The sequence below is a fragment of the Caretta caretta genome, chromosome 6 (assembly GCF_965140235.1).
Source record: "Caretta caretta isolate rCarCar2 chromosome 6, rCarCar1.hap1, whole genome shotgun sequence".
Taxonomy (NCBI): domain Eukaryota; kingdom Metazoa; phylum Chordata; order Testudines; family Cheloniidae; genus Caretta; species Caretta caretta.
In genome coordinates, this window is record NC_134211.1 from 71,936,341 (window position 1) to 72,008,195 (window position 71,855).

Sequence of the window (71,855 nt, forward strand, 5' to 3'; positions counted from 1 at the left end):
TGCAGATCTCTGATACAGGAATATTTCTTCAGCATGCTGCAGAAGCTGACTGGGCTCTCATTGAGGAATAGTTGGGAGCACATTGCAATGCATTGAGTGATCTATTTGAAGAACTGCTAGGAAGGGATGGCTTATCCTTTCACAGCCTTCCCTAATATGGCGAACAGGATGATTTCCTGAATGGCCTTGTCTTGCCTAAGTAATAAAGGAAGGCTCTGGAGGCATCTAAAGGAGCTTGGGTTTTTCCAGGTTTGTGTGTGATTTGGGAAAGAAAATAGGGAGTTTGGTTTGAGTGGAAAAAAAACAAATACTATCTTGGTGAGGAATGTGGTCTCAGCATCATCTTATTCCTGTGGAAGACAGTTTGAAGGGGGGGGTGGGGGGGAGGGAAATTGATGTTTGCCATTAGTACTTGAATTTCACAAACTCTCCTGGCTGAGGCGATAACCATCACGAAGGCAGTTTTGCTTGCAATATGCAGAAGTGCACTTAGAGAAGAGATCAAAGAGGGACTCCATAAAGGCCCAGGAAGAACTACAGTAAGGTTTCAGGATGGGGGAGGTTCCTGAACAGGGAAAGGCATCAACCAATTCTTTTAGAAATTTAAAAAAAAAAGTCAGGTGAGAACACACTGTATACATTTGAATAAGAGGGTGGCAAGATGAAATGGCATCTAAATTGAGGTTGATAGAACTGATGGTGAAGCCTGATAGCTAGAGCTGGAGGACGTAATCCAGAATCTCGGGGATAGAAGCTTGCAATGAGTCAAGACCTTGTGAAGCCCAGGCGGAAAAATCTCTTCCACTTTGATCTGTATCAGGATCTCTCTGGAACAACCCCCCTGTTGTGCTCAGCCAGCCAAATTCTAGGTCATCAGATATAAAGTTTGGGTGAAGAATTTGTCTTTAATTCTGATAGAGTAAATCTTGCAGATTGGGTAGAGAAGTTGGCAGCTGTGTAAAGAAAAGCCAGAATGCACCCAGGAATTACTTTGTGAGAGAACAAACAGCCTAAATGCTCCTCTAACATCAATTCCTTAGTCAGAGATTAGGGCTTCTGCTTCCCTTTGGGCTCTGGCTGATTCCTGCATGCAATATGGTGCAAGTTTATAGTGGACATGTACCTAGGCTGCTCCCTAGGGCTGTCTCCCAACCCAATAGTTCAGGTTCTATGCCTGCTGCATTCCTGCAGTACCAACACATGTCCTTTCCCTGACCCTGTGAAGTCTCCTCAGTAGCATTCCCAACCTCTAAAGGAGAAGAGCTGGCAGCAGGAAGTAAGGGTGGGATTTCCTGCTTACCAACCAGCACAGTGGAAGGGGAAACCTAGCTTCTATCTGTCCAATCTCTAACTAATCAGGGCTCTGCGGGTAGGGCCGGCATTAACAGCACTGCTACAGACATGTGGAGTAAGGATTCAGCATGAGAAATCCACTTGTCATTGCTCTTTCCACCATTGCAAATAATTCCATAGCACTAACCTGTTATGTCAAACACTTATTATATTGCTGAAAGACTTCGGGAAGTATAACAAGAAAGCTATGTGTAAATATATAACTTTATCATTGGCTAGCAAGGTAAACAGAAAAATGCATTAGTTAACTAGAATTTAATATACTACTATTCCAAATGCAATGTTTTGTAGGCTGCTCAAAATTTCTTCATATTGAAGAGTTCCAACTCACCTTCTGGTACTTAGCACAAATTCACTTGGACTATATTCAACCTAGTAAATTCAATAAAGAAAATTTGTTTTTTAGTATTCCACCAATTGGCACAAGTGCCCACACAAGAGCACAACTGTCTGAGGCCAGCTGTATATTTGTGGTATATAAAATCAACTTAATGAACAAGTGAAAATATTAAGATATTTATTGTAAAAGTAAGCTAAGAAGCAGACAATTGCTACGGCTAGACTCTCAGGCAGACAACAACTTACTTTTCTGCAAACAACTCAAAGGAATTTTGCCAATTTTAAGGAATATTTTTGGAGGACCTTTAAAGAGTCAAAAATGTTACTTATTTTCCAATAAACTCAAACATTAGCATTGCTTCCATCAGCCTGTACTTCCTGTGCAAGACCACAGACCACACAGAAGTGTTCAGATTCTGAAATTTTACCACAAATTTACCAGATCCAATGGATGACTTCTGCTTATGCAACCTTTCATCCAAGGGCCTCAAATCAGTTAAGCCTTACATCACATATATGCGCCTTGAGTGTGGCGGGGGAAGAGGAAGAGGAAGAGAGGTATTGTGAAATGAGTGACAGTGTCAATGACTTAGTTAAGATCATACAACGAGTCAGTCAGTGGTAGAAATGGAAATAGACCCAGAATCACTTTGAACACTATTTCACTTTCATGTGCAGCATACAATTCGTAGATGGAGAACCCAACACATTAAAACTCTCCCACGGAGTAGTAGACTAATTTACTTAACTAGGTTAGCATTAAGATGATTCCAACTCAGCTTGGTACTATTTTTTTTATTAGATTTTGAGGTCTTCACCTCACAGAGAAGGGTGGGACAGAACGAGGAATGAAGGGGAATGGTTGTGTCAGATTTACATTGTATGTTATTTTCCTGGGGTTAGGAGTCAACTTTGCAACTCTAGTTGGAGGCCAATGGCATTAGTCACCAGTTTGCACATACTATTGAAGTATTTAGGTGGAAAAAGTTTATTCTTGCTGAGTGTGGCCAGACTGATCCACCTCCAATTCAGAGTCCTGAATCCTTGATTTGGACATTAGCCATTTTCTGCTATCTGATCCACTCAAGATCAAAACACAACTGAGACCTTGGCCTCAGCGCCAGTCAAATGGGTCCTAAGTACTTCCAATCCCCAGGAGTTTGAGGCAGTCACCATAGTACTTTTAACTATTGGTGGTGAAAGACAGAACATGCCGGGATAGGTGCGTCACCAAGACACCACAGATCAACAATAGGGCTGGCTCAAAGCAAGAGAGCACCAGTTTTGCCAGTGATACCTTGGAGGCTGAGCAGGCCTCATACCTGCAAGGGGAGGGGTGGGGGGTGGAGGAGCAGACCCAATGGAGCCAAGTGCCAAAGCAATAGCTGCAATGTCCAGGGAAGAGCAAAACATTTTAAAAGGAAACCTAACCATGAACTATATTAACTTTTAGATCATGGTAGGCCTCATTTTGCTGGGCATTCTACAAACATGATGAGAAGGAAGTGAGGCTGCTTTATAATAATTCATGAATTCTGTATTTTAACTTGGTTAGTGGGATGTTTACTATATGTGAGGCATTTCTTCTATTTCAATGATCCATGAGTGTTTCCGACTGGGATATCAGCTCAAGTTAAAAAATCCCTGGATGGTTGTAAAAGCCACCCAAAGGATAGCTATATGCATCTAGTAAAACCATGAACAATCCCCCAATTAGTCAGAAATGTCACTCAGACTCAGTCCTATGACTCCAGAAACCAAGTCAAATACGTTCCGAAGGCCACTTGGCAGTAAAATTTCACGAGATAGAGTTGCTTACAAAAACATAGGTTTATTACTTAAGCAGTGATTAACAGCATGTGTAGAGAACAGAACAAAAAAACAGGACAAAAGTGGAGGAACTCATGAATGTGCTTTAGGTATTAAAACATACATTTAGCAGTCATACATGAGGCTGGCTGGCATAGAACAGTTTGGTAAAGAAAATGGATAAAACATCTTCTATACATATCTAGTTAATGCACCAGGTTTAAGAGACATCTAGATATTATATAGAACTTGTTAAATGTTTATTATGAGTTAAAGTATTGAAGAAACAGTTGCAACCAATTTCCACGTTTAGCACTGAAGATATATTGCATACCCAGTATTAACAGCAAATTCCCCCGAGATGGGTAAAAAGGGGCGGCTGGTTGCCTTTCTACATGGGATCAGAGGAAGTTCTTCAAGTTGAAAGTTTCTTCCAATTTCGCTAAGGCGCCACAAAACCATTCTTGCACAGAGCTGTTAAACATGCCACTCATTTCCTCTCTTAGTTCCCTCAGCATAGGCACTGTGGACTTACCATCTGCATTCAGAATCCTCCTAAAGAATTTATTCCACAAATCACTGTCAACAGTCCTAAAAACATACAAAACAGTTTTCAATGAGAACAGCATCCACCCAAATGACAGCTCCATCACGATTCCTGCTTCAATTTGGCTCTGCAAGCCCTGTGGAGGCTTGGCAGTCTAAAATAATATTCAGCTCCACTCTCCAATGAGCTTGTGTAAGGAAAAAGTGAGGGGTGCTGTGAAGCTTGTACATGCAGGCTCTTTACCCTTCACAAATGGACTTATGTGCAGGAACTAGACAGAGCCAACCTTAGCATTTCTGTGCATGTTAATGAAACACTTTCACCACCACCTACCCCAACATATCTAACACCTATTTACCATTTTACATAGGGCTAGCCTGAGGATTTTGGAAAAGGTTAGCAAGTAATTCCTTGACGCATCACCAAACTTGGCAGATCCCTTTCATGGAGACAGGCTGGATGTGGATATTGAAGACCCTTAAAATATTCCCCAGCTCTCAGTAACAGGAGCAGCAGAGCCCAGCTAGGTCTCTGTATGATTACCAGCATTTAAAAGAGAGCTTTGCAAGGGACAACTGTCCAAATAAGCTAATGGCTTGGTTGCTGCTAGAAGCCTCCATTCTGCCCATCTACCAGAACAATGTGTGTGCATTCTACGCAGCCAATTGTCTGTGAAACACTAGCTGTCAACTCCCCTATGGGGTAATTTCCCCATATGTAAAATAGATATTAAAAACAAAAACAAAAGGCTGAGTGACTTTACTAAGGCCAAGAAGGATCAGTGTCAGAGCTATAATTCAAATAAAGGAATCCTTTGCTTCTCAGTCTTGTGAGGAAGTATATGTTTTTTATCCCCATGAGTCCCCCACAACATGGTATAAAAATTCAAGGGCCCAGCGGAGGGGGTCAGGGGGGGAGGAGGAGGGAGAGAGAGCAGAGGAATGAACCCCCTGAAAAACTTAGAGCCCCAGTTAAGAACTGCTCTAGAGAATGCTGCCTCATGTGAAGCATTTCTTCCTTCAAGCTAGAAATTACATTGGCTGTTCAAAGGAGACGGCTCAGCTGCAAGCAGCTGGCTAGAAGAGAGTTTACAGCAGCCATATCAGCAGCAGCAGTCTGAACAGCACTATGTCATGCAACTGTGAATTGATATGGGGTCTTCCAAAACAAAAAAATCCATAGGCAGACTGAGCCCAGTAGGTAGGGCTGAGGAGATTAGAAAAAGATCAGTGGCAAACATTCTACCCTAATGATCCATTTAACAGGTTTACATGACAACCAATATCAGCCTAGACATTTCCAGTTTCCCAGAATCCCATAGTGGGAGGACATGGTACACACAATTCTGTGAGATTCATGGGCCCCAGGGATAAGTTCCAGAACTAGAAATGCAATTGAAATATGCTTTTAATAAAAACAGCACCAACTGTGCTTACCATAACGGCAGGAGATTTTAGTATGTTAATAGTCAGTTCAAGGGATTCTTAAAGATGACAGGAGAAGAAATGGTTTCAAGTCTATAACTCCTTATCTAGACAAACACTCTAGCAAAATAATAGATTCCAGCTTTTCCCATACCTTTGTTACCAAATCAAGTCAGCAAGTTAGGAATTCAAGTTGTCTAAGTTTTCAGAGATTTCTACTTTATGTTTCAATCTCATCTTTCCTCCAAATCTAAATTCTGCGTGTGGTCCTGGAATTCCAAACATCTCTGTACTTTGAGAAAGTAGCTCCATCAACTCAACATTTTTATCACCAGTCACTCACCCATTTATTCAGCCCAAAATTTTCTTCATCAAAATAGCTCTCACAGTGAATTTTTAAAAGAGAACTAAACTCTGAGATCTTGCAGGGCCAAGGTATCCAGCATTCACCACAAGCTTTTGTGTAGGTCATTTTCCCCTTTTACTTCCTACTCCCCTACATGCCCAGAGCACTTTTCCAGGAAAGCAATCCTCTAATTATTCCTCTCAAGTAGGTTCTAAAACCACTTATGGCACCTTTGGTAGGCAGGACAGAATAATGCCTTCTTCCTCAAAAAGCCACATGCAACTGGTAAAAAAGCACTAGCATAAGCTCTCTCCTCACAGGAATTACAAGTATCACTACCACAATGCTCCTGACCCATGCTTGAATGGGCACATGGGACCATACTGAACACTAACCAATATCCCTCTGCTGAAACTTACTAAATGGAAGTTTTTCCATCTGTGCAATATCTTCTGAGGGCAAAGGGTCCCTGCAGTGGGAAACTTGTGTTGTCAACAGCAGTCTGCAACCATAGAATGTGTTGAATGGCCCAAATAACCAGAGAAAGACTTACACAGTCTGTATGCAAGAGCAGGACACACTAAAAGCTGAGTCTGCCTTCTTTGGCAGATCCTAATATCCAGACTCACTGCAGATTCCTCACTCCCACACTATGAGCTACACTCCTGAAGGTATGCTGCTGCTACTGATTTAATATTTCATGTTAAAAATATATAGTTATACTAGTATGGTTTACAAAAATATTCCTGTAATTCTTGTTCTTGGAAGATACATAAATGCAACAGAGCACTTGTCCACAAGTCTCTCATGGCAGGTCAGATTTAATTAGCTCAAAGATCTGAACTGCCAGAATGTCTGACAGCAGAGAGCAAAAGTCAACCTGCATCAATGATTCAGTCAGTAACTCCCTTTTGGTTCCTTTTGAAACTAAAACACTCAAAGAAGTGAATTCCTCTCCACCTGAAGGAGCAGTGGGTGGGTAAGTGGCACCCATAGGTCCACAGTATGTCTCTCTCTTCAGAGAACAAGAATTCCAAGTAATAGTCTCATATGAAAACTGGTGCAATAAATTGCCACTCAAGATTAAATAACTTCAGGGGTACAATGTGAAAACACTAAACACAATATATAGGAAAACAGAAGAACTGTTTGAAATGTATCAATCTATTGACAAATCACTACTGTACAACTCAAAGGACAGATTTTTCAATGTACACTAAGAGGCATCACAAACAGAATCTAGGTGGCTAGAGGCAACTCCCAACCTGTGAACAGGTACTGCAGTTCCTGTAGACTAGATATCAATTGGCATGACAATACTGCATCTAAGTAATGGTTGTATAAACATATGCAGAAGCCCAAAACATAACTGATGCAATGAGCAAAGATGTACTTTCAGAACAGAGAAAGTGGGCAGATGAAGGAATAGCAGTCTGCCCACAGAAGTAACTTCTCCAAACTAGTCATTAAAATAATGTCCGGGAGAATGAGATATTAGGAGGGGGAAACTCAGTTCACCAAAATTTGTGGCATACTGGTATGAATGGCTACCTCTAGTCATCTTTGGAGTGCCCTTTGAAGATGCCCAGAAAAGGACACAATCAAGGTATAGCAGAAAAAATCCTTTCTGGATCCATTTTAGTGGAAAAAGTCAAGAATTCCAAGTGGATAGCTGCTTATCAGCAGGATCTGTAGAGGAGATGATAGAATCTAAGGAAAAAGTTAGACTTAGACATCAGGCAATAATTTAAGTGTACACTTCAGTTACAGAAAACATTGTTCTGTTGCTGATTAGTTACAAGCAGTGGCAGTAGGGACATTAAGTCTTCTGCCCACCTGTGCCCAATTCTCATTAACAATTTCTAAAGCAGCAGGGAGATAAGAAAAAAGGGAACAACCATTACTGGTGGCGCTACAGAAACAGAAAAAAAGAAACTTTGGGTCAAGTTGAAATTCAAACCCCAGACAGGAGGAGGTTCAAATAAAGAAGACTCACTGTGAGCTGTGCACTGTGCATGAGGATCTATAGCTCCTCAATGCTGATTAGTTCATCTAATTCTTTGAAGGGTCAGATGGATTAGAATTCCACCAAAGGTCGGAGACCAAACAGTGACAAACTAGATGTTTACAGTATGGGAAACAAACTGTGTGTCTAATAGTAACCAGGCCCAATGTAGGAGGAGCAGGACAAGTCACTGAAGAACACAGACTAAAGAAAAACCATTGTGGACTTTAGTTCAAAATGTTGAGAAATCTCTACTCAGAGACAGTACCTAGGCAGGAAACCATAGCTGCTGCAGAAGATTGGAAGTGACAGCCTGGGACCAGCTCCAATGCCCATAAGACTGAATGGCTGGCTCAGCAAGTTGGAAACTCCCCTGAAGGATTGAAGGCCTTAGCATAAGCTGCCCCTTTCCCAAGACACTTGACTACAGGAGGTGAGGAGGAAAGCAAGTTCTTGCTGCCTGGAAGTTAACAGGTTAGTGTGCAAAGGGGAGCTGCCCATGCAACCTTAATTCTGCCCCTTTTGTGTATGCATGATGCAATCTTTAAATTTAATTATACTATTTCCCGCCCTGACAGGACCCCTGAATCAGTCTCTTTCATCCTGCCCACACTACAGCATAGCACACAGCACAGTGTGAAAAGCTGAAAAATGAAATGATTACAACACAGAATCATGCCCACTTATTAATGTGTAATCCCCTCCTGCCCCCCCCAGCTCCAAATTTGCCTGCTGACTCAGAGGGAGTCTAAGACGGTGTAACTCATATTAAGAGGACAGAAAAGGGGTATAAAATTATGTAACAAATTAGGCCACACTCTAATTTACACATTCTTTCAGCTCTTTGGTGAATAAGTTACTAATGTGTGAGGGAGTCTAAAGTGTAAGGGGGTGTAAATAGATGTAAGGGAGTCAAGAAAGCATCAATGAGTCCATCTAGTTCTATTACAATAAACAAGTCCACTAGATTCGAAACTGAATTCTCAATATAATGTAGCACTGCTGTTACCAACTAATAGCATTGAATTTATGCTCCAGCTTTGACAAAGGCTGCAACACAGAGGTGAGGGAGAAAGCTACAGCTGCCTTTACCTACCCAGAGATTCCTGATGAAACACTTACTTGGAGAAATTCTGACTGATTTTCCAGAGGGAATCTTCTTGATAAACCTGGAGGTGCTCCCCAAACAGCATCAAATGCACTATTTCTGCAATACCAACCAAGTCTACCTGAAACCACAACAATCAGTGTTAGAAAACTGCTTCTGCTGATCTCTGCAGCCATTTCGCCATTCCTCCACATCCATTCAGTACAGCACTAAAGCATTTTTAATAGCAATAGTGCCACTGGAGATGTCCTACAACACCTTCTGTACCCATTAACCCTGTATTGTGGTGTTTGTGAGGATTTTCCAGCAAGCTAAATTAAGCTAATCAAAGGAAAGCAAAGCGAACTACTATAGGAAGCAAAATCCTTGTTTAGCATTTCAGATTGAGACACAGTCTAGCCATTTATAATGAACTCTAACTGTCAGATGAATGTAGGTACACAACTGCCCCAAATTAACAATGCCAGTTTCTTCAGCTAATGTAGAATACACAGGGTCCAGCTGAAGGGTTTTTGTTGAAGAGTTATGGCAGTTGTGAAAGATGTTGCTTAATTAGATAAGATCTATAAACACAGGACACATATCCAACAACATTCAGCTTAAAATATTAACTCTCTCAGTCTCCATCTCGTTTCTTCAGATAAGGAAGACACTTGCCAAGGGGCATTCATAGCAATCACCCTGGGTTAATATGTACTTACCTGATAAGGAAGAGAGCACTTGGCTAGGATCTGTTGTCCATGCTGGGTCTGAGCTATTGGGAAGCTGCTGAGTAAACTCACTCTAGGCTGCAACCTCACATCCAGGCTGTAAGAGAAGTCCACTATCTTCAAAGCAGTGGTAATCTCATTATTAGCAAATGGATCACAGATCCTAAGGAAAGAATTCCAAGGAAACATAAAAGACAAAGAAGCAGTACAATTTCCTTTTATTATCTTGTGCAGCAGGTAAGAATCTTAGCCATGCCAATGGCTCCCTCTAATGGTTAGTTTAGGAATGGCTACTAAAAAAGGCTCACCCTGATAATATTGGCCTCTCCAAGCTTTGCTACAGGGGAAAATTGCTTTACAGAGATAATCCTATCTTGATATATGTGCATCGCAGCTAGAGGGTCTGAAATAAGAGGTGCTGTGACAAGAGGAAAATTTAATATAATGCTTTGAACTTCTTTATCTCATTCTCTCCAAGGATCTCAAAACAATTCAAACATGAATGGGGTATTGTGAAGTTTAATCCATTAGATATATTCTCTGTTTTACAGTTAGAGAGAGACAGACACCGAGAGGTGACAGATTAAGTGATTTATCCAAGCTAACAATATGTAGCAATGCCAGGAATAGAATCCAGATCAAGATCCCTAGTCATTCTATTTCAATACTTTTACATTGTGGGCCTACTTCATAATTATGAGTCCCTTTTCTTTTTAACTTTTAATATTAATGCTGTTGTTTTAGCATTAAAAGGGGATCAGTATTTTCCCTCTAAAATCATGGATTATTCTGTGTTTTATATGCCGACAATATTGTTCTACTATCACAAACATCAGTGGATTGAGGTGTTTATTAAATGTGTTTGGTTTATACTGTCAACAGGAGGGCCTTTCGATAAATTACTCCAAAACTTTAGTCAAAGACTGAGGTTGCACAAATGCAGGATTTATGGGCAATATATTGAACAAGTTAGTTCTTTCCTCTACCTGAGTATCCGGTTCTCATAAAACAAGGGCTGTGAGATAAACATATTCAGGTAGCAAAAGAGAAGTCTTCAAATCAGTGTTACATTTCACCTGGCTCATGAAAACAACTTAATTGCACCAGCCCTTAGAGTGTTTGAGCCTAAGGTATGCGCTCAAATTCTATATGGTGTGGAAATATGGAAATGGAATGATACCACAGGAATAGAAGTGATTCCAAAGAGATTTCTTGGTTCTCTCAAACAACATTCCAGCTGCTCTCATAGAATATCAGGGTTGGAAGGGACCTCAGGAGGTCATCTAGTCCAACCCCCTGCTCAAAGCAGGGCCAATCCCCAGTTTTTACCCCAGATCCCTAAATGGCCCCTCAAGGATTGAACTCACAACCCTGGGTTTAGCAGGCCAATGCTCAAACCATTGAGCTATCCCTCCCTTAGAACAGAGACCTGCATAAATTCTATTCTGTCCAAAGTGCAATACTGTAGTATCAATTTTTGACTTAGTATTTATAGTATGCCAATGTTTGACAAGGCTATGCCTAGAAAAATAGCTCAGAAGGGCTTTTTCAGTAAGTTTCATTGGTTAAAATTCCATCTATTCTCTCTAGGCTTCTCAGAATTGGAAACAATTAGATTTAAATCCCTAATCAAGTTGAGATTAGAGGACATTAATAAGTAGCTAGACACAGCAGTTGTTTCCACTATAGATATGTCAATTTGGTTTCCCCTTGTTAAAAAGACTCACCAGGTACATCAGGTATTTAGAAAGATTTTCCAATAACAAGTTAAGGAAGGCTTTTACGCGCTCTGATTTCCATCTATTGTGACAGGGTCGGGCCAGATGGCTACAGGAGAGTTTTTTTTGTTTATTTGTTTTGTTTTTATGCCAGTAAGATTTTATTTTTCCTATTAATAAAGAAAGATAAAAAGACGACATGCTCGTCAACAAAGACTGGAAATGGTATTGATCATTATCTTAATCAAATGTTCCAAACAGTTATCCTTAATGAAAACAGAGAATAAAAATATAAGTTTAAATAATTGATTTTAAATCCTGTACTTAACTGCCGCTTGCTAGTCAATCTTCTGTAGCTAAGTAAATACAGTAAGAATATAACCTTAAATTATTATACAAAAGACTGTTTCTTTGAGAAACAAGTTCTAATCTACAAAGGCATTGAGAGAAAGCAGATATATTAGCTCCAGGTTAAGTAGGTCCCTTTCCCTTGGGTAAGGTAACAGGGAAGGTTCCAGAACAATTAGGAACTTTCTGGAAACAGATAAGACAGACAGGCTGATTAGAACACCTGCAGCCAATCACGAAGCTGCTAGAATCAATTAAGGCAGGCTAATCAGGGCACTTGGGTTTAAAAAGGAGCTCACTTCAGTTTGTGGTGCGTGTGTGCGGAGCTGGGAGCAAGAGGTACAAGAAGTGAGAGAGAGAGAGAGAGAGAGAAGGCGTACTACTGGAAGACTCAGAAGTACTAGCATTATCAAACAGGAGGAAGGTCCTGTGGTGAGAATAAAGAAGGTGTTGGGAGGAGGCCATGGGGAAGTAGCCCAGGGAGTTGTAGCTGTCACAGGAGTCACTGCAGAAAGCTGCAATCCACAGAGCCTTGGGCTGGAACCCGGATTAGAGGGCGGGCCTGGGTTCCCCCCATCCCTCCAACTCCCTACTTGATACTGGAGGAGTTGAACTGGACTGTGGGTTCCACCAGAGGGGAAGGTCTCTGGCCTGTTCCCCGATCCACTAGGTGGATCAGTGGAGGCTGTGGAGATCGTTCTTCTTCCTTTCCCCATGCTGGCCAGTGATGAGGATAACTGAGTGAATGGCAGATTTGAGCCACGAAAGTGGCCAAACTGAGGGCTGCCGTGAACCTCTGAGGTGAGAAATAAGTGTAGGACCCACCAAAGCAGAGGAGGAACTTTGTCACACTATGCAGACAGCTTACTTAGAAGACACATTACTGGCATTGAGAAATGTAACCCCCTCTTTCCCTGTGGCTCTGGGAAAGTGGAAGACCTACCCCACTGTTATATTGTAATTGCAATTGCCACTTGAAGGTCAAAAAGGCTTTCTGTGTTTTTGTCCTGGATATCTTTTTCCGACGACCGCTCAGAAAATAGAATATTTAAATATTTATTAGGAACTGACAGCATATTTGTGACCTAAGCGATTGCCCTGTTTGCATGGCCAGCCACTAAAATAAGGAAAAGGAAAGAGACAGTGATTATATGGTTTAATTGGTTTGGTTTTTTTTAATTTGCATTTGTGTATTTTAATAAAACTAAATCCAGAATTTTGAAGTTTTATTGTAATATATTGTGGTTTTGCCACATTGGCCTATGGCAATGTTAGTATTAATAAACATGACTAGTAATTATGAGCTCACACACTTATCTTAGTGACTTATCATTTGGAAGTGACAGTGGAGGAGAAAAACCTGGGTGTATTGATTGATCACAGGATGACTGAACCACCAGTGCGATGCATCAGGCGAGGTATTTCCAGTAGAAACAGGGAAGTGTTCGTACCATTATAGAAGGCACTGGTGGGACCTCATCTGGAATACTGTGTGCAGTTCTGGTCTCCCATGTTTAAGAAAGATGAATTTAAACTGAAACAGATGAAGAGAAGGGCTACTAGGATGAGCAGGGGAATGGAAAAACTACCTTATCAGAGGAGACTCAAAGAGCTTGGCTTGTTTAGCCTAACCAAAAGAAGGCTGAGGGGAGATATGATTGCTCTCTATAAATATATCAGAGGGATAAATACCAGGGAGAGAGAGGGGTTATTTAAGTTAAGGGGCAATGTGGACACAAGAACAAATGGATATAAATTGGCCATCAATAAGTTTAGGCTTGAAATTAGGTAAAGGTTTCTAACCATCTGAGGAGTGAAGTTCTGGAACATCCTTGCAAAGGGAGCAGAGAGGGCAAAAACTTAAGTGGCTTCAAGACTCAGCTTGATAAGTTTATGTAGGGGATGGTATGATGAGTCTGCCTACAATGGCATGTAGCTGATCTGCAACTGCTAGCAGCAAATATTTCCAATGGCTGGTGATAAGACACTAGATGGGGAGGTTGTGACACTCTGTACCCCATAGCAACACCCTGGCACCCCCAAATTCATCACTGTTATATAAATTAGGTCATTGAGGTGTCAATGGAAAAGCTATGGTTTGCTAAATATGATTATCCTATTTGTATGCATGTATCATTTTTGTATCTGAAGTTATGAATATTGACTATGTACCTGTATTTCAAATGTGTTCGCTGCTGTGGTAACTCCCACAAGGTAGTTTATATCAGGTCTAGCCAGCATATTGTGAATGGACTAATCAAGTTGACGGCCTATCAGTGAACACAATTGGCCATGGAAGAAGCTTATCCCCACCTGATGGACTTTCCTGTGGATGTTCTAGCCAGAATATGGATAATGGCTAAGGCTACGTTTCAGTCATAGGTATTTTTAGCAAAAGTCATGGACAGGTCACGGGCAGTAAACAAAAATTCATGACCCGTGACCTGTCCATGACTTGTACTATATACCCTTGATTAAAACTTGAGTGCTCTGGGGCAGAGGGTGGCCCAGGGGCACCGTGGGTGCTCTGGGGCAGGGGGCAGCCTGGGGGCGCTGCAGGGGCATGTGGCCCAGGACCTGTGCTGCTGCTGGATGCGGGGGGAGGGGAGCCAGTAGGCTCCCCATCTGGCTCTGCATGGCTCCTGGAATCGGCCAGCATGTCCCTGTGGCCCCTACCTAGGTGGACATGGAGGCGTGGTCAGGGGGCTCTGCATGCTGCCCCCATCCCCGAGCACCCACTCTGCAGCTCCCATTGGCCAGGAACCACGGCCAGTGGGAGCTGTGGGGGCCGTGCCTGCAGGCAGATGCAGCGCGCAGAACTGCCTGGCCATGCCTCTGCCTAGGAGCTGAGGAAAGGATACGTTGATGCTTCTGGGGAGCCCCCCCGAGGAAAGCGCTCCCGAGAGCCCTCGCCCCCTCCTACACCCCAACCCTCTGCTTCAGCTCTTAGCCCTCTCCTGCACCCAAACTCCTGCTGCTGCTGCATCAGGGTGAGAAACTGCTTGATTCAAATCCTGTCTAGTTTATAGAACTCAGATTGCAATTTTGTTTCATTTTAGGTAATTACATATAATCACTTAATCTATTTTTCTGTAATTAAAATAGTTCGTTTTTTACCTAAAACAACATGGTTCAAAAGGGAAATCTGCTCAGAAACAGGGGCTGGTGCATTGTCCTCTCCATATCGAGAGGGATGGACTGGATAATAAACTTACACTGGTCAAGCTTCTGACCAGGGCAAGATGGTACACCTCTGGGGTCCTAGGCTGGGGAGCTGTGGGGAATTGGCTGGAGCCTATTGTTGGTATATGAATGCTCTCACCAGCCACTCATGAAACTCAGCTTGGGGTGTCCCTGCCTGTGAATGTTTGCGTGAGTGCAGGACCTAGAGGGGTTTTCAACTTGTCACAATCACAGTGTGAGAGGGAGCCCAGATTGGTAAAACAGAAGCCTCAGTGGTATCCTAGTTCCAGGTTGCACCCCAGGGAACCCATCATAGAGGATTCTGAGTTACTACAGAGAATTCTTTCCCAGGTGTCTGGCTGGTGGGTGTTGCCCATGTGCTCAAGGTCTAACTGATTGCCATACTTGGGGTCGGGAAGGAATTTTCCCCCAAATCCAATTGGCAGAGACCCTGGGGTTTTTTTACCTTCCTCTGTAGCACAGGGCACTTGCATGTTTAAACTAGTGTAAATAGTGGACTCTTTGTAACTTGAAGTCTTTAAATCATGATTTGAGGATTTCAGTAACTCAGCCAGAGGTTAGGGGTCTATTACAGGAGTGGGTGGGTGATGTTCCTTGGCCAGCAACGTGCAGGAGCTCAGATTAGGTGATCACATGGTCTCTTCTGACATGAAAGTCCATGAGACTTGACAATGGTGGGGTGTTTTGGGGTTTTTTCTGGACCTAAATTTGTTTTGCCACTAAGGAGGTTTTTTAAAAAAAAAAAAAGTTAGTTGCATTTATGGGGTTATTAGTCATTGGGCAAATCTGATCTCCATTATATCAGTGTACATCCAGAATAACTCCACTGAAGTTGATGGAGTTACTTTCTTATTAGTAAAAAGAAAAGGAGTACTTGTGGCACCTTAGAGACTAAACAATTTATTTGAGCATAAGCTTTCGTGAGCTACAGCTCACTTAATCGGATGCAGCTGTAGCTCATGAAAGCTTATGCTCAAATAAATTGGTTAGTCTCTAAGGTGCCACAAGTACTCCTTTTCTTTTTGCGAATACAGACTAATACGGCTGCTTCTCTGAAAACTTTATTAGTGTAGCTCCAGAGTTACTTCAGTGTGTTGGTGAGCCTATTCAGGATTTATGCTAATGCAGACATCATTATCGGCAACCAAAAAAAAAAAAAAGTTCCACCAGTTCACAGGTGAACTTGTGTTTAGGCAAGGACACAATCCTAAAGAAGCTGGGGAGGAGAGAAAGGGACAAGGACTGAAGTAGCTTGTATGAGTCATTATAAAAGTACAGATGTTGCTCCTTAGCTCCCTGCTTCTGAGTTTCATGTGGGATCTAGACAGCAAGGCCATTGAGGGGGATGAGCTGAGCAATGTGCAAGAAAGTAACCTCAGCAACAATGTGAAGGAGCTATACATTTGGAAAGAGAGGCTTCCTTCATCAAGAGCCTAAGGAGGAAAACTGATGTCCTCTGAATCAATGTCTGCATACTACAGTGGCACAGTTTACAACTCTGCTGCTGTAGCATTGTGATGTAGATACTTCCTACATCATTGGAAGGGGTTTTTCCACTGACTTAGGTAAATCCACCTCTCCGAGAGGCAGGTAATCAGGTCAACTGAAGAATTCTTCCACTGACCTAGCTGCATCTATGTGGTGGTTAGGTCAACCTAACTACATTGCACTATGCGCAAAATTTTTCACACCGCTAAGCGATATAGCTAGGTTATTCTACTTTTAGGTGTAGGCCAGGCTTTAGAAGCTGGCTGCAAAGAGAACTGACTAATCTATTTCCAGACTAGAATATTCATGTTTTTAAACCTCAGCCTTCTACATTTCTTTTCAGATATTTAATCTCAATGGCAAGTTACTTTACTTCCACATATTTGATTTGTTGTAGCGTTCTAATACATTTGTATGTGAACTTGCTAATTTTAAAATAGTAACTATATAATGGAGTATTTTCTTCAGGAATACCCCCTTCCTTCATATATAGAAGGAAAAGGCTTCATATACAGCCTTTTATAGATTTCCACATCAACTTTCCGAGCCTGCTGCCCTCCTATTCCTGAAATAGTGAGCCATGTCACTATTCACTTGCATAGGAAAAAAGGAGTTACAACAGCACAAGGTTCAGGACAGAGCTTGAATATAATGCATTTTTCCAGGTCTCTGAAAAGAGGCTACCAACCTGTCTCCCAGGAAGAGAGCCTCTGGACACAAGTTTCCATGGACAATCTCCGCTTTGTGTAGCTTCTGCACCACATCCAGGATATTGTAAACAACCAGCATAATCACTTCCTCAGGGATGTCTTTACAGCACTGGATCATATCCTGAAGACAGAGAGAACAAATATAAACCACTGAGGAACCATTCTTCTGCCAAGAGACAGAGCAGCAGACAGGAACAATCCTATGATACAAGCTTTCACTTTTTCTAGACAGCTCTAAGGAGAAGCCAGGAAGCTTCTCCAGTTCAGCCCTCCTTGGTCAGACACATACATGATCAGTTTTCCAACCAGACAACAAACCCAGCAGACTTTAAGTGAGTGCAAAAGTTCTCAGCAGATTCTACTGATAAATAGCTGAAGAATCTGTATGGAAAAAAGTTTCATTGAAGGCTGAAGTTGGCCTTTATTTTTTAAGCCCAGTATATGCTAAAGCTCAAACTGTGTAAGTCAAAACTGAATTTAAACATGCGTCCTTCCAGCAAGATGCTAACACTACTCCCCCCAGGCATAGCAGACTGGAAATCTAGATGAGAGTTCTCAGGGCTGCAGTTAAAAGACGTGGATGACACTAGTTCTGGGGGGTGGGGTGGTGTGATTCATGCCTCAAGTCACTACTGATGCCTCTAGCAACCAAAAAGTTTTAGGCCACATCTACACAGGGACATTCAGGAAAGTTAAGGAAAGGTCAACTAAAGGCATGAAATTAATGTGCATAAATTAAAGTGTGATAAACCTTTGTGTAGATGCTCTGATTCAGGAGCAAAGTGGCCTTTGCAGGGTTAAGCTACAGCAAAACCCCTGGCCACTTTACTTTTGAATGAGAGCATCCACCCAAGAGTTTAATACACACTTTAATTTATGCATATTAGCGTCACACCTTTAGCTGACCTGGCCTTTACTTTCCTGAGTGTCCCTATGTAGGCAAGCCCTTTGAAGTTGTGGAACTCCTTGTCTCATACTGAAAAGCACAAAACCCAGGAGTGAGAATGCTGCTTAGATACCAACTTTATAAACTAAGAATTTTTATAGCAAACATACTTCTTGCTAACATACATCAAAATTGCATTTAGATAGGGCCCTATGTTTAATCTAACATTCCAGGCCCCTTGAATCTGCTTCACATCCAGCAAGAACCAACATCTCTAACTGCTAGTATCTATGCTACAGTTCATCTTCCTATATCATACATAGATTGTTTGCACTGACCCAGAGAGTAAAGTGATTTATCTCCCTATGCAGAATAGCACAGCCATCCAGGTATAAGAAACAGCTGCAGTTCTCACTGAAGCTTTGGTCAAAGTCAGTACTCAGACGCTCCTGCAACTGGAGTGCGATATAGAAATCCCAAGGCACAGGCTGAGAATACACCTATAAAAAGGTACATTTAAAAAAAAAAAGTTATTGTTGGAGTAAACCTAAATGCTTATCCTCACATACAGCTCAGGAAGCTCTTCCCATTTTACTGAGAAATCAGACTACACAGGGCCAGAACTGCTATTCTATTGCAAGAGCAAGGTGCAAGATCTTAAATAATTCTATACTCCAAATTCATTCAACTGCCATGACCAGATTTTACCCTGATGAGCTGATAGTTTTAACTCTTTAAGGTTCAGATGTGCATATGGTGACAAGTCTTACCTTTATTGCAAACCCCTTTGCATCCAGTTCAGCAAAGCTGGATAGAATACCAAAGAACATCTTGTAGTCTTCATTGGTCCAGTATTCCCGTTTGATGCAGTAAATCTCATTCCCTATTGTGAATGTTTACGTTTAGAAGAGATCACAGGAAGTACATATATGGAGAATGTGACAAATTTCTGTATCATCTTTATGAAAAACATGCATATTGGTTTCCCCACCCACTTTTGAGTTTTGACCTAATGGGACTGAAGAGATTGGCCAGACTGGTGTTGGCCATGTAGGCATATCTGGGTTGGTGTGAAAAAACTGAACATAGGAATGGGAGTTACAATGGAAGACCAGTGACAGGACATTAACCAAGGAAGGAAGAAAAAAAACATCTGAAGACACTCTTCCAAGCTCTAATTTTGATGATTTGGGTCGTCTAAACTGTATTTATAATTCTGCTGCCCAGTGAAGTGGAAGAGATTTGAATCCTGGATGCTTGGGCAAGAAAGGCAGTTCGGACTGCCAGCAGAGACATGCACATATGTTTTGCTTTTTCATTTGAATTTAAGGACCCTAAAATACTGTATTGCAGTTGACTAATAAATATTGGCTTATTTTGAAAAGTGCCTTGCATTGCTGAAAATATCCGCTGGTTGCATAGCTCCAACAGGGATAAGCCTCTGATAGTAGTCTAAACTCATTTAGACCTGCTGGAGGAGCAATGGTGACAAAGAGGTGCTGAAGGCAGAGGGCCCAGTCTAGAGCTGTGGGTCTCTCTCTCGCAAAAAAGTGGGGGTGTAGAGGCTAGTGATAATGGGGCACTCTTCCAGAGAGACTGCACAAAGGACAGAAGCAAGCTTGCTCTTTGGATCCGTGGCATGTCCAAATTAAGATCTCTGGAGGCAACATGCTATCACATTAACTGCAATATCTAACTGCCAGGTTATTTTTCAAAATTTACAGTTTGGAGTCCATTCTGAAGGAAAAAACTTAAGCCAGTTTGAATAGAATGCCAGCACGCTAGGGTCTCTTACTGCTTACCCAGCTCTATTTCTTTCTCCAGCTCCATCACAGGCAAGGGCCCATTCTCTGAACAAAAACCTGGAGAATTACTCAATGAATCTGGCAGAGGGTCCAACAGCCTTCTGCGCTGCTCTGCACTCCATAACATTTGAGGTGGGTCATCTAGAAACAAAAAAGTAAGAGTTACAGATAGGCAGGATTCAGATGTGGATTCCGTCTGTGAAGCCAGCATGTGTGATTAGATTAGCATGTGGATTTCATGAGACCTTGCTTGTATTCCCATTCTGCTACTGATTTTCTGCAGTATCACTTTGGGCAAGTCCATTAACCTCTTACTTATGGTTTCTTCTTTTGCTAAGTTTTTACAGAGTAACATTTACTCACCTTTGAAGATTCATCCCAGAATCTGAAAGTAAGGTACTGAATAAGTACAGACCATTTAAATTAAGGCTTAGTCAAGTTTTGTACTTCTTAAAAACCAAGATTTAAACTATAGGTATTTGGATTTAGGTGTATTTATCTGAACACTACAAAATCCAGTCAGGACATGTTCCAGTTTTGACCCATTTCTAGATTTCAAATTTGTGAATTTTTTACTCAAAGACTTACTGGGAATGTAACCCCTCCTCCAGACCATGACAAAAATTAAAAGGTTACAGATGAACTCATCCAGCCACATTTACCCATAACAGCTATAATCAGCTTATAGTAAAGTTGGGGCCACTAAACCACTTTGAATGGTCATAAATAAGGCTACGTTTTAGTCATGGGTATTTTTAGTAAAAGTCAGGGGTAGTAAACAAAAATTCACAGCCCGTGACCCGTCCATGACTTTTACTAAAAATACCAGTGAATAAAACTTGGGGTGGGGGGCTCCTGGGTACTGGGGGAGGGCAGCCCAGGTGCTGGGGGCGGGGGAGAAGCTTCCTACCTGGCTCCATGCCTTCCCCCTCACCCCAGCAGCAGCAGAGCTTGGATGCAGGAGGGGGCAGGGGCACGCAACAGGGTGAGGTGGGCAATGGGAGCTACACATACAATATGATGGGGGCTAATTTAGCTACAACTAATCAGGAAAGATCTTGGAGTCATAGTGGATAGTTCTCTGAAGATGGCCACGCAGTTTGCAGCGGCAGTCAAAAAAGCAGACAGGATGTTAGGAATCATTAAAAAAGGGACAGAGAATATTTTATTGCCCTTATATAAATCCATGTACACCCACATTTTGAATACTGCGTACAGATGTGGTCTCCTCATCTCTAAAAAGATATACTGGCATTAGAAAAGGTTCACAGAAGGGCAACTAAAATGATTAGGGGTTTGGAACAGGTCCCATATGAGGGGAGATTAAAGAGACGAGGACTTTTCATCTTGGAAAAGAGGAGACTAAGGGGGGGGGGAATATGATAGAGTTATATAAGATCATGAGTGGTGTGGAGAAAGTGAATAAGGAAAAGTTATTTACTTGTTCCCATAAGATAAGAACTAGGCCACCAAATGAAATTAATGGGCAGCAGGTTTAAAACAAATAAAAGGAAGTTCTTCTTCACGCAGCTCACAGTCAACCTGTGGAACTCCTTGCCTGAGGAGGTTGTGAAGGCTAGGGCTAAAACAGGGTTTAAAAGAGAACTAGATAAATTCATGGAGGTTAAATCCATTAATGGCTATTAGCCAAGATGGGTAAGGAATGGTGTCCCTAGCCTTCGTTTGTCAGAGGGTGGAGATGGATGGCAGGAGAGAGACCACTTGATCATTACCTGTTAGGTTCACTCCCTCTGGGGCACCTGGCATTGGCCACCGTCGGTAAACAGGATACTGGGCTGGATGGACCTTTGGTCTGACCCAGTATGGCCATTCTTATGTTCTTATGAGCCTCCGCCTTGCCTAGAAGCTGAGCGAGGGGGATGTCGCTGCTTCTGGGGAGCCCCCCACGTAAGTGACGCCCAGAGCCCCAATCCCCTGCCAAACCCAAACTCTGTTGCTGGGGGGAAAGGGGAGGGCCACAGTGGCTTTAGACTACCCCAGCAGCTGCCGGTGCACCTGGAACAGTGGCTGCCTGAGTCTTAGTCATGAATCTTGACATTTTCCATTCTACAGTGCAAGTATACAGGAGAAGTGCAAAGATATGGGCTGAGATTCCTCTACCCACTGCTATTTACTGGAATATAAAGAGTAAATTCTGAAGGAAAAAAAAAAGTCTATTCAATAGTTCTATTTAGCTGAAAGAGAAATAGTTTTGAAACCATTTGAGAGAACGATGGAGAGAAAAATTGACCATCTGCAATTAGGAATAGTTCTATACAACAGAAGAACTAGACAGAACTAGACCGTTTTGAATACAGTTGTCTTTCCTGATAATCATGCATTGCCATACAGATCCAAACGGCCTCTGAAATATTACACTTCAGAAGGGCATTTAATATTTTGCAGTGCTCTACTGAGCTCACTGGCACCAATTCTAATTTATGCTTCCAAAAACAAACAAACAATCTTTGATCACTCTGAAATTAGAGTGTCATGAAGAAAACTATTGAGGCCCAATTTTATAGAAGTATTAAACTTCTATGGAAATGATTGGGTTTTTACTCACTAACTATTCAGCAATTAGTATAATTCAGGAGCTACCACACCTCAGTCATCTGGAGTAAAATTCACTTTTTGTACCTTCATTATAAGGCAGTTTTTCCAGGGGAAGATATAAAGATTTAGGCTCTGATCCTGCATACTGATTATGCATGGATGAGCCCCTGTGCCAATTCAGAACCCCCGACTTCACCAGGGATTCCACACAAGTGGAAAGAACTGCTTGTGTGAATCTAATTTGTGAGTCTAATTTGCAGGACTGTGGCTTAAAACAGTATCTAGCTTTAAATTCCCAAGCAAGCCTTGCAACCTTTGCATTCCTGTTAATGTAAGTACAAAGGATTTCCTTACAAAAAGATTGGTATTTCATGGATCCATTTGAAACATTTCAAAAATATCTTATCTTGACAGGATTCTTTTCCCATCCACACTTTCATCTCACATCCTGGGGATACCTTTTAAACAGTGATGCCTAATTCTAGAAACGGACAGTTATCACAAAAGGCTTACTGGGAACAGATTTTAGGTATGCCTACGCTACAGTTAAAACCTGCAACTGGCCTGTGCCAACTGACTTAGGCTAAGGAGCTGTTTAATTGAGGCATAGATGTTCGGGCTTGGGCTGGAACACTGGCTCAGAGACCCCACCAAACATACCCTAAATGACCTATGCTAATGAAGGATCATTCCCAGTTTACAACTTAGCATGCTAGTAAATTTACTATCCACTAACTGAAGGGTAACAGTCAACGTACATGCTTCTTCCTGAAATTAAATGGGAGATATGGATGCTCAACACTTTTGAAAATATAGCCACTTAATATGGATTTAGGTACATAGCTCTACATACCCACAATATTGCAAATTTTGGCTTATTACAACATATGAGATTACTCTGACTCTAGAAGAAAAGTATAGTTGTAGACATGTTAGTCCCAGGATATACGAGAGACAAGGTGGATGAGGTAATATCTTTTAGTGGCCCAACTTCTATTGGTGTGGGCAGGGGAAGAGAGAGAAGATTTCGACCCACACAGAGCTCTTCTTCAGGTCTGGGAAAGGTACCTAAAGAAGAGCTCTGTGTGGCTCGAAAGCTTGTCTCTCTCACCAAATAGAAGTTGGGCCACTGAAAGATATTACCTTATTCACCTTGTCTGTAGAAGAAAAATTTCTTTCAATTACAGCAGCCATTTCGACTAGACGAGGAAAGCAATCGAAGTGACTCTATACAATCAGTCCTCATAGTTTGTGTTTTCCACACCAACAAGGGAGGAAAGACATTCAGAAAACAGGAAGTTGTGATTGTAAAAGCAAAAAGAAGTTGAAGCAGAACTTAAAGGGCAAGTTTAAGGCATTTCCAAAATCTGTTTAGATTTCAAGTTGGATGATGGCCTTTTCAATATCCCAAACTATGACACTTTGACTACTTTCCTGAGAAGACTGTTCTGCACCCAAAAAGATCTTCCTGTAAGGAAGCTTTCCCTGCCATTCAAGCTAATGGTTGTCTACAGAGAGTTATTCCAGACTAAAAATGTCCACACAAGGAGTTAATCAGGAATAGTTAATGCGCTTTAAATTTAGACCCTACCTTATTCTGAATTAGTTTTGTGTGTGTAGAAGAGCCCTAATTTTTCCAATTTCTTAATTTCATCCAATTACTCTTAATTATATTCCATTATATTACCTTAAATGAACCCTCTATCCATTTAATATTAACATCCTTCAAATTTGTTTTATTTATATCCCTCACACTGTTGCTTAGCCTAGTTATAAGACAGGATATCACAGCTCACTGCATAGACTTAAGCATATAAAACCATAAAGCCAATAAGACGTTTACACAAAGTACAGAAGAATACAGGACATACATACTGAAGAGTCTGCAACTGAGCTCAAATCTAAGACATGTTGTCTCAAGTGAAATTCAGACTTGGTACTTACTAGTAGTGTCTTCACTGCCTCCAGTGTCACTAGCCATTTCAACAGGCAGGCTCTGAGCCAATTCCAGTTTCTCAGGAATATGCAGGTATTTAATAGTGGAGATGTGTGTAAGAGAGGAAGCTGAGGAAACAGATGAACCAGAGGAACGGGTGTCTTCCTGACTTGCTTCCATAATTGGGCTGTAAATGAGAAGACTATCAGCTACTCAACTTTCCAGCTGCTGTGGTGCCTGGATGCCAATCCCTTCACTACAAAAATATGCCAGACATCCCCAGTAAACACTGAATGAATTCACAATCCCCTTTTCATCCTGAAATGGAGACTGGACAAGTCCTCATGAGCCAAACCATTAATATATTAACAAGAGAGTAGGAAACCCTGAAATATAACAGGAATTGGTTATCCTCTCTAATCTTTTTGGCTAAAATTTTTACTCAGCTTTAATTTAGATACAGAGAGCATGAAGTTAAACATTTCAGCAATGCTGTGACTGATGGCTGAACACTGACTTCTATTTTATTGGTGTAACATCTCAAAGAATGGCAAAATGCAACCCAAATCCTGGACTGAGCTGGAAAAATGGTGTGCTAAGTACACCTGGCTCTACTAAGAATATTGTTACATCTAATCTTTGGAGAGAGACTCCCAGCAACCAAAGACTCAAACAGGAAAAAAGGGCATACGGTATTTGATGGAGATGTGATCCACAGAGAATTACCTCAGCTTCTTAATGCAAAGAGTTTCATTGTAGATACCCTCACAAATAGGGATTTGCTGGCTCAGAGATGTGCTCTTAGGCTCTGAACACTCTTCCTTCAGGGTACTCTCTGGGTTGGTAGGAGGTTGGATTCTCTGTGCCACTACACCATGGAAGGGAGTGGATGCCAAGTGGGCAGCCCTAACAAAGTCACAGGTATCTTCTGGGCTGGGGCAAAGGGTTTTGTTCTTGTAGGAGCCAGTCAAAATTGCATCTTCAGCTAAGGGTTCAATTCCATGGAGCTCATCCTGAAACAAGTAGAAAGCAGAACAAATTAGGTGACAGCTACCACCCAGCCTCTGGATTTTGTTTTATTTTTGGTCTTGAACAGTTTCTATTAAAAAGCCTGTCACATATAAAAAACCTCTGAAGATATCTACCTCCCCCTACTCTCCAACACAAAAAGCACAAGAAGTAACATAACTTGTTACTCATTCTTAGCTTCCTTCCTGAAAACTTCCACATGGCAGACTACTGGATGTCCTTGGTATTTATGCTGATTAATAATGCAAATTGTATATCATTCTGCTTTCTGACAGTTTACAGTAGAACCTCAGAGTTACGAACTGACCAGGCAATCACACACCTCGTTTGGAACAAGTAGTACGAAAAAATCAGACAGCAGCAGAGACAAAAAAAAAGCAAATACAGTACAGTACTGTGTTAAACTACTAAAAAAAATAAAAGGGAAAGCAGCATTTTTCTTCTGCACAGTAAAGTTTCAAAGTTTTGAAAGAACCACCGTAATGTTTTGTTCAGTTATGAATATTTCAGAGTTACGAACAACTTCCATTCCTGAGGTGTTCGTAATGGAGGTTATACTGTATACGCAAATTAAGATTAAAATTGGTCTTCACTTTTTAATTTTTAAACCCATGTTACTTCCTCCAATGCTCTGTCCCCTTTCTCACTCCATTTCCAGTTTATACTGTTCCCATAGCCAGTCGAATCATCTGATCATCCCCTTCTTCCCCCTGCACAATCATCAAAATTTGTACTTCTCTTCCCTTCTGGCTCTTCTGATCTTGGATAAAAGGTATCTCTCTGGCACAGGCTTCAGACGCTCCTCCTATATCATACTTTTAGTTTCAGTTGGGTAACTGAGTTCTGCCTACCTAGAATTATGTCATTTTCTTTCTGTCCTGAGCTATTGTTTAACATTGTGTTGCTGAGAACTGTTTAAAGCTTACTACCATTCACCTGGGAAGCGGGTGAATTTCAGTGACTAGTAAGGTGATCATGGAATAAAATTTATTTCCATCTAAAGCTGTGTATGCTCTGTAGGCACATTATAAAAAGTTAAAAATCAAAAGTATGTCAAACATTAAAATCCTTCCCAACTCAAGACAGACAGCCCTCAAAGCCACTAATGACTTCCGCATTCCAAATCCCAAAGATCTCTTCTTAATAATCATTCACCTGCAACTCCCTGAACCTTTGACACAACCACTCTCCCCGTTTCTCCTTGAGACCCTCAGTTTCTTTGGACTTCAGGACTGTCCATTCTCTGCTCTCCTACCTTGCTAACCAAGCCTTTGTAATTAGAATTGCCTCAGGAGAAAGATTTCCTCAGTCTTCCCTTTTGGGCATGCCCTAAGGCAGTGGTTCCTAAACTTTTTAATAAAGGTGACCCAAATGCATTTTTGTCTTTTGAGGGCCCCCATTGCTCCTACTTCCTCATATCCCCTCCTCCTCCACCTTCCTTCACAGCCGTCCAGCCCCTGCTCCCCCTCACAGCCCCTTACTCTCCTCAACCCTACCCCTTCCTGCAGCCCCTAGCTGGATCCCCTCTCTCCCATGGCCAGGCCACTGCTGCCACCAGGGTGTTGTCTGCTTGCTAGCTCCAGCTGCTTCCTCTGTACTGTTGCTGCTTCCCAGATCCTGCTCCCCACTCTGCTGCCCCTTGGAAGTGAGAACAGGATCCAGGCAGCAGCCACACGAAGGAAGTGGCCTCCAGGCAATGTGCAGGGCAGAGAAAGGCTGCTGACTGACTGCTCACTGGCTCTGGCTGCTGCCTCCATCTGGATCCTGCTGCCCTTGTCACTGCCTGCTGCTCAGGGTAAGCGGGAGCAGAAGAGGACACACATGACCCATGATGCAGGAAACACTGCCCTAAAGGCCAGTCTTTTCTCCTTTCCATTAGCCTTCTGGTTGCCTACATGTACAACCATTGTTATTTTTACCCTTCCACCTTTTCTGTACAGGCTCCCATACCTCCTCAGAGATGTCTCATCAGTTACACATGGCAAAAACTAAACTTCTCATCTTTCTTTTGAAGCTGCCCTGCCTACTTTCTCCATCACTGGGGACAAATCCAGTCTTATTCCTATCGCTCAAAGTTGCAACTTTGAAGATCTCTTTTACTCTTCCCTCGACATCTTGGCGCTCACCAAATCTAAATGCTTCTTTCTCTATCACACTGCCAAAAACACAAAAATGCCCCTACCTCATCCTCTCTTCAGCCAAGCCATGGTTCACATCATGATTATGTATCACATGAACTCCTGTAGTCATCTACTCCATTCACTGATATTCACCTTTCTCCTCTTCAATCTATCCAGCATTCACCCTTAATCACATCTCTGGCCATCCTAATTTATCTTCCTTTCTCAAATCCCTTCACTTGCTCATTACCTACTTCTGGATAAAGTTCAAACTCACCTTGACTGCTAAGATCCTGCTCAACTCCGCCCTCTGACTTGTTATCCCTCATTCCCCAATTTGTACCTTGTCTCTTCTTGCTTTTTTTTTTTTTATTACTGTTTCCCATCTTGCCCTCTCACCTTAATGCCTTTTCCATTCTGTTTCTAACCACGCATCAGTTATCTTCACTATGCCCACTTTTATAGCCTTATTTTCTGTCACCAACTTCCATTTCTGTGCAGTGTCCTCCCCCCCACTTCTGTGCAGTGTCCTCCCCCCCACTTCTCACTCCCTACTTTAAAAATCATCAGAACTTTTACGATTTGCTTGCTATACAAGTGGTTTTTGTTCACGTCAATCCTCCTTTCCTTTTGTCTGCATTCCATGTTTGTCCAATTAGACTGTAAATGCTGAAGCAAGGACTAGGTCTGTTAGAGTTGTATAAGAAATGGTCATTAACATGCCATAACTGCATGATGCTTTAGTGTTTTTTAAAGCATCCCTTCACCTCAAAAAAGCTGCACTCATCTCCTGATCAGCTACAACTTGAGAAAGCTAAAAAAACCCAAGTCTTGCAGTGTGACCTGAAAGTCACAGATGAAAATGGCTCACAAACGAAAGAGAAAAGCTAGGGATCCCTTTCAGAAAAAAGTATGGTACTGCTTGTTTCCATCAAGGACTCATTAGTCCTTCTATCATACCATCACCAAGTTTGGCAATATTGCATTCTACAACTCCTTCTCGAGCTGACAGAGGAAATTTCTCCTTACGCAGACTTCTGGCGGTATGTTTTCCTTGGCGGTGATACTATCTGAAGGTTTACGAACAGCAAGGGGACGTCGGGCACTTTTCTGTGGGTGGCCTGCAGGATGACTAAACAAAAGTGACATTGCATTAAATATTGATAAAAATAATTTTTCTCCTCAAGAGACTTAATTCACTTAACACTTCAAGACCACTTTGCTTCCTTTTTAGGTTAGAACTACAAACCAACACAATAAACTACTTACCAAGAATGGAGACAATCTTGTTAAGGTAGTAGGGGTGGGGGTATGGACAGAAGATGCACCGTGAGAAGAGAAGAGAATAATTGTGTGAAATCAATAAAAGAAAGATTTAGGATGAATATTGGGGAATTGTTTTCCTGACCATGAGGCTGTGGAGTCTCCCAAGAGCAGTGAGACAAAACTAGACAATACATAAAAAGGAATACTGTCATGAATAATTGTGCTATAGAGGAAGTGGTATGGGGGTAGTCTAGGCAATTTACTATGTATATGTTTCAGTGATTCTATAACCTGACATTCTGGTTTTCTGAAGCAGACGATTCATCAAATATGGAGAAAAATGTAGTAGGATCCAGTGAAGGAGGGAGATCTGCATCTGGAATTAAAAACAAAGACTGGGTAATAGACAAATACTCCTGCACAGCACATACAGTGGTGCTTCAGACCCATATAAGACAGCTCAAAGTGCCTGTCCTAGCAGGAAGTATTTGGACTCATGCTTAAAAGTATCCCATTTAAAACACAATAGTGGCTTATAGCGTTACGATCGTTTGGTTTTGCCATGTTAAAGAAACTCAGAGAGTAAAAGCATGGTTCTTCACGAGCCAGTGTGCTCTGTCTGGAATTTTCTTTATAGCTTGTACCTTTTTTCTTAAGTGTGATCTCAACTTTCTGCTCATCCTGGTCATCGAAAAACACATTGTCTCTCTAGATTTCTGAGCGCCCAGCTAGAGGCTGGGTCATTTCTGTCAATAAGGAATAGTAATCTCATACCTGACCATCAAGAAGATAATTTAGTCAGCCTACGCCCTTTCAGGAACAAGTAGAGTACACAAGGTCTGAGAAAAAGCATTCTCACCTACAGCAGTCCAACTATAGAATACTACCAGCTCCTCCAGAAGGCACTCTAAACTGATATCAGTCTCAAAGAGAGTATGAAACTCTAGAACTGTACTCAGGAAAAGAAGAAAGGATCCTCAGCTATTAAAATTATTAGATTTGAAAGTCTCTTTAAATAATCAACAGCACAATGAGCGTGTGAGATTCCTGAACAAGACCAACGCCAGTTAAGCATGTTGTTTTCGCTATTCTAATCCACACAATTCAGCTATTCATTTGAATGACTACTTCCTATCAGCATAGCCGTCTCTCAAAATGGTATCAATGCAAACAGAACTTACCCTTAGAGCACAGCTGTTCGTGCTGCTGAGCATTTTCTGCCAACTGGGACTCACTGTGAACAAAATATAGGCAAGTTTTTAATACATGCATGCAGCCCCCCCAACTATACTTAGTAGATGAGCAAGCTGAACTCAGCTATAACGCTAAACATTACTCTTCTCAGAAAAATTATTAAAATCCTCTGAAGACAGATACCTGATTCTGTTCAGAGGCCAATACCGAGATCAGGGTATATTTTGAGGTATGATGTTTTTGGAAAAAACATGAGGAAAAACTAAAAACAGGCTTCCCAGAAAGTGACACATACTAAAAAAAGCGAAGAAAACCACACTGAGGCAGAGACTCTCCACCTCCTGCTCCCAAAGCAAATCCCGCACTACCTTTGCAATCCAGTCAGTTTTTTCACAAGAGATTCTGCAGTGAGTGCTACTGCGCTGGGGAAAGCAACTTCTCCTTCTGCTTCAAGAGGCTCTGAAGCTCCCACCAAAACAGATTTCATTCTTGCAGGCTCCCTCTCTTCTGTTGGCTTTGACCATGAAAGTGGGAGTGGCAGAGGGGAGAGAGACAGCACTCAGTGAGTAACTCGCAAGCCATACTACCGACTTCCAAAACTGTATGGGATAGCACTCTGTGTGTAGTTAAAGTGAGGGTAGATTGATCACCGATTTAAATCACCGATTTTAATGATGATTTAAATCAGAAAGCAGATAACTTATTTGAAACAAATTTCAGTCATGCTTCCTGTATGCACTTTATTTTTCTAAAGAAAGGTTCATTCTCATTGGTTGGTACAATAATGATGTGCTGATTATTTACAATTACATCTAGTTTTTACACTAAATTTGGTACTTGGTTAGCCAGGAGGATACAGCCTAACTACACACATTTATTTGAGCAATTACACAGCTTAGTATAGAAATTAAGAGTGTGAATAAATGTAATAAAGTGCATGGTTAGAAAGTGTATTTACTAGATAATTAACTGTTTATTCATAATTTGTGTCTCGCTGTATTTAGATGGACATTAGAATTCTGTTTTGGCATTTTTAAACAGCATTTTTATTTCTAGTTAAAAACTACCTTAATGCATTGGATACATAAGAAAAGTATTTCAGCTAAACTTTCCAGCAAATTACTAATATTTGGAAAAAAGTTAACACCCCAACATTCACTTCACTTTTAGGACTGAAAATTATATAGAAATTTAGCGCAGCATATGACAGACTGTGCCACATTTACAAGGGTTGACATCAGAAGTGAAAAATGTTTTCTTCCAGTTCTATATGTAAAAAGAAGCCTTTAAGTAAATAAGTTTGAGGTGGGCTCTTGCATTTAGTATATTTTTATTTACACAAATTTTAATAGAAGCTCGGGCCTTAACGTAGGTTGTCAAATTTAGTTTTAAAAGGGGAAAAAATAAAAAAATCAGATTTAAATAAGAGTCAGATTTTTTAAAGCCATTAATTTTTATCCATCGTAGTTAAAATAAACTGAAAAAAATATAGAAAACAATATTTCTCTCATCTTTCAGTTATTAGGGTGGTGGCCTTATGAGTTATTTATACCAAACATTTAAATATCCCTTCAGAGTAAGAGGGAGGAAACTGTACTAGCAAGATAAAAAACAGAGGGGTCACTATTCCATTAGAGCTTTCATCTACCTTCATACAGGTAGGCCATCAGCACAAATGAACAAGGAAGAAGATACCTGCTCAGATGTTCTCTTCTGCTGGTCATCATCTTTCTCCTTTAGCTTCTTCTCCAGCTCTTCAATCCGCCTCTGCATCTCTGCGGTCTGCTGTGCTATGGCATGAAACTCGTCTAAAGAAGGAAAGCTTAATTAAAGTATTATGTATTCCTTATGAGTAACCCTGTAGCCAAGCCCAAACTCTGCACGCCCCCAGTAACAGACACCAGATCCTCTTGTAAAGAAAAAGTTTCCCCATCCTACTTCCTGGGGAGTGGTATTTATTTAGGCTACTAACTAGGGCTGTCAAGCGATTAAAAAAATTAACCATGACTAATTGCACTGTTAAACAATAATAAAATACCATTTATTTAAATATTTTGGGTGTTTTCTACACTTTCAAATATATTGATTTTAATTACAACACAGAATACAAAGTGTACAGTGCTCACTTTATTTCTTGTTTTTTTACAGTGCAAATACTTGTAATCAAAAATACAGTATTTTTCAATTTACCTAATACAAGTACTGTAGTGCAATCTCTATCGTGAAAGCTGAACTTACAAATGTAGAGTTATGTACAGAAAAACTGCATTCAAAAATAAAATATAAAATTTTAGAGCCTACAACTGCACTCAGTCCTACTTCTTATTCAGCCAATTGCTCAGACAAATAAGTTTGTTTACATTTGCAGGAGATAATGAAGCCTGCTTCTTGTTTACCATGTCATCTGAAAGTGAGAACAGGCAGGCACTCTCATGGCACTGTTGTAGCAAGCGTTGCAACATATTTACACGCCAGATGCGCTAAAGATTCTCATGTCTGTTCATGCTTCAACCACCATTCCAGAGGACATGCGACCATGCTGATGATGGGTTCTGCGCGATAACAATATAAAGTAGTGCAAACCGACGCATGTTCATTTTCATTATCTGAGTCAGATGCCACCAGCAGATTTTCTTTTCTGAGGGTTCAGGTTCTGTAGTTTCCGCATTGGAGTGTTGCTCTTTTAAGATTTCTGAAAGCATGCTCCACACCTTGTCCCGCTCAGATTTTGGAAGGCGCTTCAGATTCTTAAACCTTGGGTTGAGTGCTGTAGCTATTTTTAGAAATCTCACATTGGTACCTTCTTTGCGTTTTGTCAAATCTGCAGTGAAAGTGTTTTTAAAATGAACATGTGCTGGGTCATCAGCTGAGACTGCTATAACATGAAATATATGGCAGAATGCAGGTAAAACAGAGCAGGGGACATACAATTCTCCCCCCAGGAGTTCAGTCACAAATATAATTAACAGTTTTTCTTTTTCCCTCTTAAAACGAGAGAGTCATCAGCATGAAAGCATGTCCTCTGGAATGATGGCCAAAGCATGAAGGGGCATACGAATGTTTAGCATATCTGGCATGTAAATACTTTGCAATGCCAGCTACAGAAGTGCCATGCAAATGTCTGTTCTCACTTGCTGGTGCCACAGTAAATAAGAAGAGGGCAGCATTATCTCCTGTAAATGTAAACAAACTTGTTTGTCTTAGCGATTGGCTGAACAAGAAGCTGGAGGGAGTGGACTTCTAGGCTCTAAAGTTTTACATTGTTTTGGTTTTGAGTGCAGTTATGTTACCAAATAAATAAATAAATCAAAAATCTACATTTGTAAGTTGCACTTTCAGGACGAAGAGGTTGCACTACACTACTTGTATAAGGTGACTTGAAAAATACTATTTCTTTTAACATTTTTACAGTGCTAATATTTGTAATCAAAAATATACATTTTGGATTCAATTACAACATAAAATATATATGAAAATGTAGAAAAACATCCAAAATATTTCAATTGGTATGCTATTATTTAACAGTGCAATTAAAACAGCAATTAATTTTTTTAATCACGATTAATTTTTTTGAGTTAATCGCAATTAATCGACAGCCCTACTATTAACAGAACCAAAGAGGATCAGGTAGGGTAAAAAGGCCCATTCAAACAGACCCAGTTTAATCCCTGCTGTTCCTGGATAAACCCCTATAGTCGAGGCAGACAGCACACATTCCTTTCTAGGAACAGCTTAAGGAGGAGTGCTCTCATCCACAATGGTTCACCTGTTAACACTGATGAGCCAGTGAACCTCTTTCCCCTCCCCACTGCCCTTCCCATTATAGACCTCCACATAAGTCTTCTCAGTCCCTGGTTGCTGGTTTTCTACTCTTAGTATCAACAGGTGTGAAGCAACAGTCCTAACCTGATGCTTTGCCTTCTTCACCAGTGGCAATAAGGAAGGCTGCCACACCTAATGGGAACTGCAAGTGTAGTTTTCTGAATCAATCTGAAGAAACTTCAGGTCATCCCTTTTGATGCATACCTTCCCTTCTCTTTTTTGCTTTCTTTCTATATATTTCAGCTCGGATCTCTTCCAAGGAGAACTCCTCTACTCCAGCGTAAACTCTCTCTTTACAATACATTGCAACCTCTTTCTTCTCCTGAGCGTCCTGTTGATGGTTTTGCACCCGTTGTAGTGGATCCACTTCCTTCCCAGGCTTCCGAGCACTTAAAACATGATTTATGCTGGACTCAATTTTGCAGGGAGTACTAAGAGAACAAAAGATAATTAACATTCAGCACATAGTCCCCAGAGATGGGAGCATGGGTGGAAGTATGGATAATCTCAAAGGATCCATTTAAGTTCAGGACAGCCTATGGGCAACATAAATCAGCTCCTGAAACAGGAAAGGCAACAGAAAGGAATGGAATGTCAGAAAATTTATAAGTAGACACCTATGGATAAGTGGTAATGAACACAAGCCCCAGTCAAATAGTATACACCTGCTATGTAACACATGTTCTAGAGTGCGAGTTTTTGCCTTTAGCCCCCAAGACCCTTATGGATGCATTTGCCACCTGCATCTTCTTGTCACCAATCACCTCCCACCACTCTCATTTTATTATCTAAGCAAGAAAAGCCAGCCTTAGGACAACAGTTCCAACCGTCACCACACAGTCAATGAAGACTTGTGAACAACTGAATTTGTGAAACCTGTTTAACTCTGTGTAAAATGATGCTATTGAAATTCAAGTGAAGAGTTCTGTGGAAAAGATCCTAATGCGGAAAGTTAAAACTTACGTTTTCACATTAAGAAAGTACTAAACAGAGAATCCTGAGGCCAGCATGAAGATTTTGAAACATGAAAGATATAGGCTTCACAGTTGGGTTTGGCCAATTTGTTAAAAAAAGAGTCACCTAAACCTATTTAGGACCCTTCTACCCCAAGCTTTCACATTCTCTTTTTCACTCTGTAAACATCGTTCCAGTTAAACTCTTTCAAGCATAGTTTGGGGCGGGCCAATGCCCACAGCATGGACAAAACAAGACAGACTTTTCTAAACTGTTCCCATAAGGTATAGCCTCATCCAGACTGACTGGCCAAACCACTTAAAATGCTAATTTAGGTGGAACCATATTTAAAATATTTCTCTGTTCCCTTTAAGTGTAGACAGGACCATACTGTGCAAACAGCAAAGATTCAACCTATACTATAGAAAACAATGTCGGGGACCCAACTATATAGTACCAGGAGACTCCCATAACAGGTAAGATATGTTTAGGTCTTTAGCATAGACAGGACCTTGCCTTGTTATAAACGTGTTCCTGGATTAGGATACACTTTTGGACACAGCTAGGTAGCATGGTTCCAGGGCATGGCTTAGATTCCATACACAATATACAAAACTATGGGCTTAGCTACACAGTGCAGTAATGCACAACAGTGGGGTGTGAATTCTAATGTGCATCAACATTTTGTGCATGGAATCTAAGTGGCCCGTATAGACTCTGATGGAGGACACTAGAAGTTCCCTAGAGAGCATTAATGCAGCATTGTTCACATCGTGTAGACAAGCCCTTTGAATTAGGGAAAAGCTGTGCTGCAATCAAGCCCTTGATGCTCTTGCTTTTGTATTTTATACATAGTCAAAAAGAAGCAATGTTCCACTCACTTTCCCCACTGCAAGATAGCTGTGGGCAAGCATAACTAACACCAGTCACCTTCTCCAGAAAGAGGTAAGCAACCTCAACATTTTTTTTATTTTTTTCCTGATTTATGAAGAGAGAAAAGCAGAGCAATTTACAGGCATTTTAGTGAGCAATGCACAAGCAGGAAGCTAGATTCAAGCCAAGTAACATACTCCTCCATACTTGTCATGCAAACTTTTTAAAAGCTTTTCTCAAAAGAAAACTCCCTTTTAAGCTGACTCTAAAGTTCCAAAAAACACTAGGAAACATAGCTACAAACCTGAATCAGACTTGGCTGCTCCCTACCACCACACAGACAAAAAGGCCATAGACTTATGAAGTAGACTTTTGAGAATTCAAGGCAGCTGTGTCCTTCTCCCTAACTCTGCCAGCTCCCATTACAGTAACTCCTCACTTAAAGTCGTCCCTGATCAATTAGGGAACATGCTCATTTAAAATTGTGCAGTGCTCCCTTATAATGTTGTTTGGCAGCCACCTGCTTTGTCCACTGCTTGCAGAAAGAGCAGCCCTTTGCAGCTAGCTGGTGGGGGCTTGGAACCACAGTGGACCAGGAGCCCCCGTATCAGCTCCCCGCTGCCCTAAGTTCCCTGTGTCTCAACTTCCTGATCTACTTAAAAAGGCAGTATACTTAGAGTGGGGTCAGCATACTTTAAGGGGCAATACACATCTCTCTCTCTCTCTCACACACACACACAGGGTGTGTGTCTCTGTCTCTGCCATGCTGTCTCCCCTCCCTCCATTGGTGCTGCCTTGCAGAGCATGAGGTTACATTAACAACAATATGTTAACCCCTGAGGACTCAGCTGAGTTCTAGTTCATCATTTAGCAGTAAGGCATCCCCTGGGAAATATCCCACCGTCTTCCACCCTCTGACTCCACCACCTCAATCAAGCTTCACACAATCATCATTGCTGTGTACAGTATTAAATTGTTTAAAACGTATACTGTGTATACATATATTATATTATAATCTAATATAATCTTTTGTCTGGTGAAAAAAATTTCTCTGGAACCTAACCCCCCTATTTACATTAATTCTTATGGGGAAATTGGATTCGCTTAACATCGTTTCACTTAAAGTCGCATTTTTCAGGAACATAACTACAATGCTAAGCGAGGAGTTACTGTACAAGCCTTCTGAGGAGATAGAAACTCACATGACTTGATGCTGTGCAGACTCTTCCACATATGGGGTAAAACTGGGCAGCATACAGGGCACCTCTATACCAGAGTTCATGTTACTGCGAGGACGCTGGGGGAGCAGAAACCCAATGTTAGCAGCTTAAAGATTCATTCTTAAACACCCCCACAGGCTGATTTGTTCTCCTTCTCTGCCCAGACTTTTTGATGTCCGCAATGACAACTCATTCCTTAGTCATTAAAAATCCTGCCTCCATAAAACTCCATATTTCTCCAGCACTTCAATTTCCTTCTGCTATGCAGTCAAGTTACAAAATTTCCAAATGGCCATCAATGCCTTGAAAAACAATGACACATGCCCTTTCTTTTCTACTCCTATCTCATTTCCAGAGATGCTGAGAATCCTCACTACCCAGTCAGTATCTTATTTTTTTCCTCCTCTTCCACCCACTTTTCGCTTAAGATTGCCCCAATACTTCAGCAGCATAATCTCTACTCTCATCTGAGTGCTTCCTGTCTTCCCTATTTTCCTTCCTTGCAGATTATGAACAGGAAGTCAAAGAAAGCATCAAGTTAGCAACCCTTCTTCCTTCTCATTTTCCTTGACAATTAAGAATAGGGCTGTCAAGCAATTAAAAAAATTAATCGCTATTAATCATGCTGTTAAGTATTTAAATAAACAGTATTCTATTGTTTATTTAAATACTTTCAGATGTTTTCTATATTTTCAAATATATTGATTTGTAGTACTATAGTGTACAATACACCCTTTGTTTTTTATTACAAATATTTGCACTGTAAAAAAAATGAAATAGTATTTTTCAAATCACCTAATACAAGTACTGTACTGCAATTTCTATCATGAAAGTTGAACTTACAAATGTAGAATTATGTACAAAAAAAACCTGCATTCAAAAATAAAGCTTTAGCACCTACAATACCTCTCAGTCGCACTTCTTGTTTATGTCACTGGACAGTGAGAAGAGGCGGTCGCATGGCACTGTTGTAGCCGGCATTGCAAGATATTTACGTGCCAGATGCGCTAAACATTCACATGCCCCTTCCTGCTTCAGTCACAATTCCAGAGGACATGCATCCATGCTGATGATGGGTTCTGGTCGATAACAATCCAAAGCAGAGCAGACTGATGCATGTTCGTTTTCATCATCTGAGTCAGATACCACCAGCAGAAGGTTGATTTTCCTTTTTGGTGGTTTGGTTTCTCTAGTTTCCGCATTGGAGTATTGCTCTTTTAAGACTTCTGAAAGCATGCTCCACACCTCCTCCCTCTCAGATTTTGGAAGGCACTTCAGATTCTTAAACCTTGGGTCGAGTGCTATAGCTATCTTTAGAAATCTCACATTGGTACCTTCTTTGGTCAACTCTGCACTGAAAGTGTTCTGAAAACGAACATGTGCTGGGTCAGACTGCTATAACATGAAATATATGGCAGAATGCGGGTAAAACAGAGCAGGAGACATACAATTCTCCCCCAAGGAGTTCATTTACAAATTTGTTACAAATAAGTTACAAATTTAATTAATGCATTTTTTTTTTTAAACGAGCATCAGCATGGAAGCATGACCTCTGGAATTCTGACTGAAGCAGGAAGGGGCATACGAATGTTTAGCATTACTGGCACATAAATACCTTGCAATGCTGGCTGCAAAAGTGACATGCGAAAGCCTGTTCTCACTTTCAGGTGATATTGTAAAAAGAAGCAGGCAGCAGTATCTCCCATAAATGTAAACAAACTTATTTGTCTTAGTGATTGGCTGAAAAAGAAGTAGGACTGAGTAGACTTGTAGGCACTAAAGTATTACATTGTTTTGGTTTTGAGTGCAGTTATGTAACAAAACAAAACAAAATCTACATTTGTAAGTTACACTTTCAGGATAAAGAGATTGCACTGCAGTACTTGTATGAGGTGAATTGAAAAATACTTTGTCTTTTGTTTATCATTTTTACAATGTAAATATTGGTAATAAAAAATAATAACAAAGTGAGCACTGTACACTTTGTATTCTGTGTTGTAATAGAAATAAATATATTTGAAAATGTAGAAAAACATCCAAAAATATTAAATACATTTCAATTGTTATTCTTTGTTTAACAGTGCAATTAATTTTTTTGAGTTAATCTGCATGAGTTAACTGTGATTAACCAACAGCCCTAATTAAAAACTTCAGATACACTCCATTCACTTGGACCAACATGCTAGCTATGCAAGCACATTTCATTCTCTTAATCAAATTGCCCTTTAACTAGTGGCAATTCTTTTCTCAGGGTTCCCATAAGTTGTGTCCTTTGCTCTTTCCTACTTTTCCTTCTCAGTTGTTTGATTTCTAACCACTTTCACTCTGATGATACTCAGGTGATCATATTCTCTACTGCCCTTTAACTCTTCCACATCTATTCTCTCCATCTGCTCTGATCAAGTCACTCTGGTATTGGACGGGTTTCAGAGTAACAGCCGTGTTAGTCTGTATTCTCAAAAAGAAAAGGAGGACTTGTGACACCTTAGAGACTAACCAATTTATTTGAGCATAAGCTTTCGTGAGCTACAGCTCACTTCATCGGATGCTGTAGCTCACGAAAGCTTATGCTCAAATAAATTGGTTAGCCTCTAAGGTGCCACAAGTACTCCTTTTCTTTCTGGTATTGGAGCGGAGGAGGCCATAAGTACCTATATAAACAAACTTTTGACTTCATTTCAGCTGCTCTCAGCTAACATCTGAGACTAAACTGCTTCTTTTCAAAGAGGAGCAGCCTGAAACACAACCCCTTTTCCACCCACCTCTCCCTGTCTGTCTGCAAGCCTCCCTACATTGCTAGAGTACTGCCTCGATGCAACTTCTCCTCAATACCTTCTTGATGCTTTTGGTGCAAACTCTTGACTGTCACCACTCTAAGTCTCAGGTCTCAAGACACCAGACCTGTGGAATATTTCTGACCACCTTCCCATGTATATAAGGCTGCACAACCACATCCTCAAGCTGTTCCACAGGTTGTGCTGCACTAAGCCAATTTAGCTGCAGCTAATTAATCTTCTGCTTTGCTCTCATCTCATACACTGGACTAACCAAAATTTGTGTGTATATATATATATACACACGCACACATATACACATATACAACCCCCCCCCAAAAAAAAACTTTCCTCCCATCCCTTTTCCTACCCCACCCTTGGCCAGCTTCTCTCTCTCTCTCTCTCCTTTCCACACCGCCCTAGCTCCATAATAGGGTACCAGGTCTCTTCTGTTGCACCTTCTTATTAGCAAGGATTAGACTCAGCAGATATCTATTGACTTCACAGTGGTAAGGGGAGCTTTCTTATAAATCAGTGGAGTTAAGGGGCTGGAAGCAGAGATGTGGCGATAGGAAGTTATAGAAATAGCCTGGCTTAGGAAGAAATCTTAGGTTGAGGCTTTTGTTATTGTTATGCGAGTTACAATAAAGCTAAATCCTAAAGGAGGGAGGTAAGTTTGACTTCATATATAGCATGTGTAGACTTAATTTGAAAGAAACTGGGAAAAATCACCTGCTCTTATACCCTCCCTCCTCCTTTTTTTAGCCAACCAGTCTTGCCACTCCTTACCCTGCCTGAGTTCCACGGTCCTGCCTTCAGTTCGTTTTCTTTGGCCCTTCCTGTTGGGGGTGCTGCCCATGGCTGTGGTGTAAGTATAGGAAGCTCAGCTCTGGAGACTGAGGCTGTGTTTTCATCAAACACAGCAAAATTTGGGCCATTTGACACCTGTTGAGATGTTGAGTTCTGGAAGCTTCGGCCTCGGTTTGCAGCTAGATGTAAAAAGGAGACAAGTTGTATATGAATAATGTTAGGAATGTTGGATCATATTAAAGAAGTTCTGTATTAAAATCACAAATTAGTTTGATTCCCCATTGTTTAAATTCCAGGCTATTGCTAATTAAGAGGTCTCTTGGTTTTTGGTACTGTTTCTCTCCCTCTGTGTGTGAAACTTGCAAGCTGCTAATTGTGTTGAAGGCCGAGAAGAGTCTATTCTCAAAGAAATTTTTTGTAACAACTACTCAGAGAGAGAGACTCAAAGCAATACTCTGTAACAGGAACAGCACCCAGAGACTCCCCGCCCTTTTGTTGTATTCATCTCGCTTTGTTAACAATTGTGATTAAAATAGAGATAGAGGATGTATGTGGATGGATGCTTGGTGTGGATAATAACTGAATGATCAGGGAGGTGCCAGCCTAAGAATTCAGTGTCCATCGGCTGAAGAAGGTGTCAAGTGGAAATAACCAGAGGACCCCCGGAGGGCAGACTGGAATCCACCCAACAGCCTCAAGAATGGGAGAACCAAAGAACAAGATAACATCTGGCAGCATGGAGCCGTCAGGAATGTGCCATCTGCTGATTGATTCAGCAACAGCATGATGAAGCAATTCCCATAGAGTGGCATAGGAAGAAATTCCTATAAAAATGGACTCTAGAAAGTGAGAACTTTGGGGTCTGATTCTGCAAACCAACTTCCAGGAGCATCAGACAAGGCCCTGCTCAACTCTAAGGCTGGTAACTATGATAACAACCTTGCAGAACGTGTGTGTGTGTGTGTGTGTGTGTAAATATGAAATTGAATGGAATGTTATAGCTACAACTAACTGCTTTCTAGGATTCTTTCTGTATTCACAATAAATATGGCATTTTGCCTTTTCCCCTTTAATAAGATCCTGCTGGTTTTTATTTTATTGGTATAACAGAAACACTTAACTACCAGTGTCAGCTATTTGCATACTATACTCAAGTGTATTTTTGACATCACAAGATTACTGTTTTTCAATAAACATAAGGATTGACCAGCCGAACTTACCTTTAAGAGCATCTCCTACTCGACTGATTGGGGCTCTCACATTTTTCTTCCCCTTGCCTTTCAGTTCTGCCAGTGAGCTCCTTTGGGTTTCAGTGATAGCAGGAAGATCCAACTCCTCCTCCTCCTCCTCATCTTGCTCAAGTCCCAGCAGGGTCTGTCGAGAGACCCGGGCCTGAAACTGCCTGAAGAAATGCAAAAAAGTCAGTGTGAATTTCACTATGCAGGTTGCCTATCCAGAGCCATACAAAACAAATCCATTTCTCTTCATTCCAGGGGCAAGTTTTACCTGTGATGGGACTGTAGTTTGTCTTGAGGCTCAGCCCTGCGCTGAAGCCCTTCCTGGAATATTAAATCTGCTTTCTTATAACTACCTCTCGCCTCAAGCGCCTCTGCCCATGTGATGTAGAATAACGCCAGCGATGTGCCAATTTCCTGGCTGTGTAGATAACTGTAGAGGTCCAATGGTTCACTACAGTAGTTTCCCTGCAATAGCCCAGAAGTTTCAGTGATTTACTGCACCAAGTTAAAAAATAAAATAAAAAATAAAGACTCTGGGTCAATTGCTGCCCTTTGATGCACCTGCAAGGCTTCCATTGTTTTCAATTCAAGTTCCACAGGAGCAGACCCAAGGTTAGACATAACTCTTCACATTTAAGAGAAATATCAAAGTTCACAAGATGAGGAAAGCAATTGCTAGAAGATTCAGATACAGTGCTACAAAGCATGACTCCTTACCTATGACTCCATACATATACTTCATGGGTGATAGTACTGTTCAATTAATTCCAGCCCATAAACTTACATATGGGCATTTTTTCTCTTTAATTTTTCTTTATAATAGCATTTAAGAATGGTGTACGGTGCCAGACTAATGGCCCTGGAGGAAAAAGTCCTGTTAATCCTCAGAACAGGAGCACACTACCCTGTCAACAGCCTGACATTTGGGGAATGGGAAGAGAAGCAAGAATAAGGACTAACTAGCATCCAGAAGGGAATTTAGGGTTTAGGGAATTCAGTTGGTACCAAACTCAATTTGGTACCAACTAAGATGCAAATTAGTGGTAGTTTTGATGTGTAATTGAATGGACATCCTATAGCATTAACTTTAAAATCACTCCCGCACCAGGCTAGATTCAGATTGGTGACCTACAAGCGACCATTACTAACTTCAAGCTGTCCAGATGCAGTCACTGCAACAAATGCACCTTGTAAAACCAGCAGAGCAGTGCTAATCAACATTTATTTTGTTAAATTATTTCAGGTCTCATATTTTGTAACTTGGGTTAGAGAAGTTACACTAAAATTAGAGCCCTTCCTTCTGCCTCAGAAGCAAGCAAAGCTTTTTACTGGTCTGATCTTCACTGGGAGGAAAGCAGAGTTGTTAGTATTACTGTAATACCTAGGAGACCTAACTATGGACCAAGCCCCCACTGTTTTAGGCACTGTAGTTACAGAACAACCAAAAAAAAAAAAAAAGAAAAAGAAAAAGAAAAATAGTCCCTGCCATAAAGATCTGACATTAGTTTTGGAATTAGCTACTTTTCATTGTAATGCAGGTGAATGGCAGCCACTCACAATGCAGGATTCTCACTTCATCTTAACTATAGATGTTGGACAGTCCAGGATCACTCATTTTCCTACTTGAAGGGACCATTGAAATCATCACTCTGAGGGACAAGGAAAAGAATATGAACTTTATGAAGTGTCCATGTGTGGTAGGAGCTAGAGGACATTGTGTGTCTTCCAGGAGTAAGGATCTTGCCTAACAGAAGACTTAGTCTCCCCCTACTGGGGTGATACAGGAGAGAGGATACTAGGCAGAAGGAACCTGGTTCTGGGAAGCAGCAAGCAGTTCAAAGTACACCAGACCCTCGCTAGAACGTGCATCTATATAGTGTGAATTCGCATAATGCGGTCGCGGCCATGGATCCCAAATGTAATTACTTTAATTGGAATTCATTTTAACTCGGTCCCGCGTTAATGCGGTACCGCGCATGGATCCCAAATCCCGTGTTCTAGCAAGAGTCCGGTGTATGTGCTGCCTCTTGGCAACACACAGGGCATATGCAGCGGAAAAATGAGCCATCTAGAGAAGCACGTGGACTGCTGTTGCATACAGTGCACTTGTGCCTTTAAAAAAAACCAAACAAAATATTTTTGAAATGTTTTTGCCTGCTATTGTTTTAAGTGACATTTAAGAGGACTAGAAAAAGATTATAGGAGAAAATTTTCTTCTTTCCATTTATTCTGTGTATTCAGTTTCACCGTCAGTTTCCTCTGTTTGTGTGTGCCTTCCATGCAGCAACAGAGGAGAGAAGAAAAACATCAAAGGTTTGATGAGTCATTCTGAGGCTTAGGGGAAGATATAGTAGCTGACACTTCATTTACCCCTCACTTTTTTTTTTTTAATTGACTAGATTTCAAGTCAGCTCAATCCTTTAAGCTTCTTCTGCTCTGTTTAACTGATCAGAAAATCAAGCTGCATCAGTCTAAAGAAATATGTAGTTTTTCAAATTAATACTTCTGAAGAAAGTAAGGTACAATTTCTGTCCAGGCTGAATGACACCAGAAGACTCCTGAAGATTCCATCGGAAGAGCAGTCTTTGAATGATAGATTAGTATATGAATCCTACATTGTGAACAGCTGTCATGTGCCTGACAGAAGTGTGAAGAGCTAATCCTAAATTTGCACTGGTAGCAGAGTCACAGAATGCACTGTACAAAGAAAAGCAGTTCAGGGACATCCAAAAGCTTCAGAAAATGCTTAAGAAAGTACCTAAGAGAACATTAAAGAGATACTTACAAATTTGAGCCAGAGACTGAGATAGCGAGGGTCTTTGTAGTATCTCTGCTGCTCATTCAGTGCTTTTACAGCTCTCTCCAGCACTGCTGAGAGGTTGCTTTCTTTTCCACCTTGAGGGAATGTTTGCTCTGTCCATTTGATGTACCTGGAGGTGGCATAAAAAGAGAGGCATCTTAATTTCTGTATAGTATGAGGAGAAAAGAAAAATTAAGTTTATAGTACTGAGAAAAGACAGACCATAGATTATTACAACAAAAAACATCTCTTTGTACACCTTACCCCCTCGTCAATGGGTTTTCTGTTAACAAAATGAAAGCACTTTTTTCACTTCTTGTGACATTCCTACGTGAAACTCTACAATTTCCAACTATTAGAGATTTTACTGCCCCATTCTAGCAAAATAAAAATAGCCTACCTGTCCCAGACATCCAGTGGATCATCTCCAGAGTAAAAGCGGATTTCAGATTCAAATTCCCTAGAAAAGATATAACATGATATGTAAACAGTAGCTCAGTAACTATAAAGATATTGTTAACTTGGTAGAAAACAAGATCTTCACTCCTATTCAGATCACTATGAATATTTCTTCAGAGACAAACTTGTTTATTTCTCCTGCAGCAGGACCCAATCCTGCTCCCACTGGTGTCAAAGGAACCAAATTAGGATCTTAAACCACCCTTGCACACAAAAAGATTGAGTACTCTGACATTTAACAACAAGGAGGCATTGGAACAGCCTTTCAGTGTGCATTTCCAAAAGTTACTATCCTGAGAGTCATATGGTCCCATCAAAGAGAATTCTTGTACCCTGTTATAGGAAGTTACTAGGGAGGGAAAGATAATGAACTGATAGGTAGCCCATTTTGATGGATTATTATAGTGACAGGTATTTTTCCCTGACAAGTAGCTTCCTCCACTAGATTATGGTAGGAGTTGCGCCTTCCCTGTTCAGTACTTTCATTTGGAAGATTAGTATAAAGCAGAGGGGGGGTGAGGAGGGGGAGGAAGGACATCCTCCTGTAATTTTTGTATATTCCTCTTTAGAAGAATATTCAGACACAAGAGATTCTCCTTAGTGCAGTGTTCTCAAACCTTTTTTTACTGGTGACCCCTTTCACACAGCAAGCCTCTGAGTGCGACCCCCCCCATATAAATTTTAAAAATCTTGTGCATATATTTAACACCATTATAAATGTTGGAAGCAAAGCACTATTATAAATGCTGGGGTGGAGACTGACAGCTCGCAACCCCCATGTAATAACCTCATGACCCCCTGAGGGGTCCTGACCCCCAGAGTTTTAAACTGCAAGCACTAAGGCAGGGGTTCTCAATGTTCTACTATTGAACCCTGAAAGGAATTCCCTCTGGCACCAGCCCTTCATCTATACATTGCATAAAAGGCAAATTGCCTTTGACAGCTTTAGTGTGATACAACCATGCATGGCAGCATTAGTAAAGATTCGGATTGTACTTCTGCTCCCTACGCTCTTCTTATAGCCAGGAGATTAATAGTGGAAACCCAACAGAAGGTACAGAAACACTGATGAAAATAGGTCAACATTTTACTCACTGTTTTTGCTGCTGAATAGCTGTGTGGCTGGAAGTCTCCTGCTGAGCCAAGACTTCCTGCAGGGTAGACATGATTCGCCCCTGCCTCAGGGGCTGCACATTCTCTTTACTCAGTTCCCACTCATTCCACTCCTGCGACATGGTGACCTCTCCTGAAACACAGCACAAGAGAGTAAACAATAGAGAAAGAATGGTCCAGCTTTGGGTGCTAGCCTGGGACTTACTTCACACACCTAATTCTCTACTCTGCCACAGACTTCCCACAACCTCAGGCAAGTCACTTACTTCTCTCTGTGCCTCAGTTCCCCAGGTGTAAAACGGGGATAACAGCACTTTCCTGCATTGCAGAGGCATCATGAGGATAACTGCATTAAAGATTGTGAGGCACTTAGATGCTACAGTAAAAGGGGGTGGGCCAGACAGATAGAATACCATGGACTCCTGTTATTTTAAAGCTGCAACTTGAGAAAAGTGATTATGAGATAGAGGACCTTGATGGGGTATTAACTAAATGAATCACCAATCTTAAGTGTTGGCTGCAACAGCACAGCCACTGTGGCTCTTTCATAGACTTGGCAGAATCCCATGTTTTATCATTTTGATGGATAATATAGATGCTTATTTTAAACATTTTTCCTATTTAAATGTTCACAGTAGCATTAAATTATGCGTTTTAAGCATTTTGATTTTTATCAATTTACATTTTCACAGTTGCAGGAAATGATGGGGGGGGAGTGACAGTCAGGACAATAAGTACTGAGTGACTGCAGAGATGGAGGTTTAAAAAGGTAAAGCTTTATAACCGTTAAAACACAATCTCTCAACATCAGAGGACAAAACTATACAAACTAAACATCCTTGCATCAGAAGCTCTCGGGTTGTGTTTTTCTTCCTTTGCCTATCCCGTACGGGGCAGGAATGATCGAGAGAAAGAGGTTTCTGTGGGTTGGCCGGTGCAGGGTGAAATCCAGGCGAGTTGACATTTACCCATAACAACCTAATCCTGCCAGGCCAAAAAAAGGGGGCCGGGAGGGAGGCTCAGCAGCCGCCCCCATTGCGCGGGGCGGGCGGGGCCGTGTCTGCGCTGGTGCATCTGCCACAAGGCGGTTTGTAGCCCCCGCAGGCAGGAGGGAGACCGAGGCGCTGAGATCCCTGTGGCACGTCCGAAGGCCCAGCCCTTCCCGACGGCCCCGGGACATCCCGCTGACCCAGCAATGGCGGAGCCGCCCCGGAGCCGTTCTGCCTCCAGCGCTCCCAGGAACAGCGCTCCCCGGGCCGCCCAGACCCTCCTCCCCTAGGCTGCCGCCGCCGCCCCGCCGAGCCCAGCCAGGACATCCTCCGCTCGAGCCGCGCTCACCCACCCAGTGCGGCAACCGCAGGCCCGCGCAGGCCACCGGCTCCGCTCCTCTGTATCTAAGTCCCAACAGCCGCCAGCTCGCCCGCTGCGTTCGAGAGTTTAAACTTCAACCGCCACCAGCGTCAGCCCCATTGGCCGGTTCCTAGTACCACGGCCGCGTGTGATTGGTCCCGCGGCCCGCCGGAAGCTGCGTAGGTAAAAGCGTAGTTTCCGCTGGGCCCGTTTCCTAGGGCCGGGCTCCAGCTCCCGGAGTCCGAGTGGGGGTGATGTATAGCTGCTGCTGGCCCAGCGTCACAGCGCTCAGGCTGACCTCGGCCCGTAACTTAGCCCACAAAATCGCTGGTCACGCTCTGGCCCTCAACCAGCAGGGACAGCATTAGGGTTGGCAACCATCTAATCGCACAGACACTCTTACCCTGCCCCTTCTCCAAGGCCCTCGCCCTCTCCATTTCCCTACTGTCCCTGCCTTGCTTCCCTCCACTGTCATGCACTTTCACCGGGCTGGGGCAGGTGGGTGGGGTGCAGGAGGCGGTGTGGGCTCTGTGAGGGAGTTTGGGTGCGGGTGGGAGCTCAAGGCTGGGGCAGGAGGTTCGGATGGAGGAGTGGGTGAGGCATCTGGACTCCTACCTGGCGGTGGTTACCTTGGCTGGCTACCAGAAGTGAAAATGGGAGAGACTCCAGAGGACTGGAAAAGGGTAAATATAGTGCCCATCTGTAAAATGGGAAGTAAGGACAACCCAGGGAATTACAGACCAGTCATCTTAACTTCAGTACTCAGAAAGATAATGGAGCAAATAATTAAGCAACCAATTACAAGGGACACCAAAGAATCCACAAGCACAGGAACATTTATCCAGCCTTCAACACAAAAACAATATTTGGACATTCAGAAAAGCTTGGTTAAGGTTACCCACCCAAAGAATGTCTCAAGGTGAACCTACATCCTCCAACCATACTTTTACTCTTCTTCCCTGCAGTGGCAAACCTTGAGGGGAAAGAGGAAGGAGTAGGTCTAGGGAACAACCATACACCTAGTGTTTGGTTGATTCTCAGAGTCTGACTGAGTAACCAGTTCCCTTCGTTCATGCTCGAAATTAACTTCTGAGAGTTGCGTTCAAATCCCTCCCACCATGACAGAACCATTACGCTCTCCTTATACAAAAGTGCCACGCTATTTCTCCAACAGTGCTGCATTGTGCAATAGTGCTACTACAGCGTGCAGGGTAACTACTCAGTAGAATACTGTCAGGTTTTTTTTAAGTAAGGGCAAAAGGGAAATTTAGAGAGAGGGGGATCTCATGTGGTTGATGTTAGGATATAGATATTCAGGCCTGTCTGTAAAGGCCTATACTCTAAGAATTTAGGTGTATTCTTATCACTTGGCTAGTTAGAGGTATAAAAGAAAGAATCAAAATCACTGTCTGCCAGTGTAAGGTCCTTCTCTTACTGTGACAGTCTGAGGCCCTGTTCTTAGGCTAAGATCTTTGGCTAAGCAACAGAGGCAGCCGTAAGCTGGGAAGCGACAGGTCACATCCTCACATTCCAAACTAGTCACATTGAAAGAAAGTGCTATTGGGCTGTTAGGAATACACTCCTATCCGGATAATGCCTATCACCTCCAGAGAAAGGTAAGTGCCTACAAAATGTAAAAGGAAACTTAGTTGGATAGCATCCTGTCTGGTAAGAACTCACTTATCAATAGCTGGGATGTGAAATCCTCATTTCTTTGTTCTATCACTGTAGTCCCCATTTCCCTATTATTTGTCTGTATAATCTCTGTCTGGTTCTGTGATTGTTTCTGTCTGCTTCAAAAAAATTAATTTTGCTGGGTGTAAACTAATTAAGGTGGTGGAATATAATTGGTTACATAATCATGTTACAATATGTTAGGATTGGTTAGTTAAATTTCAGGGAAATGATTGGTTAAGGTATAGCTAAGCAGAACTCAAGTTTTACTATATAGTCTGCAGTCAATCAGGAAGTGGGGGTGGGGAAATTGGAATCATGTTTTGCTAAAGGGGGAATTGGGAACAGGGAATGGGGGTGGGGAAATTGGAATAATGTTTGGCTAAGGGCAGGAATGGGAACAGGGACGCAGGTGTAAGGCTCTGTGGTGTCAGAGCTGGGAAGGGGGACACTAAGGAAGGAAACTGGAATCATGCTTGCTGGAAGTTCACCCCAATAAACATTGAATTGTTTGCACCTTTGGACTTTGGGTATTGTTGCTCTCTGTGCATGCGAGAAGGATCAGGGAAGTAAGTGGGTGAAGGAATAAGCCCCCTATCAGTTGAGGTTGTCACGTTACTACACTGAGCCTTTTACATTAAAAAGTATCAGATCAAAAAAAGCCACCCGGGGTGCTGCTGCATCAGAGCTGGCCAGTCATCCCCAGCTGATGAGTACTGATTGGACTGCAGGAGAAACAAACTGCTTGGCTAAGCCCAAGAGAACTGGGTCCCTCAGCTGGGGAGTGAGACATCTCTTCCTGCCACAACCCCAGAGCTGGGAGAGAGGTGTCTGTCCCCACCACAGCCCTGGGCTGATGGGAGTCCTCTCCCCTCGCTGCAACCCAAGCTGGGAGAGAGCCCTCTCTCCCTGCTGCAGCCCCGGGGCTGTGGGAGTGATGACTCTCCCCACTTCAGTCCCAGAGCTGGGGAAGAGGAGTCTCTCCCAACCACAGCTTTGCATGCCCCAAGCTTCCCCATCACTGTCCCCCCACCTCACCCCACTGATCTACCTACCTACATATTCTCCAGGCCCATCTGTGGCTACAACCCTATGTGCACGCCTGTACTAATCAGCTGCACAGCCCCTGATGACCTCTTGTGTGGCCGCACAGGAACACAGTTTAGAGGGAACACAGGTTGTAAGTGCTTTGGAGGATAGGATCAAAATTCAAAATGACCTGGACAAACTGGAGAAATGGCCTGAAGTAAATAGGATGAAATTCAACAAGGGCAAATGCAAAGTACTCCACTTAGGAAGGAATAATCAGTTGCATACATACAAAATGGGAAATGACTGTCTAGGAAGGAGTACTGCAGAATGGGATCTGTGGGTCATAGTGAATCACAAGCTAAATATGATTCAACAGTGTAACACTATTGCAAAAAATTTCGTTCTGGGATGTATTAAAACTGTTGTAAGCAAGACACAAGAAGTAATTCTTCCACTCCACTCTGTGCTGATTAGGCCTCAACTGGAGTATTGTGTCCAGTTCTGGGTGCCACATTTCAGGAAAGATGTGGACAAATTGGAGAAAGTCCAGAGGTGAGCAACAAAAATGATTAAAGGTGTAGATGACATGACCTATGAGGGAAGATTGAAAGAATTGGTTTTGTTTAGTCTGGAGAAGAGAAGACTGAGAGGGGACAGGTATAATAGTTTTCAAGCTGTTACAAGGAGGAGGCAGAAAATTTGTTCTCGTTAACCTCTGAGGATAGGACAAAAGCAATGGGCTTAACTTTAACAAGGACAGTTTAGGTTGGACATTAGGAAAAACTTCCTAACTGTCAAGGAGGTGGTTAAGCACTGGAATAAATTGCCTAGGGAGGTTGTGGAATATCCATCATTGGAGGTTTTTAGGAGCTAGTTAGACAAACATCTGTCAGGGATGGTCTAGACAATACTTAGTCCTGCCATGAGTGCAGGGCACTGGATTAGAGGACCTCTCAAGGCCCCTTGCAGTCCTATGCTTCTAACATTCAAAACAGACAGCTTCATCCTTCTCCCCCATACTGCCTGTGTGCCAGCAGGAGGAGCACTGAGCACCGGAGAGCGAGTCACCCTGCTCTTAGTTCCAGTCCACAGCAGCTGGGAGGAACAAAAGGAAAGTTCTGATCAGCACCTGCAGCCTTGTGGAGTATGCTCAGTCACACTGTGGGGAGGCAGCCGCATGCATAGGCTGATCAGCATGGAGCACTATAAGGGAATGGAGCACTCTCAGTGCAGATGGAATCTGTGGAGAATGTAGCTGCCAAACTCTAAGAAGTCTCTACTTCATACATGCAAATTGAGGGATTTTTTTTTTTTTTTTTTGAGGCTTATGACTTGGCCAAACGTAGGTGAAATTTCACTGGGGCAGCAAAAGGCACATACCTGACATCAACTGCCCTGCCAAATTTCAAGACCCTGATCCAAATCCTGGAGTCACTAAAGCTTCTCACCAAAGCAGTAGTAAGAATATTTTAACATGGGCAAATACTGTATTTTTCTCCAACCTCATTCTTGGCAATGGCTGTATCATTTGTAGCTGAAACTTTCCAAAAAAAATTCAGGCTTTGGCAGACACTTGGCATGTAGAATGTCAGCCCAAACATTTTAAGTTCGGCAAAGTTGTAAGCAGCTGAAAGCAAGTTCTTATCATGGAAAGTGTTCAGGAATCTAAACTAGAGGTGTCGCTACCTGCTCTGCCTATAAAAATAAGTGATCATATTAAATCAGATAAAGTTGGGAATTGAGAGAAGCACACAGAAGAGCTTGCAATTATGGTCCTGATTCATCACTGTGTTAATCCATTTTTGCACTGGTGTAGCCCAACATAAAACTGGAGTAATATAGTGGAGAGTCAGGCCCTCTATCAGCACCTTTTGTGCTGGGAATGTGACTTCCATTTGGATTATTAATTTGACCTTTGGATGCCTTATTAGATATTGGGTTCTTCTGGGTTTCTAACTAGCAATTGGTGCCAAGAGCCCTTTGCTCCGGCTGGCATAAAGAGTGCAGCTTTTCTTGACAGAGGTGGAACCTTGCTACAATTATCGAGACCTTTGTCACCTTGAATTTAATTTATTTTAATGCACTCTACATGGGGCTAGTGTATAGTGGGGCTGCCTGCTAATTAAGCATTATGCACACAGAGAGCGCTTCACACTGGTGCTTTCAATGGAGGTACATGTGTTTCTACCAGCTAGGGATCAGTCCCAGTTTCTCCTGCTTTTGCATTCACATAGCCCAGTATCTCAACTTTTCATTATTTCCCAAATTTTACTGCCATTTTACTGATTTGCCCATAAGACCCAGCAAAGCACACTTGGCTATCATTCTATCTAACCTCCTGTCCCCACCATCCATACTGTCCATCATGGGAAGCAATTAAAAATATGTACATTGCGCTTCCTTATGTTATCCTGAACTAGGTGTCTCCACTGCCATTCCTCTGTACAGTAACTGTGTGGGGAAAATGGAAATCAAAGTCTCATGTTCCCTTTATATTCATGAGACAAAGGAGCAATGGCAAGACAGTTTGCCTGTGATGTGAATTCACTAGGATTATTAGGAAGGCCATTCAGTTTAATTTTGGAGAAGATTACAACACAGAGATGGTTCCCTGGATTTGGTTTGCTGACCTTAGTCTCTATTCTTAGCATAACAGGTAGCTCAGACTACCACAGTGATCCCCAACCTTCTCTGATTGGCTTCTCCCCTTTGTGACAGGTTGCCACCCAAGCCCAGCCAGATCTACCCATATCCCACCAATCCCACATGCTCTGCTTTGATGAAGTTGTTGTATCTCATTTACTTTTTCCTGCATTTCCTCTTGACTTTTTCTGTATATTCTCCTTTTACTTCCTGTCCCATGTTTCTTTTCTGCTTAAAATTTGACTGTACTTTCTTCTACCAGTCTGGCTGTGCTCAGGGCCAGTCCTCGTCCAAATGGCGTCCCCAACCCCATTTGTTAAAACTTTTGAATTCCTTATTTTTTATTGCATTTGTAGCCCATTTCACGACTTGGATGCATGATTTGCATGCATGATTTATCTCTATCATATAAGACAATAAATTTGCATGCTAGGATTTGTAAATCTGTATTTATTCATGCCATATATAAGCAAATACAGAATGCCTGAACCATGTTACTTCAAATATTCTATTTTCCCTTTTGTCGCTAACAACATAAACAGCACCCCAAGCCCAGCGCTCCCCAAGCCTGGCACCCCAGGTGGTTGTCTAGGTCACCTGCCCCTCAATCTAGCCCTGGCTGTGCTAATCCACCAAGAAGTAGACTGCAAGGTCACATAATACTGTATGCCAGACCCAAACATTCGGCCCTATTCTGCAAATGCTTACTTGTGAGTAGTATTATTAGCCCAGATCAGGGGTAGGCAACCTATGGCATGCGTGCCAAAGGCAGCATGCTAGCTGATTTTCAGTGGCGCTCACACTGCCCGGGTCCTGGCCACTGGTCAGGGGGCTCTGCATTTTAATTTAATTTTAAATGAACCTTCTTAAACATTTTAAAAACCTTATTTACTTTACATGCAACAATAGTTTAGTTAGATATGATAGACTTGTGGAAAGAGACCTTCTAGAAATGTTAAAATGTATTACTCTGGCATGCGAAACCTTAAATTAGAGTGAATAAATGAAGACTCAGCACACCACTTCCGAAAGGTTGCCGACCCCTGGCCCAGATCCTCAGGTCTGTCCAAAACACTGAGGCACCAGGCTGCTTGCTTCTTACACCCTCTGCATGACCCCTTTATACACCCTTGATGATATTTACCCCTCTCCCCCATGATATAGGGACCCAGCACAAAGCTCTCCAGACCCTTATATGCAATAGAATAAGCCTCCACATCCTCTGGGGTAGAAGGCTGGAAGGGTAGGAGGCACAAGCCGGCCATCGGAGGGCCCATGTGATCCATGTTTACATGGATCCAGTGGCCCCAACACTCCATGGGATTGGTGTGGAAGGGTCGTTGGGGTTGCTACTCCAGTATAGCTGAGGGAGGAGGGGCAGGGTAACAAGGACCCACTCACTGGATCTGGATTAGGATGGTAGAATTCTTCTTCCCAGCTGCCCTACGCTCCCCCATGCAGAACCTACTTATTGTGGCTTTCTGTGGATGGAGTGGATTTGACCATCCCCATTAATATTCCCAGTCAAGCACCTCTCAGAGAACAGTGCCCATGATAAACCCCATGTGAGTGTGCCCAGCAGCTTGTAATATTTTTCAAACTACTGAATAACGTACTGTTAATTACACAGGCAGCAGGACCTGTAATCAGTGGGAGGAAAAGTCTAACCTCAAATGTGGGAGAGCTCTTCTAGGGCCTTTTTAGCTTAGGTATTTTTTACTGTATCAGTTGTCTCTACTCAGTAGGATGGACCCATTAATTTACCCAAATATATATCAAAGAATGAGTTTGAGTGGTGTGAGGTAATCCCAAGAACCCTAACAGGCAGAGATCAAAGCAGCTGGAAATGTTGCAACTAAAAGACGAAAGCTGCTGCCTCTTTGGAATGGAAAAGAATCTAATGGGGCTGGAGGAAGCAACTATAAAGTTCATAGTTGTGGGGGAAGAGGATGGTTTATTTAATTGCTTCTCAATGACATGCCTATCTTAGGTGTTTCTAGAATGCCCATCCCACTCATATCTGAGCTCCATCTCAGCTGTCTGGGAGCTAGTAACAGAAAACTGCTATTTGATCTCACTCCTTCTCCTTTATCTAATCTCATCTATCAATAGCATGCGCAGCAGCATGGTATCTGAGTGCCTCACAGAAATTACACGAAGTCAACAACCTTCCTTGGAATCTTCTTTCTGTGTGAAATAAAAGTTAGGGTTTAAAGAAAAAAGAAATCCAAATGGGTACTTTGTGATTCACCTATACCCACCCCTGCAGCTGGCCAGATGATGGATGGCATATCCTGTGTGCAGAAAAGGAACACTGTTTTATGTGCAAGAGTTCTAATGCTCATAAAATAATAATTCATTAATAATAATAATAGCATTTATATAGGGCTCAGCATGTTCAAATCTCTGTGCAAATACTAATTAATCCTTACAGAACCCTTGTGGGACAGTGTGATGAGGTAGACAAATCCCACATTGGAGAGCAAGGGGTTAAGGAACAGCTCTGGGCTTGCGCAGCCCTGCCCAGACACACCTGCCAAACCTGCACAAGCTGAAGGCAGGGCTTTAAAAAGGAGAGAAAAGCTCAAAGTGGGGGCAGGTGGGTGGAAGGGAGCAGATGGCTGCTCTGAGGTGAAAGTGCTGCCCAGGAGCTCATTGCCTGAGACTTGACACCACAGACCTGTACCAACCTACAGATGAGAGGCCCAGGACTCAGTGTGCAGGTCAGAAACTAGACTGAAGTGATTTACTCTGGAGGCTGGGGCAGGAAGTGGTCCATGGGATGGCTGATTAGCACCCCAGTGTGTCAATTGGAGACACCCACACATTGGGCTCTGGACCAGAACCTAGTGGAGAAGGCAGCCTGGGCTCCCCTACCCATTCCAAGAGGACATTACAACAACAAAGAGCCTTCACCTAGGCTGAGAGGCCAGCTGGAAAAGACTGACTGTTCAAGGGCCCAGTCCCTCAAATTCCTGTGCTATAGGGGAGGACTAGAAACCCTTGGGGTTGACAAGTTGCTAGAAAAACTGGGAGTGGCCAAGTATATCTCCACCCTAGACCTCACGAAGGGGTGTGGCAGATCCCTCTGATGTCAGAGTCTCTGGAGAAGACAGTTTTCTCCATCCCATTAGGTCTGTGCCAGTTCTGCACTATGCCATTTAGCCTCTATGGGGCAGCAGCCACTTTCCAGAAAGTCATGGACCAAGTGCTGCGGCCACATAGCCAAAATGTGGCAACATACATAGATGACATAGTGATTTACAATCATAATTGGGATGACCATGTGCGTCATGTTATGTCCACCCTCCAAGCCCTTGAGCGTGCAGGACTCACGGTGAACTTGGCCAAGTGTAGGATGGCGAACCGGGAAGTCACATACCTTGGCTACACCATGGGGCAGGGCAGATTCCGACCATTAATTGCAAAGTTCAGGCCTTATAACTTTTCCCACCCCAATAACCAGAAAACAGGTATGGAGCTTTTTGCATCTAGTGCGCTATTATAGAAGATTCATAGCAGACTTTGACGCTATTGCAATGCCCCACACAGATCTTGTGAAGGTACTAGTCCCAAAAAGATCATTTGGTTGGAAGAGTGCAACTGGGCATTCAGGACTCTAAAGAACTGTGTGTGTCAGGACCTGGTACTTTTTCACCCAGACTTTGAAAAAAAGTTTATGTTGCAAACTGATGCCTCTGCAGGAGGACTTGGAGGAATCCCTTCTTAGGAAGTTGAAGGAGAGGAGCAACTTGTCCTCTATAAATGCAGGAAACTGTTCCCCTGGGAGAACTCATAGAAAAAGAAGCTTTGGCTGTGAAATGGGATATAGATATTATTTAGTGGAAAATCCCTTCTCATTAGTGATGGACTATGACCTTCTATGTTGGCTGAAGGACATCAACCTCTGGATTATGCAGTAGTACCTTTCATTACAACTGTATAGTTTTCAGGTACTTCACTGTGCTGGGAGGACCCACCAGAATATAGATTCCTTTTCCCACAAGGGTGGGGTCGCAGGACTGGAGAACAAGATGCCAGGTCCTGTTTTGAGGGGGTCTATATGTGATGGGGTATACAAATCCCACACTGGAGAGCAAGGGGTTAAGAAACAGCTCTGGGCTCAGGCAGCCCCACTCAGACACACCTGTCAAGCCTGCACAAGCTGGAGGCAGGGCTTTAAAAAGGGGAGAAAAGCTCAAAAAGAGGAAGGGGGTGGAATGGACCAGACAGCTATTCTGAGGGGAAAGTGCTCCCAGAAGCTGATTGCCTGAGGCCTGACACCACAGACCTCTACCAATTTACAAAGGAGAGGCCGGGGACTGAGTGTGCAGGTCAGAGACTAGACTGAAGTGATTTACTCTGGGAAGCTAAAAGAGGAAGTAGTCCAGGGGAGAGGCTGCTTAGCACCCCAGTATGCTGATTGGAGCCACCCACCCACTGGGTCCTGGACCGTAGGCCAGTGGAGAGGGTAGCCCGGGCTCCCCTACCCACTCCAAGAGGATGTTATAGTGACAAAGAGCCTTTACCTAGGGTGAGAGGCCAGCTGGAAAAGACTGACTGTTCGATAGCCCAGACCCCCAAATCCCTTTGCTAAAGGGGAGGACTGGAAACCCTTTAGGTGAGGCACTGAAGGACAGGACTGTGTTTCCACAGGGAGATGACCAACCAACCTCTGCATGATCACTAAGCAGCACTGTTGGTGGCTGTGCACCTCCTACAGGCAGGTAGGTAAGTATCATCCCTATTGAACAGATCGAGTAACTGAACTACAGGCCAAATGACTTGCCAAAGTCCTTAACCAGTCAGTAGCAGAGCCAGGGCCCCAGTCCTTGGGCCTGGATGAGCTGTTGTCAGTACAGGCCCTGAGGGGAGAAGGCAACATGGTTTTATGCTATCTTGGCACTTCCTCAATCCCCAAGGTTGCTACAGAGGCCAGTTTGGCCCCCCACATAAGTTACAGAAGTCTCAGTGTTACTCTGATGGCCACGTGTAATAGCCCCGAAGGGGAACTGTGAATCACCAGAGAGGAGAGCACTCCCCATGTATCCTCTACACCAGCAACTGTGAGGGTGGTGGTGGCCTAGAGCCAGGGAAATCTCCAGCTGCCTGCTTAGCCTAACTCCAAGACTGCTGCATGTTGCTGGAAGGGCACAAAGGAGCTGTCAGGGGGCTCAGGATCTGGTTCCAGGGCTCCCATATACTGATGTGCATTGGGATGCCTGTTTGTTTCATCTCCTGTTGCAGCTTCCTTAACCTGGTCTTCTTGTTGGCCAAGGAAGGGGTCACTCGCCAGGCAGTGTCCCTCCATTTTCATGGTTCAGATTCATTTTAAGCTCTTCCATGGTAGTGCAGTGGCAGACCCCAATGTGTTTAAGCCTCATAAGAAATAATAAAACCCTGGGTGTATACCCTTAGTATTCCCTTTAAAAGCGGTCAAAGGATTTGAAGACGGGTTCTCATTGGCAGAAGCTTCAGTACAGCTTCAGGTCCATACTTCATATCACATAAACTTGACTATTTCTCTTTCTGAAATGGGATGATCAATATTTCTGTGGTGTTACTTACTTCATAACTTGCTGCAGCATCAGCCAAAGGGGCCTGGAGCCAGCACTACAATATCTCAAGTCAGGCTAAACTAACAGTGCCTGCAATTAATAGGGGATCATGTGCCCAAGTCCTATAAATAAATTAAAGGGACAGAGTCATCCTTCGGAGGCTCGTCACCTTTTAGGCACTCATGCATACCTTAGACGCACTGGGCCAGCACGACAGCTTAGGAACAAAATGAGCAATTAATTAAACAAATGTACGGTAACAGAGGTAATGGAGTAACTATCTACACAGTGGGAAAGTTTCCCAGAGCCATGTCATCTGACTAGAGAAGGCTGAAAGAGGAAAGGAAAGAATAAAAAAGAAAAGAGGCTCTAATGAGTTGAGAAAAGACCAATATGGTTATGTCTCAAACACAGGAGGGCCTGATTTTGATCTCACTTACATCAGTAAGCAGCTGGGGATACTGTTTTGGGTTCTACTACATAGATCACTGGTCATTTTTTGTCTGACTTGATGTCAGTTGTATTGGTGACCTGAACTCTGTACCTCAGCAGCAGTATCTTCATGCCAAACAAATCCTGATATTTAGCATGATGTGCTTTAGTTCAGCCACAAGTTATTGGCCTAGAGACAGGAATCACTGGGAGAAATTCCCTGGCCCGTGTTATGCAGGAGGTCAGATTAGATGATCATAATGGTCCCTTCTGGCCCTAAAAACTACAAATCTGTGCATTTTATACTGATGTCGCTCCATTGACTTCAGTGGAATTGCTGCTGAGTTGCACCAGATTGAGATCAGAATCAGGGCCCATAACTTCAGCCCTGCAGCCCAGGTCTAAAGTACTGAGGTGTATGTGTGAAGAAATGACAACTGAACCCCTTTCTACATTGCTTTCAGGGGCATGGATTAACAACATTTTTGCTTGCAAGAAAATATCCAAGGCCTCTTGCAACACTTGGGCCTTTCCCACAGTGGGAAATTGGCGGTGTTTGGAAACAGGTTTCAACACTGATTTTTAAAAATGGTCAGTCCCTGGATTGATGATGCAGGCAGAGCTCAGTAAGCAAGAGAATCATCTCTATTTATTACTGGCAGAGGATAGAAAGGCAGTTCCCCACCCAGGGCTGTCCTTAGGATTTATGGGGCCCTACGCAGTATTATTAAACTGGTGCCCCTATGCTCCACTGAAGACGGTCCCCAGCTGGTGCCGCTGACCTCAGTGTGTCAATGGGACACAGCCACCACCCCCTCCCGCGGACCCCCAGAACCTTCGCCCATTGCTAACACACTCCGAGCTTCGTACGCAGCAAATGCTGCGGCACTGGCTCAAGGCTGGCTTTGCGCTGTCACAAGGGGGCTGCATCCTGCCAGAGCCCATGGCCCTCCTGGAGCCCCTAGCCATTCCTGGCTCACCACGAGCATTTTGACAGGAAGTACCAAACAGTAACAACAACAATAATACAAGTGTGTTGTGTGTATGCGTGACAGTGTGTGTGTGTGAGAAAGAGAGAGAGAGCGCCAGTGTGTGTGACTGTGTGACAGCGTGTGTGTTGGGGAGTGTGAGACTGTGTACGTGTGACAATCTGTATGGGGAACTGTGACTCGTGAGAGGCAGAGTGTATGTGGGTGTGAGAAACAGTGTGTGTGTGTGTGTGTTGGGAAGTGTACGAGACAGTGAGCAGACTGTCATTTTAAGTCCCCCTCACCTCTATTCCCCCCCGCAGACTCATGTGGAAGTTTTGCTCCTCCTGTCCTGGCCCCAGCCTGGCGCCTGCTGGAGATCAAGTGATGTAGGCAGGCAGGGTACAGGGAGGGACTCTGCTCTGGGTGGCAGTGGGTTGGGCTGCTGCGCCACCAGTGACCGGCTGCGCCACTCTGGGCTCCCTGGGACTGGGGCAGCAGAGCCAGAGGCTGGAGCCATCTGCTGGTGGGCTGAGGAGAGAGGGGGTGGGGTTGGGGGCGGGAAGAAGCCCGCAAGCCCAGTGTGGGGGTGGGGCCAAAGAAGAGAGAATTCCAGCCGCGGCCAGCGAGGGGAATGGTGCCCCAAATTTTTGGGTGCCCTATGCAGCCGTATATGCTGCGTATGCCTCAGGACGGCCCTGTCCCCTCCTGCTGCTAGTAGTACTGCTATACCAGCAATTCCTCTTTCTGCACATGCAGGAAGCACATACCCCCGCAAACATCCTCTCAGAGGTACTTCCCTCTGCCAGCAGGGAGGTGCCACACCTTTAGGGGACAAAGAAACAGCTGCTCCCCCAACCAGCACAGCAATTCCATTACAATAATAAGGCCCCCAACCACCCCAGAGTACTGCAGAGCTCTATTTCATAGTTGTATAGCATGGGTATCTGTCACATTTTAATCTGTGTGTAGCAGGATGCAGGCATTTCCAATGCCGTGTCAGCTAGCCCTGCTCAAGGTATGTTCAGATGTTCGGGGGGTGTAAGAGGAGATTACAGGATTCTCATGTCTCCTGTGCCATCCCTGTCTCAGAAATCCTGGCATCCTTTCCTCAGAGGGAAGCTTTCTTGCTGCCCTTGGTATCACCGAACAATCGCTTTGTGAGGTTGTGTTTAGGCCTTGGACTGGTGCCTGGTTTTCAAATCCCATATACTTGCTGTGCTACTAAGGGGTGCCTCCCCTGACCTTGGCATCTCTATTCCACAGTGGACTGAGACTACAGAGCTTTGGGCCAGCAACTTCTCCATTACCTCTCAGGTAACAGTCAGTTCTTCCGATCAGATGCAGTCTCCAGAACTCCCCAATAAGATGGTGTGCATTCCAGATTCCACTTCAATTATTCACACTGGGATTGTACTGCAGTATATTTCCCTCAGATAGTTTCTCTCTCACTTCTCTTTTAAATAAGACCTGGTCTAACCACAGAGAAAGGTTTCCAGGACTGACATGTATTTACTCTAAGGGTACGTCTACAGTACGAAATTATTTCGAATTGATTCTATTCAAATTTTCGGAAGTGACTTTATACATTCGGTCTTCTGTGCCCCACTAAAGCGCGTGAATTCGTTGGAGTGCATCCACAGTACCGAGGCTAGCATCGAATGTCGGAGCGGTGCACTGTGGGTAGCTATCCCACAGTTCCCACAGTCCCCGCCGCCCATTGGAATTCTGGGTTAAGGTCCCAGAGCATGATGGGGCAAAAACATTCTCGCAGGTGTTTTTGGGTGTGTGTCTTCAGTCGCTCCTCCTTTCTTGAAAGCTATGGCAGACAATCATTTCGCGCCTTTTTGGCATGCAGATGCGATACTGCTTTCAGCAGACGGGCACCGCTGCTCTCCTGCTACTATGAATCCACCTCACATTTCCCCTCGTCTTCCTATGTAATATCTAGCATCTACTCTTTCTCCTCATCGAACGCTTCCGCTGCCAACTCTGCTTGGCCATCGTGAACCAAGCAGTACAGCTTCCGCCGCCAACTCTGCTCTCCCGCTCTTGCCGCGCTACCGAGCTTCTCCATGTTGTCTGTCCTGGGCTCCTGCCTCCATGAAAACTACAGAAGACAACCATTTCTGGCCTTTTTTCGGCTACCGTGAACCAAACAGCACCTCTTCCGCCGCCACTTTGCTGTCCTACGTTTCGTGCCCTTTTTCCAGGATTACCCATGCAGGTGCCATAGCCATGGAGCCCGCTCAGATCTCTGCTGCAGTTCTGACCATTGTAAATACCTCATGCATTATCCAGCAGTATGTGCAGTACCTGCAAAACCGGGCGAGGAAGCGACGACAGCACGATTATATACTGATGAGGACATGGACACAGACGTTCCTAGAAGCACGGCATGTGGCGATTGGGAGATCATGGTGGTGTTGGCCAGATTCATGCCGTGGAACGCCAAATCTGGGCCTGGGAAACAAGCACAGAGTGGTGGGACCGCATAGTGTAGCAGGTATGGGATGGTTCCCAGTGGCTGCGAAACTTTAGTATGTGTAGGACCACTTTCATGGAACTTTGTGACTTGCTGCTCCCTGTCCTGAAGCGCAAAGACACCAAAATGAGAGCAGCCCTCACAGTTGAGAAGCGAGTGGCCATAGCCCTGTGGAAGCTTGCAACGCCCGAAGCCTGCAGCTACCGGTCAGTCGGGAATCAGTTTGGAGTGGACAAATCTACTGTGGGGGCTGCTGTGCTCCAGTAGCCAGCGCAATCATTGACCAGCTGCTATCAAGGGTAGTGACTTTGGAAAATGTGCAGACCACTGTGGATGGCTTTAATGCGCTGGGGTTCCCTAGACGGAACGCATATCCTATAGACGGGGCGGCCAGTACGTAAACCGCAAGGGGTACTTTTCCATGGTGCTGCAAGCACTGGTGAATCACAAGGGACATTTCACTGACGTCAGCGTGGGATGGCCAGGAAAAGTGCATGATGCTCACATCTTCAGGAACTCTGGTCTGTTTGAACAGCTGCAGGAAGGGACTTACTTCCCAGACCAGAAAATTATTGTTGGGGATGTTGAAATGCCTATAGTTGTCCTCAGGGACCCAGCCTACCCCTTAATTCCATGGCTTATGAAGCCGTACACAGGCACCCTGGACAGTAGTAAGGAGCAGCCCAACTATGGGCTCAGCAAGTGCAGAAAGGTGGTAGAATGTGCTTTTGGATGTTTCAAAGCGCGCTGGCGCAGTTTACTGACTCGGTTAGGTCTCAGCACAAGCAATATTCCAATTGTAATTGCTGCTTGTTGTGTGCTCCACAATATCTGTGAGAGTAATGGGGAAACGTTTATGGTGGGGTGGGAGGTTGAGGCAACTCGCCTGGCAGCCAGTTTCACACAGCCAGACAACAGGGCGATTAGAAGAGCGCAGCAGGGCGCACTGTATATCATAGAAGCTTTGAAAGCCAGTTTCATGACTGGCCAGGGTACGGTGTGACAGTTGTGTTTGTTTCTCTTAAAGTTACCCGCCCCCTATATATATTAAAGGAAATAAAGTCACAATTGTTTAAAAAACGTTCTTTATTAATTGTTGCACAAAACATTGAGAGAAATCAGAAGCTAGACGGGGGATGGGGGGCATTGGTTAGGGGGGTGGAAGAGGAGGGAAGGACAAGTCCAGAAACCAAATCAAAATTTCAGATATGCCAGCTTTCTGCTGCTTGTGCCATCCTCTGGGGTTGACTGTGTGGGTCCCCGTAGCCTCCCCCCGACCCATGTTCTTGGGTGTCTGGATGAGGAGGCTATGGAACTTGGGGAGGAGTGAGGGCAGTTATACAGGGGCTGCAGCGGCAGTCTGTGGTCTTGCTGCCTTTCCCGCATTAGATCCACAATACAGCAGAGCATGTCAGTTTGCTCCCCCATGAGCTTGACCATAGCATCCTGCTTGCTCTTATCATGTGCGTCCCTCCTCTCTTCATATTCATGTAATGCTTTACGCGACTCCGCAATTGTTTGCCTCCATGCATTCAGCGGGGCCCTATCAGTGTGGGAGGACTGCATGAGCTCGGCGAACATGTCGTCCCGAGTTCGTTTTTTCCGCCTTCTAATCTGGACCAGCCTCTGGGACGGAGTAGATAGGAGCCACGTTGAAACATTTGCACCTGCGGGAGGAGAAAAAGGGAGGGTAGTATTTTAAAAGATACATTTTAGAGTACAAAGGGGACACGCTTTCTCAGTGAAACAGGCAATTCATAGTACACAGCACATGTTCTTTCTGTACAAGGTCGCATTTTGCCTCTTAAACTGACGTGCCTGCCACTTTGGTGTGAGTAAGCCATCACATGCTTCCGGGCAACAGAATTCAACTTGCAGGCAGCCATGGTAAGCCCTAGGGGCACACATTCATTTCAATGCTTTCAAACTGCTGGGGTCTCTGGGATGATTGCTTCACACAACACCCTCCCCCCGCCCCCCCCCCCACCCACCGCATGGCTCCGATGAGGCTCTGAGCAGGGATGAGCCCTTTAAACTAAACATGAACAGCCCAGCGCGGCTGGGTTTCCCCCCACCCCCCACCACATGGCTCCAATCAAGCTCTCACTCACCAGAAGTGCCTTCTCTTGGTTCATGGTCCGGGAGCATGTCTTGGGAGTGGGGGGAGGCTATTGTCTCCAGCGTTCAGAATAGTTCCTGGCTAGGGGGCAAAATGGATTTCCCACTTGCCGCCTGTGCACTGTCCTCCTCCTCCTCCTCTTCGTCCTCCAAAAACTCATCCTCCTCGCTCCGTGCTACTCCCCTCTTGCAGGTGTCCACGGACAATGGTGGGGTAGTGGTGGTGTCACCCCGCATAATTGCATGCATCTCACGGTAGAAGCAGCATGTATGGGGCTGTGACCCAGAGTGCCCGTTCACCTCCCTGGCTTTTTGGTACGCTTGCCTGAGCTCCTTGATTTTTGTACGACACTGCTTTGTGTCCCTGGAGTAGCCTCTTTCCATCATGGCCTTGGAGACTTTAGCGTACGTATTTGCATTTCTTTTTTTGGAACGTAGTTCTGCCATAACAGATTCGTCTCCCCATTATGGGTATGTCTACACTACGGAATAAGGTCGAATTTATAGAAGTCGGTTTTTTAGAAATCGGTTTTATATATTCGAGTGTGTGTGTCCCTACAGAAAATGCTCTAAGTGCATTAACTCAGCGGAGCGCTTCCACAGTACCGAGGCTAGAGTCGACTTCCGGAGCGTTGCACTGTGGGTAGCTATCCCACAGTTCCCGCAGTCTCCGCTGCCCATTGGAATTCTGAGTTGAGATCCCAATGCCTGATGGGGCTAAAACATTGTCGCGGGTGGTTCTGGGTACATATCGTCAGGCCCCCGTTCCCTCCCTCCCTCCGTGAAAGCAAGGGCAGACAATCATTTCGCACCTTTTTTCTTGAGTTACCTGTGCAGACGCCATACCACGGCAAGCATGGAGCCCGCTCAGGTAACCGTCACCCTATGTCTCCTGGGTGCTGGCAGACGCGGTACAGCATTGCTACACAGTAGCAGCAACCCCTTGCCTTGTGGCAGCAGACAGTACAGTACGACTGGTAGCCATCATCGTCATGTCCGAGGTGCTCCTGGCCACGTCGGCTGGGAGCGCCTGGGCAGACATGGGCGCAGGGACTAAATTTGGAGTGACTTGACCAGGTCATTCTCTTTAGTCCTGCAGTCAGTCCTATTGAACCGTCTTATGGTGAGCGGGCAGGCAATACGGACTGCTAGCAGTCGTACTGTACCATCTGCTGACGAGCAGCCATGAGATGTGGATGGCATGCAGTCCTTCTGCACCGTCTGCTGCCAGCCAAAGATGTAAAAGATAGATGGAATGGATCAAAATAAGAAATAGACCAGATTTGTTTTGTACTCATTTGCTTCCCCCCCTCCCCTGTCTAGGGGACTCATTCTTCTAGGTCACACTGCAGTCACTCACAGAGAAGGTGCAGCGAGGTAAATCTAGCCATGTATCAATCAGAGGCCAGGCTAACCTTCTTATTCCAATAAGGACAATAACTTAGGTGCACCATTTCTTATTGGAACCCTCCGTGAAGTCCTGCCTGAAATACTCCTTGATGTAAAGCCACCCCCTTTGTTGATTTTAGCTCCCTGAAGCCAACCCTGTAAGCCGTGTCCTCAGTCGCCCCTCCTGGCGTCAGAGCAACGGCAAACAATCGGGCATCTGAGAGTGCTGTCCAGAGCAGTCACAATGATGCACTCTGATGGGGCTAAAACATTGTCGCGGGTGGTTCTGGGTACGTATCGTCAGGCCCCCGTTCCCTCCCTCCCTCCGTGAAAGCAAGGGCAGACAATCATTTCGCGCCTTTTTTCCTGAGTTACCTGTGCAGACACCATACCACGGCAAGCATGGAGCCCACTCAGGTAACCGTCACCCTATGTCTCCTGGGTGCTGGCAGACGCGGTACGGCTTTGCTGCACAGTAGCAGCAACCCATTGCCTTCTGGCAGCAGATGGTGCAATACGACTGGTAGTCGTCCTCGTCGTGTCCGAGGTGCTCCTGGCCACGTCGGCTGGGAGCGCCTGGGCAGTCATGGGCGCAGGGACTAAATTTGGAGTGACTTGACCAGGTCATTCTCTTTAGTCCTGCAGTCAGTCCTATTGAACCGTCTTATGGTGAGCGGGCAGGCGATACGGACTGCTAGCAGTCGTACTGTACCATCTTCTGCCAGGCAGGCAAGAGATGAGGATTGCTGATGTAAGCAGAGACAGGGTAGGCTCCACCCTGACATCTGGTGGTGAGGTGTGGCAAGTTGTGGAAAAGAACTTCAGGGGCTGATCTCATTTGCATAGGCACACCCACCCCGCCTAGAATGAGGCCATAACTGCCCAAATGGTCACTTTGGCTGCTGTGGGATCCCCAGTGTCTCTGTTATTGAGGCGGGAAGAATAAAGTGTTAGTACCCTGATTATGGGAACTGTGCTTGGAACTGTACTTGGCCTTTTTGTTATGATGGAGGACTCACCATCAACTGAGTAGCACTCACTAGGCAAGGGACATGGGTTCCAAAACTCTGTGAATTGAGAGAGACTTAAGACAGGTATTAGTGCCTGGTGGTGTAGGCCCCGTTGTGAGGGCCTGAAGCACCACTTGCACCTCTGTCTCTCTCCACTGTGGAATGTCAGAGCTAATTTTGGGTCTATTAAGAGTTTTGTTACTGGTACTGTGCTGAATTCACTTCAGCCTCATGGTGCACCAGCACTAAGGCTCCCACTACTATGAGCTGAAATCACTGAGCACTGTGTCAAGTAGTGGGGAGCCGGAAGATCTAGTGTGCAGCGGAGCTATTTGTGAGACGGCGGGGTGAGCAGAGCTGTTTGTGAGACGGCGGTGTGTTCGTGAGACAGCGAGCTGAGCGGAGCTGGTCGTGAGACGGCGGTGTGTTCGTGAGACGGCGAGCTGAGCGGAGCCGGTCGTGAGACGGCGGTGTGTTCGTGAGACGGCGAGCTGAGCGGAGCCGGTCGTGAGACGGCGGTGTGTTCGTGAGAGGGCGAGCTGAGCGGAGCAGAGCCGGTCGTGGTGGAGCGGAGCAGAGCCCTGTGAGGCAGTCAGCTTCAGGACACGTAAGGTGCCCCTTACCTCTTTCCCCCACACCCAGGCACATTTTAGCCAGACTGGGGAGTAACACTCTGCAGATGAACTTTTGAACTCCGGGGCTGGACTTTTTTTTTGGACTTTGGGAGATTTGTGGATTGCTGGACTCAAGAGACGTTTGGGTTCTGGGACTCAAGAGCCTGAGGGAAAGGATGTGGCCCAATTTTTCTGGGTCGGTGTTCTTCTGGGTCAGTGTTCATGGTTTGGTTAATGAACACTAGTTGTGGTGTTTCCCCAATTTAATGCTGATGTTGTTTACCTCATGTTATTAAAGATTCTCTACTACACCGAGACGCCGTGCTTGCGAGAGGGGAAGTATTGCCTCCTTGAGGCGCCCAGGGGGTGTGTAAGATTTTCCCAGGTCACTGGGTGGGGGCTCGAGCCAGTTTTGCATTTGCTTTAATGAGAGGGAACCCCTGTGTACTGAACCCGGCCCTTGCTGCTATCAACTTGGCCTGGCAGAAGGGTTACACTAGTAGTCGTATTGTACCATCTTCTGCCAGGCAGGCAAGAGATGAGGATGGCTAGCAGTCGTACTGTACCATCTTCTGCCGAGCAGCCATGAGATGTGGATGGCATGCAGTCCTTCTGCACCGTCTGCTGCCAGCCAAAGATGTAAAAGATAGATGGAGTGGGTCAAAACAAGAAATAGACCAGATTTGTTTTGTACTCATTTGCCTCCTCCCCTGTCTAGGGGACTCCTTCCTCTAGGTCACACTGCAGTCACTCACAGAGAAGGTGCAGCGAGGTAAATCTAGCCATGTATCAATCAGAGGCCAGGCTAACCTTCTTGTTCCAATAAGAACGATAACTTAGGTGCACCATTTCTTATTGGAACCCTCCGTGAAGTCCTGCCTGAAATACTCCTTGATGTAAAGACACCCCCTTTGTTGATTTTAGCTCCCTGAAGCCAACCCTGTAAGCCGTGTCGTCAGTCGCCCCTCCCTCCGTCAGAGCAACGGCAGACAATCATTCCGCGCCTTTTTTCTGTGCGGACGCCATACCAAGGCAAGCATGGAGGCCGCTCAGCTCACTTTGGCAATTAGGAGCACATTAAACACCACACGCATTATCCAGCAGTATATGCAGCACCAGAACCTGGCAAAGCGATACCGGGCGAGGAGGCGACGTCAGCGCAGTCACGTGAGTGATCAGGACATGGACACAGATTTCTCTGAAAGCATGGGCCCTGCCAATGCATGCATCATGGTGCTAATGGGGCAGGTTCATGCTGTGGAACGCCGATTCTGGGCTCGGGAAACAAGCACAGACTGGTGGGACCGCATAGTGTTGCAGGTCTGGGACGATTCCCAGTGGCTGCGAAACTTTCGCATGCGTAAGGGCACTTTCATGGAACTTTGTGACTTGCTTTCCCCTGCCCTGAGGCGCATGAATACCAAGATGAGAGCAGCCCTCACAGTTGAGAAGCGAGTGGCGATAGCCCTGTGGAAGCTTGCAACGCCAGACAGCTACCGGTCAGTTGGGAATCAATTTGGAGTGGGCAAATCTACTGTGGGGGCTGCTGTGATGCAAGTAGCCCACGCAATCAAAGATCTGCTGATATCAAGGGTAGTGACCCTGGGAAATGTGCAGGTCATAGTGGATGGCTTTGCTGCAATGGGATTCCCTAACTGTGGTGGGGCTATAGACGGAACCCATATCCCTATCTTGGCACTGGAGCACCAAGCCGCCGAGTACATAAACCGCAAGGGGTACTTTTCGATAGTGCTGCAAGCTCTGGTGGATCACAAGGGACGTTTCACCAACATCAACGTGGGATGGCCGGGAAAGGTGCATGATGCTCGCATCTTCAGGAACTCTGGTCTGTTTCAAAAGCTGCAGGAAGGGACTTTATTCCCAGACCAGAAAATAACTGTTGGGGATGTTGAAATGCCTATATGTATCCTTGGGGACCCAGCCTACCCCTTAATGCCATGGCTCATGAAGCCGTACACAGGCAGCCTGGACAGTAGTCAGGAGCTGTTCAACTACAGGCTGAGCAAGTGCAGAATGGTGGTAGAATGTGCATTTGGACGTTTAAAGGCGCGCTGGCGCAGTTTACTGACTCGCTTAGACCTCAGCGAAACCAATATTCCCACTGTTATTACTGCTTGCTGTGTGCTCCACAATATCTGTGAGAGTAAGGGGGAGACGTTTATGGCGGGGTGGGAGGTTGAGGCAAATCGCCTGGCTGCTGGTTACGCGCAGCCAGACACCAGGGCGGTTAGAAGAGCACAGGAGGGTGCGGTACGCATCAGAGAAGCTTTGAAAACCAGTTTCATGACTGGCCAGGCTACGGTGTGAAAGTTCTGTTTGTTTCTCCTTGATGAAACCCCCCGCCCCTTGGTTCACTCTACTTCCCTGTAAGCTAACCACCCGCCCCTCCTCCCTTCAATCACCGCTTGCAGAGGCAATAAAGTCATTGTTGCTTCACATTCATGCATTCTTTATTCATTCATCACACAAATAGGGGGATGACTACCAAGGTAGCCCAGGAGGGGTGGTGGAGGAGGGAAGGAAAATGCCACACAGCACTTTAAGCACAGCACTTTAAAAGTTTACAACTTTAAAATTTATTGAATGACAGCCTTCTTTTTTTGGGCAATCCTCTGTGGTGGAGTGGCTGGTTGGCCGGAGGCCCCCCCACCGCGTTCTTGGGCGTCTGGGTGTGGAGGCTATGGAACTTGGGGAGGAGGGCGGTTGGTTACAGAGGGGCTGCAGTGGCAGTCTGTGCTCCAGCTGCCTTTGCTGCAGCTCAACCATACACTGGAGCATACTGGTTTGGTCCTGCAGCAGCCTCAGCATTGAATCCTGCCTCCTCTCATCACACTGCCGCCACATTTGAGCTTCAGCCCTCTCTTCAGCCCGCCACTTACTCTCTTCAGCCCGCCACTTACTCTCTTCAGCCCGCCACCTCTCCTCCCGGTCATTTTGTGCTTTCCTGCACTCTGACATTATTTGCCTCCACGCATTCGTCTGTGCTCTGTCAGTGTGGGAGGACAGCATGAGCTCGGAAAACATTTCATCGCGAGTGCGTTTTTTTTTCTTTCTAAGCTTCACTAGCCTCTGGGAAGGAGAAGATCCTGTGATCATTGAAACACATGCAGCTGGTGGAGGAAAAAAAAAGGGACAGCGGTATTTAAAAAGACACATTTTATAAAACAGTGGCTACACTCTTTCAGGGTAAACCTTGCTGTTAACATTACATACATAGCACATGTGCTTTCGTTACAAGGTTGCATTTTGCCTCCTCCCACCGTGTGACTACCCCCTCAACCTTCCCCCCTCCCTGTGGCTAACAGCAGGGAACATTTCTGTTTAGCCACAGGCAAACAGCCCAGAAGGAATGGGCTCCTCTGAGTGTCCCCTGAAGAAAAGCACTCTATTTCAACCAGGTGACCATGAATTATATCTCACTCTCCTGAGGATAACACAGAGAGATAAAGAACGGATGTTGTTTGAATGCCAGCAAACATACACTGCAATGCTTTGTTCTACAATGATTCCCGAGTACGTGTTACTGGCCTGGAGTGGTAAAGTGTCCTACCATGAAGGACGCAATAAGGCTGCCCTCCCCAGAAACCTTTTGCAAAGGCTTTAGGACTACATCTAGGAGAACCGCAAATGCCAGGGCAAAGTAATCCTTTCACATGCTTGCTTTTAAACCATGTATAGTATTTTAAAAGGTACACTCACCAGAGGTCCCTTCTCCGCCTGCTGGGTCCAGGAGGCAGCCTTGGGTGGGTTCGGGGGGTACTGGCTCCAGGTCTAGGGTGAGAAACAGTTCCTGGCTGTCGGGAAAACCGGTCTCTCCGCTTGCTTGCTGTGAGCTATCTACAACCTCCTCATCATCATCTTCTTCTTCGTCCCCAAAACCTGCTTCCGTATTGCCTCCATCTCCATTGAAGGAGTCAAACAACACGGCTGGGGTAGTGGTGGCTGAACCCCCTAAAATGGCATGCAGCTCATCATAGAAGCGGCATGTTTGGGGCTCTGACCCAGAGCGGCTGTTCGCCTCTCTGGTTTTCTGGTAGGCTTGCCTCAGCTCCTTCAGTTTCACGCGGCACTGCTTCGGGTCCCTGTTATGGCCTCTGTCCTTCATGCCCTGGGAGATTTTCACAAAGGTTTTGGCATTTCGAAAACTGGAACGGAGTTCTGATAGCACGGATTCCTCTCCCCAAACAGCGATCAGATCCCGTACCTCCCGTTTGGTCCATGCTGGAGCTCTTTTGCGATTCTGGGACTCCATCATGGTCACCTGTGCTGATGAGCTCTGCATGGTCACCTGCAGCTTGCCACGCTGGCCAAACAGGAAATGAGATTCAAAAGTTCGTGGTTCTTTTCCTGTCTACCTGGCCAGTGCATCTGAGTTGAGAGTGCTGTCCAGAGCGGTCATAATGGAGCACTCTGAGATAGCTCCCGGAGGCCAATACCATCGAATTGTGTCCACAGTACCCCAAATTCGAGCCGGCAACGTCTATTTAAGCGCTAATCCACTTGTCAGGGGTGGAGTAAGGAAATCGATTTTAAGAGCCCTTTAAGTCGAAATAAAGGGCTTCATTGTGTGGACGGGTGCAGGTTTACATCAATTTAA

At 44.1% G+C, this 71,855-nt stretch overlaps 1 protein-coding gene across 4 annotated transcripts; it reads right to left on the bottom strand.

The window, feature by feature from the left end:
- Positions 1 to 1,705: 1,705 nt before the first annotated feature.
- Positions 1,706 to 47,444, bottom strand: BUB1B (BUB1 mitotic checkpoint serine/threonine kinase B). Of its 4 annotated transcripts, XM_048852623.2 has the most exons (24): positions 47,307 to 47,443; positions 45,947 to 46,097; positions 44,793 to 44,852; positions 44,378 to 44,522; positions 41,861 to 42,057; positions 41,575 to 41,756; positions 40,334 to 40,533; positions 36,753 to 36,847; positions 33,928 to 34,154; positions 31,597 to 31,709; positions 30,270 to 30,415; positions 29,889 to 29,941; positions 28,999 to 29,083; positions 28,471 to 28,573; positions 25,019 to 25,305; positions 24,301 to 24,479; positions 19,798 to 19,941; positions 18,766 to 18,878; positions 18,334 to 18,495; positions 17,088 to 17,230; positions 9,633 to 9,804; positions 8,946 to 9,052; positions 4,037 to 4,092; positions 1,706 to 1,725 (listed from the first exon to the last, which is right to left on the bottom strand). In XM_048852623.2, the coding sequence occupies exons 2-24, from the start codon at positions 46,084 to 46,086 to the stop codon at positions 1,721 to 1,723; spliced, it is 3,114 nt and encodes a 1,037-aa protein (XP_048708580.1). In that variant the 5' UTR covers positions 46,087 to 46,097; positions 47,307 to 47,443; the 3' UTR covers positions 1,706 to 1,720. The 4 variants fall into 4 exon arrangements, 3 of the variants coding, with proteins under 3 accessions (XP_048708580.1, XP_048708578.1, XP_048708581.1); XM_048852621.2 differs by lacking the exon at positions 1,706 to 1,725 and having other exon boundaries at positions 3,504 to 4,092; XR_007357055.2 differs by lacking the exons at positions 1,706 to 1,725; positions 4,037 to 4,092; positions 8,946 to 9,052 and adding an exon at positions 11,369 to 11,529 and having other exon boundaries at positions 9,684 to 9,804; positions 47,307 to 47,444.
- Positions 47,445 to 71,855: the final 24,411 nt, after the last annotated feature.

What these genes read in the sequence shown, in the direction of transcription:
- BUB1B (XM_048852621.2), bottom strand. Translation starts at nt 46,086, where the DNA reads ATGTCGCAGGAGTGGAATGAGTGGGAACTGAGTAAAGAGAATGTGCAG. An exon ending in GGAGAAAGAAATAGAGCTGG is followed by an intron (nt 18,879 to 19,797) that starts GTAAGCAGTAAG and finishes CATTCACAATAG; the next exon opens with GGAATGAGATTTACTGCATC. An exon ending in GCTCTCTTCCTGGGAGACAG is followed by an intron (nt 9,805 to 17,087) that starts GTTGGTAGCCTC and finishes TTCTTTCCTTAG; the next exon opens with GATCTGTGATCCATTTGCTA.